The sequence below is a fragment of the Canis lupus genome, chromosome 22, assembly GCF_003254725.2.
Source record: "Canis lupus dingo isolate Sandy chromosome 22, ASM325472v2, whole genome shotgun sequence".
Taxonomy (NCBI): Eukaryota; Metazoa; Chordata; class Mammalia; order Carnivora; family Canidae; genus Canis; species Canis lupus.
The window spans coordinates 41394243-41466331 of record NC_064264.1 but is presented as its reverse complement, the minus strand read 5'-3'; the positions used below and the strand labels follow the sequence as shown (position 1 = coordinate 41466331).

The following is a 72089-nucleotide window of genomic DNA, read 5'->3' as shown; positions in this document are numbered from 1 at the left end:
AACCAACTGAGCCACTCAGGCAACCCAAAAAGCATCTTTCTTAATGAGAGTTTGTTTATTGGGTTTTTTATACTTAGGATTATTTTTTATTATCTATGTCTCAAATACTTTCGTAGAGGTAATATTTATAGACTGGTTTTCATTCTCAAAATGTACTCATATTTTACCTAAATTCATTCTATTATACTATTCTGAATTAAATTGAACAAGGTTTAACTCCATTTTTCAGGTGCTGAATCTGATATGCTGAAAAAGAATGTGTGCAAAATATTCATGGCTGTTTAGTGAAAGATGGTTATGTAAAAAGTGTGTCTATAACTCCTAGAAACTTCTCTCACACACAAAAAAATGCAACACCACTTTTTTTCCTGTGTGATGGCTCAGTATTTGATGATTATGACTAGCAATGTACTTTTAGAAATCAAGTAAGACAATAGTTGGCTTTATGTCCAAAGTTGAAAATCCCTTCCCAAATAGAACACTTCTCTTGTTAACATGTAATGCTCTTATAGTAACTACGTTTTAAGTCTTAAGTTTATGAATGTTTTACTAATACATTTAAGGGTATATAATTCTAATAACTTTCAATAAGGGATATAATGATCATATAATACAAAAGTTGCTGCCTAGTACTTTAAAAACTTAAGTTTAAAACAACAAAGTCTTGATCTAACAAGCTGAACCCTAAACTGATTAGTCTTAAATTTAAGAGATGATTAACAAATTGAGAGAATAGGTTGAATTTAGGAAATATCTGGCTCCATCTAATAGTATATTAAGAGGGGATCCCTGGGTGGCTCAGCAATTTAGCGCCTGCCTTTGGCCCAGGGTGCAATCCTGGAGTCCCGGGATTGAGTCCCATGTCGGGCTCCTGGCATGGAGCCTGCTTCTCCCTCCTCCTGTGTCTCTGCCTCTCTCTCTCTCTCTATGTCTATCATAAATAAATAAATAAATCTTTAAAAAAACAGTATATTAAGATCTTTGACAGTTTATTTTAATAGATAATTCCCTGGATGAAATAATTATTCATTCATTATTTTCAGTGGAAGGATAATCCACCATAATTTCCCCCTCAGTACAGTCATGTTTTTCCTACATTTCATCTACATCATTTCAGTGGAACCATTTAGCTAGAGCTTTTTCTTTCTATCAGCCAAAATCTTATCAAATGGAATGAGTAAATAGCTGGGTAAAGATGCCTGGGGTTTTTTTATTTAAGGTCACTGGCAGAGCTGAATATTGTTACATTGCCATGTGTGCTAGGCAAGGATTTATATATAATCTAGAGCATACACATCCACAAACAGCTTAAATCCCTGCTGTGCTCCCAATAAACATTTAACATATTCTGCTCCATTTACTATAGGACTATAATCAAGGCTATAGATGCTGGATCGCCAGTGCTACATAGTTAGGGGAATACAGAAATATTGACTCTCAGATAGGTGAAAAACATAATTACGGGTGTTTGCAGAAGACTGGATCCCTTGCCACTTTTAATGAAGCAATGATACATTGTACATAAGCTTTAGAGAAAGGATGTCTGGGCTCAAATGTTGGTGCTGCCACTGACTATCTCAGCTTAGGCATGCCAATAAGCTGAGTGTCATTTTTCTCACATTCAAAAAGAATGATTCCAATAAGATTATGTCTAAAATTCACTGAAAATCTAAAATTCAGTAACTTCTTGTATCTTTAAATTTGATATTATAAAATGAGTTACTTGTTTCCTTTCAACGCTCAGTGTACATTAGTAAATGTTATAGAACACTATATAATGAAATAAAAATATTTATTTTATATTCTTTGATCAAGTTTAAGATCAGGAATTATAACCAAACCTTTCTTCTCCAGCTGTTTTTGGAAGCAATAAGGCTGAAAATACCACTGTTGTGATCATTCATTATTATTTATGCATCAGAATTTCTAGTATTCACTTACATATGCATTAGCAAAAATTAGCAAGCAGATAACCAGGGTTATTATCTTTTAAATTATAGGAAGTATTTGTCACATCATAGGGATTTTTAATATGAATGCCTGTGTTCCCACTTAGATGACTTGGCCAAAGAAAGTACCAGGTTCTGCCACTATTGATATAACAAATGTGTACAGTATTCTTAAGATCTATGATATTGTAGATGTATGTGAGTTTTGAAAAAAAATGAATGGTAGGTAAATAACAGATCTTTTAAAACATGACAATCCATACATTTAGCATTGACTCATATAATGCAGCTTAATGGTTTAATTCATTTTTGTTCATTTTTCAAGAGTTTAATAATCAAAGGATTTGACCCTAACTTCTTTGCCTATATAAATATTAATTTAATCATGTGGAACTAAAATAAGCATACTTCAGCACCATATCCTTTTCCATTACTCTACAATGTTCCAAATCAATTCACTACCAAAGCAAAGACTATCAAATTTGAATTACATCTTCATCTCTCTTATTAACCTTCTAAATGACCTATACTTTCAGTTCAATTATATTAAGTGGCATGAAAGCTTGAATATGGAAAACAGAAAATAAGTGCTCTCTATTACTTAAACAAATAACTTCATAATGTCAGAATATGAAAAAGAAAGATATACATAATTTTTCTCTTGCTATCATTTATTCATGTTTCAGAAAACATTTCTGTGGCTCCCTCTAAGTGAATTTTGGATTGCATGCACAACTTTACAGAATGCTAATTTAATATAAATTCATTGGGGGGATCCCTGGGTGGCTCAGTGGTTTAGCGCCTGCCTTCAGCCCAAGGCGTGATCCTGGAGTTCCGGGGTCGAATTCCGCATTAGGCTCCCTGCATGGAGCCTTCTTCTCCCTCTGCCTGTATCTCTGCCTCTCCCTCTCTCTGTCTCTTATGAATAAATAAATAAAGTCTTAAAAAAAGAATACAAGTTGATTTGGGTGTGATTTCCCTTCAAAAGTCTTCTAAAATCTCATTTCTAGCATTGTTTAAGACAGTAAGAAATTTGTAATCATGTGTATCAAGGAGTTGGTGATGTCAGTCTGAATTGTGAACAGAAAGGGTAGGCAGTCACGTTTATCAGTAAATCAAACAGCCAGTCATCAAAAAACAGGAATAGGTAAATTCTGTCATAAAAGTATTGTGTATGTTTTTCTTAATTCCTGCCTCCCCTGCCCCCATCTCCACCGTCCTTGAGCTGGCCTCCTAAATGCCAACATGTGATTCTTTTTGCCTGAGGGCTTTCTTTTGCTACATTCAGATTCACAGAGCCAACCAGATGTGCTAAGATTAAGGCTCCCAAGGAAAGCCCTCAACCAATGAATGATGGAAATTTGTGTACTAATATTGTGGCTCCCCTGCCCCATGGGAGGAATAACTCTGAGGTGCTTGTTATAGACTTGCTCCCAGAATTCACCAGCAAGATTAAGCTCCAATTACCCACAGCAGGAGCTTACTTGATAATGCACCCCATGTTGGCTGTTTTCCCTTCTCTGTCTCACTTCCACATTTCTTGCCAGAGTTTCTTGGATCACTACTCAAACTACTTGCATGCGAATATTTGCCTCAGGATATGCTTCTAGGGGAATTGGAAACCAAAATATCTGTCTGAATGTGTTCAAATTAAAATAAATAAACAAAACCCAGCAAAAGGGCAGATAAAAAACACTATCTCTTTATCATAATTATACAACACTTTCTATGTCTTTAATGAAATCCTTCAATCAGGACCTATGCATGTGGTTCAGTCAGCAGTCTTTGATTCCATGCTTAACTGTGGTCACAGAAGAGATTGAAGCAAATCAGACCAATAGGATTCAAATTGGAGTTATTTTTATGCTAGTTTATTCCCAATTCTACTGTTTTTACATTTCTATGACTGAATGCCTAGGAATAAGGCAATTAATAAAACTGCTCTGAATTTTAGTTTATAAATCCTAAAGATATATTTCCTCCGTGCATTTTTGAGAAATCAAATTAATCTTGATTTTAAGAATTTATTCCAACAGGGAATGAGACATTTAATCTGCATCATTATCAATAGTCTCCTTTAGCCATGAGAGCAGAACCTGGTTTCTTGGGGCCAGAGTGCCTAATGGTCCCCTTCAGTTGTCAATGTAATAGTTACTAATGAAATCCCCTTTATTCCAGTCCCTATTTTCTCTAGATCAGCTGCTATTCATGTTTGGGTTACCAAACTAGCAAAGTTCAGAGCTCTGGAACACTTCCACATACCACACAGACACTCTGAGGTCCTGCCAGGTATTCAGAGTACAGCAGAGCATCAGGGAGGAGTCCTATGGGGTTTTGCGGAGTTTCTGGGAAATTTCCTTTGCATCTAAGGAAATCCCAAATTGCCTCAGAGACTCTTTTTCTTCTTCCTTCCTTTCCTCCTCCTCTTCATCTTTATCCTCTGCCTAGCCTCCTTTGCCTCCCATCTCCAAAGTCCTTGCTTGCATCACTGTATTCCCTCTCATTTCAACTTCTTTTTTCTTAAAAACAGTTTATAATTAAGAATTAATGGGATCCCTGGGTGGCGCAGCGGTTTGGTGCCTGCCTTTGGCCCAGGGCGCGATCCTGAAGACCCAGGATCGAATCCCACGTCGGGCTCCCGGTGCATGGAGCCTGCTTCTCCCTCTGCCTGTGTCTCTGCCTCTCTCTCTCTGTGTGTGTGACTATCATAAATAAAAATAAAAATTAAAAAAAAAAAGAATTAAAAGACAGATGAGAAAAGTACACTAAAGTACTTTTTTGCATTCCATGTGCCCACAAACTTATCAGTAGGTTTACCAACAGGTAAAAAGGATATCAAAGATAGAGAAATTTCAACATACTTTTTGTTATAAAACTAAATGGAACCTAATCTACATTAGAAATTACTTTTGAACTTAATATTGGTAGCAGTGGTATCCAATGTGAGGTTATTATGATAGCATATTGGTATGCTGCACTTAAGAAGAGTTGCTATTTTAATTTAGTTTTATCTTGTCATTTTTATTGTCTTTTTAAAGACCTATATGATAATATACATTATATGCAGGAATAGTATTCAGAAGAAATGTAATCAACTTCTTTTAAATTCTTACTACTAGAAAATATTAAAAAAGATAAAGACTAATCTTCAGGAACCTAAAAAAAACTTATATTTCCTCCATGTTTTATCCCAGGGCAAAAGTATGGAACATAAAGACTATAAATTGAGCTTTACTACTTACAGGCAGTCATACAGATAATTTCTCATAAGTAGATCTTCAAATATGTACACTGAACAGCTACCAAGATATCTTGGTTATTCTTCAGGGGTGAGTAATTACAACCAGACCCTAATTATCATGGTAATTCTTTCATTCACAATAGTTTATTTTATTTTATTTTTATTTATTTATGATAGTCACAGAGAGAGAGAGAGAGAGAGAGAGAGAGAGAGAGAGGCAGAGACATAGGCAGAGGGAGAAGCAGGCTCCATGCACCGGGAGCCCGACCTGGGATTCGATCCCGGGGTCTCCAGGATCACGCCCTGGGCCAAAGGCAGGCGCTAAACCGCTGCGCCACCCAGGGATCCCAATAGTTTTCTTTTTAATTCATGTTTTTGTTACTATTTTGCTAAGTGAATCCATGGGCTAATTTTTCAGAAATATATTTCCTGAGGCACTGCATGTCTAAAATTGTATTTTTTGTTCCATACTAGTTGTATATACAGGCTGAGTCTAGAATTCTAGTTTCAAAATCCTTTTACCTTATCACTTTATCAGCAAGTTTGAGTTTCTTTATATTGTTCTTAAGCTCTGAAATTTTTGAAGTATTGCTATCCGTAATGAATTTTTCTTTTCTATTTTTATCCTTAATAAAAACATATGATTTAGTTTGGTTTACCCTAAATGTAGAACCTAAGACAGGGACTGAGACACAGCTAGTTTATTTGGAAGATGGTACCACAAAGCAGAAGTAAGGAAGAAGAGAGCATGAGGCAGAAAAGGAGAAAGGCAATTAGGGTCTACTACTGAGAATGCAATGTAGCCATTGGGTAGTCAATTTATCAGGACCTCTGAGAGGAACAGACTGCCTCTTAGGAGTGAATGTTCATCTGCAAGAAAGGAGGTTGGCATATCTCCCCACAGCTTCCACCCTCTACTGATTGAGGACTGTCTCTAATTGTTTCCATTCCCCCACATTCTCTTATATGGGAGACAAGGGTTCTAGAACTTCAAAGAAATACTGAGACAGAGAGGAAAAGAGAAGAGATGTACATTCTTGAGGTAGGACTTGGTCAGCATACCAAAAACTCCAAGTGAAATCCTAGATGATGGTTTGACAAAGAGAACAAAAAAGTGTATAGTTATGTATATGTTTGAAAAAGGAACATGAAACTAAGACCCAATTCACTCTCATATCTCAAGTGTTGCAGAGATCGGGTAAACAGTACTAACAAATACTCAGCTGCTGAGTATTTTATCTTTCATCTTAGGCCCATCCCCTTCTTTTCTTTACCTCTATTTCTAATGCTTCACTAATATTTGTGAGGCCACTCTGCAGAACATACCAGAATCTGATGATTTAGTCATCTATACTTCCAAAGCCCTATTCTAAGTTGGCATCATTTCCCACCTGCATCCCCTTAACAACCCTCCTCAGATCTCCCAGGATCCACTTCTAGATGCCACATCCATTCTCCACAGAATGAACATAGTTATATTTTCAAGGGGTATATTTTTAAAAGACTTCTCTCTTGCGTAATTTCCTCCAATGTCTTCCCGCTGTAATCAGAATAAAATCCTATGAAGTCCCTTTCCTGTTCTGGCTCCTTCCTACCCGTCCAAATCTACCCCTCAATCAGTTAACCCTCATTGACTGTGCTGGGGACACCTGATCCTTCACATGTGTCAAGCTCATTCAATCTTTGTCGTCACTGCTACTTTATTTTGAAAATGTGATTCCCTCAAATCTTACGAGGGTAGCTTTGGGTTCAGGTCTCAGTTCAGACCTTCTGCAGTCAGGCCTACCCTGACTTATCCTCCCAGGTTCTACATCTACCTTCCCATTTGATATTTTTCCATGCGCTTAACAATTCTGATAGTAGTTAACTTATGTATGTGTTTACATAAATTTACAGTCCTCTCCCTAATAAACAAAAAGGACTTTCTCTTTTTTTGTATTTTATTCTAGCGTCTGGTCTCTAATAGGCAATTAATATGTCTTAAGTAACTGATATGTTTATATCAGTTTGAATTTTACCATCAGTCACTATAATCATTATCTTGCTTAAACCTTCAATGACTTTATCCTCTTCTTCTCTATTGTTCTTCATGCTTACTGATCTGAGACATAACCCCGTAACTCTCCACCAAGTTGGTACAAGAGCTACTGTGATTTAAGATATTTGGAGAAAAACATCTCCATTCTATTTGACTCAGTTTAAATTAATAAACACTACTCTTATATGGACCTTAGCAATGCCTAGAAAAAGTGCTGCATTTCTTTATCTCCCCACTCACGTAGGTAACCATTTGTGATCTTAGGCTTTTGCACTTCAAAAATCATATCCTCTCATTGTTGGCCTCACTCCCGTTTATCACCAAGAAAAGAAAAATAATCAAAAGAGAGTTTCCATAACTTTTTACCACCATCTCTGCTGTTAAACTGATGCATATTGAAAATTTTAAGTTTATCTTAAAAATTAATTTGAACCAATCTAGCAGATAAGAGCTCCAAAGGAGCTGTACAAAATGAAAGACTTTTATACGCTGAGAAAGGAGCAGGACTAGGAAGTTTCACTATGCAAAAAAAGCAGGTTCATTTTTGCAAGGATACTTTCTTCTGGAAAATGGCAGGTGTCTATCAGACAGATTGCCTAACTAGTGCTGATCAGGTGATTCCCAACTGACTGGTTTAAGATCCCATTTCTAGGAGAGTAGAAATTGTATTACTCTAAGTCACAGTTCAGTGATATGGGGCATAGGTAATTTCTTTTTGGGGCCTGCTGTCTTGTCTTTAATATGAAACATCTTATTTGTGGCCATAGATTGTTACTTTCTCTCTTTCTATAAAGATGAACAACCTCTCAGCTCTTAGCTAAGACCTTTCTACTTAGTCACTGTACGCTATTGGGGGAATAAAAAAAAAAATTCCTGCCAACCCAGGATAGCTCTTCACAAAAGAAGAGAAAGAAAACAGTTTCATCATTGAATAAGCATTGAACCAGAATGTGATGTACATCAAAGGGAGTCCACTAAAGAAAGAAAAAAAAAATCACCCATTCATAGAAGTCAAGCTGATACAACCCATGACATGCGTATTCTTAAGACAAACTGTTCTTAACTAAGAGGACTTGACAGCACAGTTGGTTACACATAGTTTATCCTAAATTCACCTGTAATTCTGACCATTTGTGTTAGCTAATTGGCTTTATCTAAAGGAAAAATGAATGTCTATCTTTATGACAGAAGGTAGTTTTGCAACTTGGAATAAAGCCCTTCCTTACCTTCTCTCAGAAACTGTGAAATAAAGGCTTTAAATTCCTTGATGGTGTGTTTTAAAGGGAAGCTTCCCAGGTCCCTGAGAAAAACATTCCTGGGCTGTAAGACCTGCAAGAGGTTTATTTAGCTTCTAAGTGATTTTCATACATATATTAAAGGGGAAGAGAAAGAATTTACAATTACCTAAAGAAAATTCTGTCTCTAGAAAATTCTAAGAAAAGGTAAGACATGGAGTATCTCACTTTTTGAATGGGAAAAAGTATTTCTTTTTCTTTAAATTTGTATTTACCCTTATAATACTATTCCTTCTTTTCTTCAATATCATCAAGTATTTCTATTTACTGGATTGTTTCCATAAACATACAGATGTGCTAAAATTTCTCTCACACAAACAAAATTTAAAAAGTAAAAAAAAAAAAAAAATTGCTATTGACTCCATTTTCCATCCGTTTACAGCCTTATCCTTTTCTTTACACAAAATTCCTTGAAGGAAATTTCTGTATAAATTGTGTCAAATTTCTCTTTCCAGTCTCCCTTGAACCCATTTCACTTACAACAATATCCATGTTACTGTATATTCATCTTTCTTATCAACAGCATTTAACACAGACTATATGTGTGTGTATGTATCTTTATATCTGTGTGTGGGTATATATAAACATACACACACATATAATCATATACATATATGCACATATAATCAGACTTCATATTATACACACATATATATGTATACACACACACACACACACACACATATATAATCACATTTCTCTTGTCATTTTAATTTATTTTCTCATTGGAACCCATTTCTTCATTTGGTTTCTAGTTTGCCACAGTAAACTTATTCTCCTTTCTCTAGCCAGTATTCCTCAGTAAGCTCTGCTAGATTCCTCTTATCTAAACATCCTAACATCATAACACTAGAGTCTGTTCTGCTCTTGAACTGAGTATCTATCTATATTACTCCTTTGGCAATATGTTTCCCTGGTTTTAAATACCACATGCATACATATACTAATTATTTACAAATTTCTATTTCTAACCTAAATCTCTCCTTTGAACAACATACTCATGAATCCCAATGGATATCAAATACATATAAAAAATTTAACACACCCAGAGCTGATCTCGTGATATTCTCTGCATTTTTGCTTTTTCCATAATCTTCCAAGTTTTTATAAATGATAAACCTAATCTCTAGTAGCTCTGGTTCTAAATTTGGAGCTATTGCAACACCTCCCCAAAATGTCCTATTCTCCTTTCCCTAGTTTATTTTTCTCTGTTCTTATGAATAGACAATATGTTGGACATTTTACATGTATATCTTGATTATTTTCAATGTCCTTCAGTAGAAGTAAGCTTCATAAAAAATATATTCTTCATCACTATATTCTTTTGTTTGATCCAATGAGTACTCAGTAAGTTGAACTGATGAATAAAACTGAAGATTTTCTACATTAGACAAATTTTATTTTTAATTGCCTGGATTGCTAGGTTATGAAGGAGTAAAGAGGAAATATGTTGAGTTACTAAGATAGATACATCTGAGATTGAGAAATCCCACTTAGTGAGTTCAAAGGTAGACTCATATAGCATTACCAATGAATTCATTTAGAATTTAAAATGTCCATGTGCTTCCTTGTATCTTGAATTTTCATTAGTTGGATTGTAACAGTAATTCATCAAAATAAATTTTGATGCAATAAATTCAATTTCACCAGTGAAAATTCATTAAACTTAGATATATCTATATACTCTTTACAGAAGGTCATTTGCAAAATTTCACAAATAAGTGTTCTCATCAGAGTTTTTCTTTTTCTCCCAGCTCTTCCTCTGCTTGCTAATCTCTCTTCTATTATAGCATCAGGTAATCTTACTGGTTCTGACAATTAATTTTTTCCCAATTCTACCTTCCTTTGTGATAAAAAAAAAAAAAAAAAAAAAAAAAGAATTGAGCTTTCCCTGTAGTAAACTGAGTGCTGTGGGCAATAACTAGCTATCTTTACTTCAGACATGGGTTTGTTTGTAAGCACTCTAGACTGATTTCTTATCATGTAGACATGATTCTGAATGCTTCTTTATAAATCTGTTTTTGTTTTCTGTGCCAAACAAAGGAGGCATAATCTTTAAGATCTAAGTAGAGAAAATAATAGTTATGATTCAATGTGTTTCTCTTTGGCTTGTGCATCATTCATTTGAGCTCTCTAAAGTCACACTTCTCTTGATCATAAGCACCTAATGGGTAGTATTTTTAGGTATGTCTTAAAACTGACATCACTTCAAAATATCTAGTTATTCATCTTGCCAGGAAATTGTTTTCCTAATGCTATCAAATAATAGCTATATTAAATTGATAAGAATTTAATTAATTCAATAGTAACATTAAATTAAGTTATACTTTTGATTACTTATGTGAGCAGAATCCAGTAGTTTATACCTATGTAACTTTTACAAAACAAAACTTTTATAATATTATACTAATTTAATCCTATTTTACAAGTGAATATACTGAGCTATCCATATTACATGTATTGTTGAACCTTAAACCAGGACTAAGAGTAGGAACATAGGTTGACAAATTGTGGATGGCACTTCCATTTGCGTATATAACCAGTGGATTCTACACAAAGCCACCGTGCACAGTTGCACACTCTGTGCCTTATAGCTCTAGACACTACGTGTACATAGACTTAGATATGAAAGGTATGTACTGAAGTCATGCAATAAAGTAGCCCTAAATGTCGTTAGATCCAACAAATTATTCTTCCTTGTGGTAAATAGGATTCATAAGTCATTATTAACTAGCAAAACAGCATTGCTAATAACAATTATTTACTAACTTCAGCTGATGGACATATTACATATATAAATTATAGGTTTTATAAACCTAAATTTACCAACTAGAATCATTTAGACATTTGGTCAATAATTTTATGTTTATGGTAAAGTAATAATTTATCTAGACACTTGTCTATCTATATTTCATTTGCTGTGATATAAACCTATTTTTGAAATAGGTTTGGGTGACTTGCAGGACTCAAAGAGGTATGTAGGCACTTTTATTTGTGGAATAGATATTCTGGATTTTCATATATTAGAGATTTGAAGAAGACAGTAGGAGCATTAGGCATAATATCCTGAATATATATATATGTATATATATTTATATATGTATATATTTATATATATGTGTATATATTTATATATATATAAATCTTGAATATATATATACACACGCATATGCACATACATATATATCACTTGAAAAATAAACATTAAAATAAAAATAAATATGTCTTTGAATATTAAGATTTGCATTTAAAAAATCTGAATTCCATTTTGTATTCAAAAATTAGATTGAGATTTTTATTTTTCACTGTGCGTTACAGTCAAAATTTTTCAACCATATACTCTTGAAATAATACCAAGTATGTGATTACTTTTCTGAGAATTATATACATGTTAACTCCACTTAAATGGAAAATATTGATCAGAAAAAGTCATTATTTTGCATTTAAAAATTATATTTTAAAGTCTATTTCTGTCAGTTTGAATCCACAGTTTAAAATGGGAACATCCAGAGGCACCTGAATGACTCAGTCAGGCAACAAACTCTTGGGTTTCAGCTAAGGTCATGATCTTATGGGTCATGAGATCAAGTCCTGTGTCAGGCTCTGAGCTCAGTGGGGAATCTGCTTAAGGATTCTCTCTCTCTGCCTCCCCCCCAACTCATGCTCACTCTCTCTCTCTCAAATAAATAAATAAATTTAAAAATAAAATGGGAACATCCATAAATATGATTACATAATAAACTGTCATATTTTGAAAAAATATCCCCATCTGTGATGATGCCATTTACTATCTCTCTCTGAAGGGTCATGTTGGAAGCCCTATCTTTTCACTAAATTTCTGAAGACATTTGCAAGCATGCTGAAGATTCTTCAGATGAATTCACTATTCCCAGCAAAATACATAGTCTCTGTATGTTAGTAAGAAGTAGGTTTGTATAATGGGAAATTGAGAATCACTATGTTAACTATTCTTTGCCTATTTTTCCTAACCTCCAGCATAATTTTTTAATTAGTGGAACCATCCTGGATATAGAATAATCCATTCTTTTGGTTAGAGACTAGAGAGAAGTGAAAAGAATAGGTTTCAAATATACAACTTTATCCTAGGATTTACATGCTCAAATTCATTCATTTATTTTGCTGAATGAATAAACAATCTGGTAAATGAAAATCTATTCAAATTGAATGTAAATAATCAGGCTTTAGTGCACCGATCTTTGCTAATTAAGTTTTAATATGAGTATAGCCTTTATTTTATGTTTCATTCTTTTCTTTTACATTTAGCATGTTTTCTGGTGCTTAGAAAGAAGAGATGTTAAGAATATTTGCTGAATGAATGTATTCACAGATTTAATGGTAATTTAAGTTTAAAATAAAATAAAATAAATACAAATCAATGATTTTTTTCCACACAGGTTTTTATAAGGGAACAGTTAAAGTGATCTTAGCATACTGTGAATAATAAAAATTAAGTTGTCAACATTGTAGTATTTGATGACAAACATCTATAATGTAATATCTATAAAGTCTTTTCATTGTCTTCCCACATTTTTTTATGATTGAATGAAGTGAGACTAGATACAATGTTTAAATGTTTATAAACATTAGAATAATAAAATGATAATTTGACAAATACTAATTGCATACTGGTAGAGATTCTTTTAAGGGGGTAGAAACAATGTTGGTATCCCAAGGCAGTCATTGACTGCTTCATGGTCTCATGAAATTTCTGAACAGTTAGCAGTAATCTCCTCTATCCGCAGGGAATATCCCCAGTGGATGCCTGAAACCACAGATAGTACTGAATCCTATATACACATTTTCCCCCCTATACATACCTATCTATGATAAAGTTTAATTTATAAATTAGGCACAATAAGAGATTAACAACAATAATAAAATAGAACAATCATAACAATGTACTAAAATGACAGTTATAGGAATGCGGTCTCTCTCAAAATATCTTAATGCTACTGTACTTACCCTTCTTCTTGTGATGACATGAGATGATAAAATGCCTACGTGATGAGATGAAGTGAGAGGAATGTCATGGGCATTGTGACATAGCCTTCAGGCTACTATTGACCTTCTGATAGTAAGTCAGGAGGATCATCTGCTTCAGGACACCACCTACCGTGCAAACCATAATCATGCAAAACATAATGGCAGGTAAGGGGGGTGGGTAGGTGGGGATACTGTATTATTAAAATGCCTATTATATTACATTCTTAGAAGAAGATTCTCAATTTTTAAGAACATACCAACTTTTTCTTCAAATTTGTCTTTATGGATTGTTACAGATCTTAACTCAGTCTGATAAAACCAGGTGATAAATATTAGGCTATTTTATATAGATACAACATATAGCTTTAGCAATTTGCATTGAATTTTTAGATGTATTATTGTATGGCTTTCATGTTTAGCTTTTCAGTTTTACTTTATTTTATAATACATATACATATATACATATGTGTTCATATATGTATGAAATAAGCATATACATTAGAATATAAATAAATAAAATACAAATTATATATATTTTTTCAAATAGAGTTACTTACGATAAAAGATCATGACTTACCTATCGGTTGTTTCTATTCGTAAGTCTTTGCTATGCAAATAAATTTTCTATAATTCTAAGATTCCATTGATTATAAGCCAAAATATTCATGTAATAACATTACAACGTTAAGTATGTTTCTTTATTTCAACAATAAGAGCTTGTTAAAATATCTGCATGTCTAAGTAGGATAATATAAATGCAACGAACCCAGAAATGTTTAACACTGATCATCCTTTCTATATTGTAACTGTTCAATAATTAACTTGCTATCTGTGCAAAAACACAGAGGATTTTTTTTCTAATTTTAGCCCTGATTAGCTGTGTGATTATAAGCAAATGGTGATCCTTGCTTTTCTAATGTATAAAACAAAAATATCAAGAGTGTCTTATTTTGTATTTATCATCTTTATTATTATTGTTCTACTATAACAGGACATCCAAATATAAAAATTCTACAATTTATCTGCTGAAAGTACCTTTCCACACACTTATATGCAAAAAACAAAGGCAAGAAACTGTTTCTTTAAGGACTGAATAAATGACAAAGGAAATAGAAAATTATGAGCGATGTGAGAAAAAAGAAATCACGTATTCAAGATTTGAAAGCTTTAAAATATTAATATCCATTAAAAAATAAAGTCTAATCTCATCTTTCTTAGAATAAATAAATCTAAAACAAAATGTGTTAGTATTTTAGTAAACAAAAATGAATGTGACTATGTCAGGTATTCTAGATAAAATTGAGTATATGTGTACTAGGAAATGTCTATCTGAATATTCATAGTAGCCTTGTTTATAACAGGAAAAACAAAATCACACAAAGTTTCATTAACAACAGATTGGTTAAAGATATTCTTGTGCAATTAAGCAATAAAATCCTAAATATTATTTTTTTTAATATTAGAATAAGTGAATCACAAGTTCTAGTACCGAGATGAATGACTCTCAATAAGAAAATGTTGAGTAAAGAAAAGGGACTTATGGAATTGATAATAAAACAGCATTCATAGAAATTTTAAAAATATAAAAAAATAAGAATGTATCCTATTGGGAAATATGAATAAACATTAAACTATTACCAAATGCAAGAAAAAGCTAAAAACAAAATTTATAGGACTAGTTAGCCTTGTGGAATGAGAGACATAGGCAATTGAGGAGTATGCTCCAAGAAATGTCCTATTTTTTAAATGTGTTAATACATTTTTTACTGAATTGTATCAAGCATGCAGAACAAACATAACTTTTTTTTAAATTTTTATTTATTTATGATAGTCACAGAGAGAGAGAGAGACAGAGACACAGGCAGAGGGAGAAGCAGGCTCCATGCACCGGAAGCCTGACGTGGGATTCGATCCCGGGTCTCCAGGATTGCGCCTTGGGCCAAAGGCAGGCGCCAAACCACTGCACCACCCAAGGATCCCTTATATGGTCTTTATACCTAGAAAGGAGGAAATCTTTCATCTAGGTAAGAAGTAACTAGTTCCCTAAAATAAAAAAATATTAAAAAAAGAAAAAAAAAAGACCATATAAAGTGCCACTTTCCTGAGTGTAAAGAACTTTTTTGAGTTTTTAGTTTTTTACTTTTCTTGTCTTTTTTTGCTTTTGGAGAGACTCCTATCATTGGTGACTGCAAGGTCCTAAAATGAACAAAGCATATTTTCCTTTAGAATATTCTCTCAGCTTTTGGCTCACCAATGTCTATCCTATAAGAATAACTTTTGGAGACTTTTACCCCTAGCATAACTTCTCTATTATAAAATTAATTTAAAAATGAACTTAGGTAAACATTTCTACAAGTTCTACATCTGTTTGGGGATTCACTTATTTTAGATCAATTTGAAAAAGATTATGAGTACTTCCAATCTCTCTTCCTCTTTCTCAACATCTGCCTTTTCTCCTATAGTAGCAGCTTGCCAATTCTTTCATTTGCCCAATATTTTTATTGGCCTAAAATCAAAATCAACCGAGTGTGCCCCAAATGCAGGGGTCATGTATGACATGTTTTAGTAATTCTCCAAAGGATCTCTCAATTTAAGTATAACTCACTGACCTTGGAGCAGGAATTTAGGTGCACAGCAGGGCTTTCTTCAAAGAAATACTCCGGAACTTAATTCTCCATCCTTTGTCTTCCTTTTGATGTTTTTGACCTTTCTGAGAACTCTAAGAATTATAGAATTAATTTTCCTCAGTTTTATCTATAAGTATTACATATAAGGATAATATTCACACTCACTTTTGTAATTGATATCTATTATATTCAGGCTGTACTCAAAAGTGAGGCAAATGGGTATCACCTTAATATTCTATTGCATATACTTTGATATACAATATTTTTTATAGTAGTCTTATATTCTTACTATAACAAATTATCACAAATTTAGTGACTAATAATACAGAGTTATTATTTTAAAGTTCTTAAAGGTCAAGTCTAACATGGGTCTGAGTGGACTAAAAACAAGGTGTGGGTAGGGCTGTTCTAGAAGCAAACCCATTTCCTTGCTCATTCAGATTATTGAAATAATTCAGTTCCTTCTAGTTGTGAAACTGAGTTCCCTGTAGGCTGTCACCTACATATGCTGCTTGTATTCATTTTATTCTTTTTAATTTGATTTAGTTAACATATACTGTATTATTATTTTCAGGGGTGGAATTTAGTGATTCATCAGTTGCATATAACACCCAGTGCTCATTATATCAAGTGCCCTCTTAATGCTCATCACCCAATTACTGCATCCCCTCACTCCCTTCCCCTCCAAGAACCCTCAGTTTGTTTCCTAGAGTTCAGCATTTCTTATAGTTTGCCTCCCTCTATAGCTTCACCCACCTTATTTTATTTTTCCTTCCCTTTCCCTATGTTCATCTGTTTTGTTTCTTAAATTCCACATATGAGTGAAATCATGTTGTTTTTCTCTTATTTATTTCACTTAGCATAATATTCTCTACCTCCATCTACATTGTTGCAAATGGCAAGTTTTAATTCCTGTTGATGGCTGAGTCTTTATCCATTCATCTGTCGATGAAAATCTGGGATTTTTTTCATAGTTTAGCTATTGTGGACATTGCTGTTACAAACATTAGAGTGCATGTGCCCCCTTTGAATCATTGTTTGTATCCTTTGGATAAATACTTAGCAGTGCAATTGCTTGGTTGTAGGGTAGCTCTATTTTTAACTTTTTGAAGAATCTCTATACTGTTTTCCAGAGTATCTATACTAGTTTGCATTCCCACCAGCAGTGTAAGCGGGTTCTCTTTTCTCCACATCCTTGCCAGCATCTGTTGTTTCTCGAGTTGTTAATTTTAGCCTTTCCTTTTAAAGATTTATTTATTTGAGAGAGAGAGACTGAACAAGAGAGAAAGGGGGAGACAGCATGAGCAGCAGGAGGGGCAAAGGGAGAAGCAGATCCTTGCTTCTTTAAGCAGGTAGCCCAATATGGGGCTCAATCCCAGGATCCTGAGATCATGACCTGAGCCAAAGACAAAGGTTTAATCAGCTTAGCCACTCAAGTGTCCCTAGTTTTAGCCATTCTGTGTTAGAATGTATCTCACTGTGGTTTTGATTGGTATTTCCCTGATGCCAAGTGATGTTGAACATTTTTTCATGTCTGTTGGCCATGTGTATGTCTTCTTTGGAGAAATGTTTTTTCATGTCTTCTGCTTATTTCTTGACTGGACTTTTTTGGTTTCTGAGGTGATGAGTTTGATAAGTTCTTTATAGATTTTGGATACTAGCCCTTTATCTGATGTGTCATTTGCAAATATCTTCTCCCATTCTGTAGGTTGTCTTTGAGTTTTGTTGACTGTTTCCTTTGCTGTGCAAAAGCTTTTTATCTTGTTGAAATTCCAATAGTTCCTTTTTGCTTTTGTTTCTCTTGCCTTAGAAGACATGTCTAGCAAGAAGTTGCTGTGGCTGAGGTCAAAGAGGTTGCTCCCATGTTCTTCTCTAGGATTCTAATGAGTTCCTGTCCCACATTTAAGTATTTTAGCCATTTTGAGTTTACTTTGTGTATAATGTAAAGAAATGGTATAGTTTCTTTTTTCTTCATGTGGCTGTCCAGTTTTCCCAATACCATTTGTTGAAGAGACTATCTTTTTTTCCGTTGGATATTCTTTCCTGCTTTGTTGAAGATTAGTTAACCATAGAGTTGAGGGTACATTTCTGGATTCCCTATTCTGTTCCATTGACTATGTGTCTGTTTTTGTCCCAGAACCATATTGTCTTGATGATTACAGCTTTGTAAAATAGCTTGAAGTATGGAACTGTGATACATCCAGCTTTTGTGCTCTTTTTCAACATTCCTTTGGCTATTCAGTGTCTCTTGTGGTTCCATACACATTTTAGGATTATTTGTTCCAGCTCTGTGAAAAACATTGCTGGTATTTTGATAGGGATTACACTGAATGTGTAGACTGCTTTGGGTACCATAGATATTTGAACAATATTTGTTTTTCCAATCCATGAACATAGAATGTATTTTCCATTTCTTTGTGTCTTCTTCAATTACTTTCTTGTGTGTTCCTTTGTTTTTAGAGTACAAATCTTTTACATCTTGTGTTAGGTTTATTCCTAGGTATCTCATAGTTTTTGTGCAATTGTAAATGTGATCCATTTCCTGATTTCTCTTTCTTCTGCCTCATTGTTAGTATATACAAATGCAACTGACTTCTGTGCATTGATTTTATATCCTCTAACTTTGCTGAATTTCTGTATCAGTTATAAAAATTTTTTGCTTGAGTCTTTTGGGTTTTCTACATGGAGTATCATGTCATCTGTGGATGGTGAAAGTTGAACTTCTTTGCTGATTTGAATGCCTTTTAGTCCTTTATGTTGTCTGATTGCTAAGACTAGGACTTCTACTTGTCTGGTGTCTGCTTTCTTGAGCCCCTCTCATGCTTTGATCTCTCCTCCTCTTTCTTCTGTTGAATCTCTTTGACACACTTTGCCTCCATCTTCCAGTCTTAAGAGCCCATGTGTTTACAATGAGACCATTTGATAATCCAGCATAATCTCCCTATTTTAAGATTATCTGATTAGCAAATATAATTTCAGCTGCAATTTTGATTCCCTTTTTGCATGTGATGTTAAGATATTCACAGGTGTAGCATCAGGGTTTACAGTGTGCACATCTTTGGTGAACCATTAGTCAAACTATCATAGATGTGTATGGAATATTTCATAAACAAACAATTTCTTCAAAGATGCTAACAACATGTCAGGCAAATACAAACAAATAAGAGTGTAATTAATAACAGCCAGTCAAGATTTTAAGCAAAATACATCTTGTGGATTAGAGGATCATTATGCAGAGGTAAAAGGGAGAATTCTTTTTTTTTTAAGATTTTTATTTATTTATTCATAGAGACACACAGAGAAAGAGGCAGAGACACAGGCAGAGGGAGAAGCAGGCTCCACTCAGAGAGCCCGACCCAGGACTCGATCCCGGGTCTCCAGGATCACACCCTGGACTGCAGGTGGCACTAAACCGCTATGCCACCGGGGCTGCCCTAAAAGGGAGAATTCTTAATAGGACTTTAATAGTTCAATTGTTAAGTAATGAATAACTTATAATCTTAATCATAATTTTTTAAAACTATATGGGAATTGACAAAAACAATTTTGATAGAGAATTTAATAAAATGCTTAACCTACATCAGATCAGACAAAGTGGGAAGACATTGAGAATTTGAAAAATATAAAATTTGTCTAGGATGATCTATAGCTTAAATATAATTCATTGTTGGTAATTACTGGTTAGTTTGTTAAAAATATTTTCCCAGCATGGTTCAAATTAATTCAAATTGCATGATGAATTTAAGGAAAGAAGTGGAAAGAGTGAATTTCCATAAAGGAACATCAAAATATGGTCCTTAAGAGTTAGTTGTATAACCAATCCAGACTATCAGATATCACAAATTAAACAGTAAAGCACAGCATTTAAGACAAAGCTGTGAATCTACACATCCATTGCTCAAATCCTGACTCTGGTAATTACCTCTACTTTCTGTCATATCATTTAATTTCTCCTGTCTCAGTTTCCTCACATATACACATTCTTGTGAAGATTAAAATAGTTACTAATACATGTGAACTTCTTAAAAGATTGCTAGCTTCTAAAAAGCTTTCAGTCAAGTTCAGTAATTAGATCTAAGATCCCAGGAGAAAGAGAATAGCACTAGAAATTGAGGGGATTTTTTTTACTCAAATTATATCTGAGTCCCAGATACCACCATTTATTGCTTAGGTATATTATAATTATACAACATTTAGAGGTCTTGTGCATCAGAAATACTGTGCAATATTCTTCACTTCATGCTTAGTGAAGATTTAGAGTTGAATTCCACAAGATGCAGGAGAAAACATTCTTTTTTTTGTCATACTTCTTGAACAAATCCATTCTGAGGGGCTAATTCTTTCCCTTTTCTAGGATAAAATTCAAGAAATTTTTCATCACTTTTGTGGTTACTCAACACAACAACAAAACCTCCTCAGTTACTTTCAGTTTCACCAAAGTTTACATAGTAATTAAATTATCCTGTGTAATATAGCAAAACTAAACTTTATTTAAAGTAAAGATTCTTCATTTCCCTGATCTAGGCCCCCTTCAAGGTGGACTTCTAAGTGGGAAAGGAATGTTTGGCAGACATTTTCTCTTTTCCTAACTTACTCTTTTATTTTTCTCCCTTCTTTTTGAACATGGAGTATGATTTCCCTAGGGACACAGTGAGAGAAATGGTTAAAAAAGAAGTTTAAAGGGCAGAAACATTTTTTACTCGCCTAGTTGCATAATGGCTTGATTTTGGTTCTCTTGGTGTTCGGAATGCAATCAAAGATAACGCTCAAGTAGAGTACATTTTCAGTTTCTTCACTTAAAACATGACTGCTTAGAGAATATTGAAATTCCATTTTCTTGACTAAGGCAGTGCATTTTCTTAGGCTGATTGCTTATGATTTTCTCAGTGCCTGCTCATTCAGATGTCCACCTTATTGCTGGCATTATATGACCCCTCCAGACAGTCCTCTGAAGCAGCATTGTAAATGGCATCAGCCTGGCTCCTTCTCTGCATGGCACACATCTGATACATGAGAAATAATCCAAAGTTACACAAATGTAGCTAGTCCCAATGACGTTGCTCCCTGTTTTGCCATCTCAGGCAGATACAAAAACTTCAGGCTATTCATGCATGAATTGCACATTGTTTGCTGTTCCCAAATTCCAAGGGGATCTGTCAATATGATGACAAATTCCCTACCACCCCCTCCACTTCCCTCCATAGGGATGAGACAGTGACAGGGAGGGACTCATCTTTCCCTCCAAATGTATTTTTTCCTTTCCTCTTTAACTTTAGCCTTTTTATATCTTCAAGAGGAAGGTAAGCTAAGAGTAGAAATAATTGAGACAATAAGACTTAAAAATAAATAGCTTGAGCATTTCCTTCTTAATTCCCTATAGGACATTGGTATCTCATTTAGTATATAGCTTGCCATATCTTTCCCTACCAATCTTTTGAAGTCTTGCTATGGATTGAATATTTGCATCCCCTCAAAATTCATATGTGGAAGCCCTAATCTTCACTGTCATGGTGTTTAAAGATAAAGTAAAAAAAAAAAAAAAAAAAAAGATAAAGTCTTTAGAAGTAACTAGGGTTAAATTTAGTTATGAGGTTGGGTCTCTCATGATGGGATTAATGCCCTTAGAAGGGGGGGGAGAGAGAGAGAGAGAATGAGTGCCCTCCACCCACACACACAGTACATCAAGCAAAGACATTGTGAGGTTAGCTTTTTCTCTACAAATTCAGTGTTTATATGTTTACTTTATCATTACTTTATGTGAGGCAATCATAGACTCTAAATAAACTGTGAACAACTCATATTTCCTTCTCACATAAAGAAAACAGTGAAACTTGTCAAAATTATTGTTTACTTTTTGGGTTAAGGTTGAGTGTAAGAAAGTCTTTATAAAATGTTCAAAATCCTTGATATTGCCGTATTTCAAAATTTGCTGATTTCCCTTAATAAGTATGACTTGTTTAGATGTTTTGTAAGCTAAGAATTAATATATTTTCTTTTATGTGTATTCTTGCTTTGTATAATCTATTTTCCATAATGTAACCCTCATGTATTAAATGAAATGTTTTTCTTTGCAATGGAGATGAATTTAATGTGTTAGAATTAAGATGCTTGAACAGTTTATTATCAAAATGAATGAGTCTTTACCAAGAATTTAAAGAGATTCTTTCTGATGACTTTCCCTGTTTCCCTAGTGAAATATGAATGAGGGCCTCTCCGAAGTGAACACATTTGGAGTGGGTTACATTTTTAAAAAATGTTATTAGGTGTAGTAAATCCACATTAAATATTGAATATCTCAATAAATAGTGATAACCAAATGGAAGGCTTACATAGAAGAAGCATTTTTCAAAGTCTGAAATATTTTTTACTTCTTTGCACTCATGGTAATTATTTTTTAATTAGATTTTCTGGACTTCACTTTTATTTTAATGGAGCAGTTTTCCCTTAAAGCCTACATGAATAATATATGATTCAAATCCAGAAGTAAGTAAACATAAGCAAAATTTTGGTACAGCAAATCTTAGGAACAAACTTAATTATTGAAAAAGACTGAAAAATATTTTCTTTTTCTGGTTATAATATTAGGTGTAATCTTGGAGAAGTTAGTCGAACAATAGACATATAGTAACTTTGTAAAATAACCATTAATGATCAATGTCTTCAAAACTTTTTGAAATTCTAAACATCACAAATAATGTACATTTAAGTTCATTTTTCCATAAGCTTCAAATTGAGAAAAGTTGAACATTTTAAAACATGCAAAGCCCATGACTTGGGCAATGTGAAGGTTAACTAGGTTAACTAGGTTAGAGTGATTGACAAGCATTATCTTTTGGAAGGACATTGGGCTTAAACTTGAGCCTAGAGAAATAACACTAAACTTACTCTTTTGTTTGTTTCTTTATTTAATTTTTACTACAAAGGTTGAAAAGGATATATCAAAAATCAACTTTAACTCTCAATAGCAGTGACCTAGAGCAATAAAAATCACAATTTTATTTTCTAAAGTACTATTATCCTTGTGTAAAAGTCCCTTGAAACTCAGAAACTAATGTGGATATTGTTTCTCCCCAACCTTATTTTCTGTTTACACTCTTGAATTTGCTTTTTGTACCCAATGCCACACTTCAATTTCACACTATATGCCAGGATGCAATATTTTATTGAACATGATCCTTAATTTAGATTATAAATGTGAATTGCTGCTTTTAAAGATGTTTAATTTGACAATATTGAGGCTCAAAAAAATTGGTTATGTTTTCAGGATGACATACTCACAATAAAGCTTGTGTCTCTACACCGAAATGTAATGCTGTATGATATATAATCTTCTTCTTCAAGGACCACACTGTAAATATTGCTGTGTACATTGTTTAAGAACTCTCTTAGGAATTGTTCTTTGAACAACTTATTTAAGTACATCTGCTTTTAAAAGTCTATGTTTGAGGGCAGCCTGGGTGGCTCAGTGGTTTAGTGCCTGCCTTCAACCCAAGGTGTGATATTGGAGACCCGGGATCAAGTCCTACGTCAGACTCCCTGCATGGAGCCTGCTTCTCCCTTTGCCTGTGTCTCTGCCTCTCTCTCTGTCTCACATTATTAAATAAATAAAATCTTTAAAAAAAAAGAAGTCTATGTTTGAGGGTATTTTTGGCATTTGGTAAAACCACTCTTTTTCATTGAGATTTCATGATAAAAATGAAATAAAATATGTATAATTAAAGAAACAGTTTAATACAAATAGATTACAAAGTCAGATATAATAATAATGTAATTCTTATGTTTTCAATACTTTAAAAATACTGTTTTAAGTGTTGTATAAAAAGTTTTGTAATTGCATCAAGTTACACTCTATAACTGTTCTATAAATTAACTGTAGTTTGGAAATCTTCTTTCTTCTTAGTTGTTCATTTTCTATTTAATCTCTTCTATATCATCCAGTCTTCCCCATTAGACTTGCATTAAATTGATAGATTATTTTCAATGTTTTTTTTATCTTCTATCTCTATTGAGACTTGAAGGTATAGTGCTTTCATAAACTTTATGACTAGCTATTTTTTTTCATTGTTTGCCACCTTGTATATAGAAGGCAAGAAGTATGATTATTCTCTACCAAATTATCTTCATCTTATGATGCTTGCGTAAGGGTTTCTCTTAATGGAAGAAATTTGCTTCCCATATGACTTAGTCCATTCTCAGTTATTTTCACATGGTGGGAAAAAACAAGAGAGTTCTTTGGAGTCTCTTTTATAAGGACACTAATCTCATTCTGGAGAATCCCATTCACATGACCTAATCACCTCCCAAAGGTCTCATCTTTTAATACCATCACAGTAGGGGTTAGGATTTCAACATATGAATTGTTTTGGAGAGGGCACAAGCATCCATTCTAAAATACCATGCTTTGATAGGAAATGTGTTGATTGTTATGTGTAAATGATTTTCTTACTTCTAATTTATTAGAAAATCTTGATTCAAGCAAGAGCAACACAATGTAAAATATACCTTTTACTACCTCTTGGTTTTATTGTTAAGTCTGGTTGATTTAAATTTGCTTTTCTCTTCTAGTATTTCAATAACCACAATAATACCCCTTCCACACATGTAAATTCTTTGCCATCAAGTTCCAACTCAAATATCCAAATTTTTGGATCAAGTAATTCTTTAGCCCTTCCACTTGAGCAGAGCTCTTCATTTTACAATGCCAGGGGAAGTAATTTCAGACAAATGCATCTGGACCTAATTTTTGGGAAATGTCTTATGTTCACATTTTGCTATTCTTTTGATAGAAGTTATCTCCTGATTCAGACTGTTGTTTAGTTTTGCATATTTGTTTCCTACATAAGGACACTGTGTTTTTTAATAGAAGACACTCACTTAAAAAAAAAGGCGCTCACTTTTGTATTCTTTTGAAAATTAAACATCTTGTCTTTTTAAATCATTTGTTTAAAAAAGCACTAAAAACAAAACTTACTGATTATGCCATGCTAAGCACTGTTTTTGGTACTAGAAATGTGACACAAAAGAAAGTAAGCAAATGTTCTGCATCAGGACTTTTTACATGTGATAATTTTAGTACTTATCACAATTAAAATTACATGTTTAATTGCACCTTCATTTGTTTACCATTTACCTCCACAAATTCTGTAAGCCAACGTGAGAGCAGAATCTTTTCAATTTATTACCACAATATCAGTGCCTAGCCTGCATGAGATAATTAAATATTAGAATCTGTTGAATGGATAGGCATAGTAATAGAAGTTTAATTTCCTGGGGAAAAATGAAGTGGGGGTAAAACTAATTATAGAGAAAAAGAGAAAAAAATATCAAGCTAAATATATCTTTGAAGTTCAGATACTTAATGGGAAAATTTAGCATTCATTTCGGAGAAAACACATTTGCTAAATATTGCTTATTCTAACAAGTTAACAATACCATCATAATATATTAGAGGTAGTTAGTGCTAGATAACAGCCCACTTGGATGAAAAGAAAATACCATAGTCCAAAGAGTATATACCAAAGTCTTTAGTTGAAATTATGATTTCTATAAACAAAGTTAAAATCAATATTAACTGGTAAAAATAATTATGTATTATTTTGCTTAAATTGTTTATGAATTTTTTGTAAAGTCTTTTTTTGTTTACAGTTATAGAACAGATTTATGGTTATAAAATTGTCTACTAAAGTTATTCAGTGTTAAAAACAAAGCCTTATATTTCTATTTAGCAGTGTATTTTATTAGTGACTTTCAACTTCTTGACATACTTATAGAAAGGTAAATAAATTTAGGAATTTAACTGAAAATACTTATATTATCATTCACATATAAATTGGTTTTAATTAGTTGATTTATTTTTATTTCTTAGTAGAATATAGTACTGCATTTTGGATGAAGTATTGTTGGCAATAAAATATTGGTGATATTGGTTTCTATAATGTTTTTTAAACATATTTATAGTTACTATATTTGTATGATTCAACCAAATTCAGTTAATATATGAAATACCATGTTAAATGATTTCATCAATTAAAATAGATGACTATATGGATCCTTGTTTCTACCATGTGCATACCAAATTTATAGAAATTATGATAAATACTGGAATATATACAATTAAAGGAAAAATGAACTCTTTGCCAGAAAAGGTAACAAAATGTCTTTGTCATTTTGAAAAACTTAATATCAAAGGTGAAGCCTCATTTCAAGCCTCAAGTAACTTCCTTTGAATTTGAGAAGGGTCAAGAAGTACAAGAGAAGGATGTTCCAACCGGGAGAGAAAAGCAAGAACAACTATCCGAGCACATGAAACTGTCAAGATTAGCTTCCATATGGAATGTCAGCAGCACTGGTGGACATATGACAGAAATGTTTAAAATACCATGATTAATTTCTCAGTAAGATCTATACAAGTGTGAATATAGGAATTATCTTATTTGCCTTGTTTTAATAATCAAAAAAATCTTTTTGTATTAAAAAAACCCTGCTCTGTATAAAATAAATATAATTTATAAAATATCTCAATGATAAAGCCAAATAATTGATAGGTTGCAGATTTAAAAATAAAATATTTCTGATCAAAGTACTATATTGGTAGTGGAGAAGTCCAGGTCTGGTTTGCCTATTAGACTGGGATATGGGGAATGGGTTCCACTGTTGTTGAGAAAGCTGCAAGTCAGATAGAACACTGAAGCAGCAAACAGGTACCATCCACAGCATTAATAACTAAAGGGAAGAAGTGTGGTTGCCAAAAATTAGGAGCTTGGAGAGGGTCCCTTAGACTCATGTCCTGGATTCAGATAGTTGAGAGAGACAGAGCTGGATCCTCTGAGGAGGCTCAGAGAGCTGATGTTTGAAGTGCAAAACACACATATGAATATCCAGCCAACCTGGAGGCTGGAGAAATGCTGATTCATGTAGAAACAGAAAAATAGAAGGTTCCTTGTCCCGTTTGCCTTCCAATTACCCACCAATGCTTTGCATGGTCATAACCCTAAGACACTAACAGAAAAGTAGTTTTAAAACAGATCCTCAGATTCCAGACCCAGTATAGAGAGCAGGGTATAAGGGGGACCATCAGCTTGAGAGGTAATAGGTAAATAACCAGCACATTCCCACTTCCCAAGATTACAAAATAGTATGGATTATCTAATTAGTGTTAAATATCTTTAAAAATTGGTTGCCCCATAAAAATTTGAAAGTAACATAAAAATATTTTAGTCGAGAAACTTCTACCACCTAACCTGTATGGAATTCAACTTCTTTAAAATAAGAATTTGTAGTAGCTCTTTGATATTTTTAAAATTTTATGATAGTATAATTTCCACATGTTTATTAGTAAACTATTTTATATAAATTTTTGATGTAAGTTAATACATTTATGAGTGAACAAAATACAAACAAAACCTGGTTTCTAGGATATAGGTCTGACTGCAGTTTTACAGGTATGCATTCTACTTCTGGCTGTAGCAATAAAAGTAATTTGAAGGAAACTAATTTCTGTGACAATCAATTGGTTCAGCTAAAAAAATTAACAAAAATAAATACAATGAAAATGTATTATAAAATGAGATACAATTAATATAAGAGATCAAATACATTCCTGAAACTTAGTAAGCATATAATAAAACCCATCTACATAAGTGATTTTTCAGTGGTTTTAAGATGATGTTGATTTAACCCTAAATTCATGAAATTTTTAAAGCAAAAAAGCAATATTATGATCAAATTATTTTACTCTACAGCCATAATATTGATAAAATAAGAAAAGTTTAAGGATGTAATCTATATAATACAGAGAAATGACTGGATAAATATCATTTCAAAATATTTTACGTCATACAGACACTGTAAAATGGTAAGCAGTGTCTGTATGATGACTGTGATTACTTGTAGAATCCCAGTTACTGTTGGTTCAAATCTCCAGATTAATTTTTTATAAATTGTTAAATCTATTATTGTTATTTATTGCTTAATTACAAAATTCTAATTCTGATTTTTTTTAAGACTTACTTATTTAAGAGAGAAAGAATGCATGCATGAGCAGCGGGGAGGGGGAGAAGGAAAGAGAGAATGAGAATCTCCAGCAGACTCCCTATTGAGAGTGGAGACTGATGTGGGGCTCTATCTCATCACTTTGAGATCATGCCTTGAGCAGAAATCAAGAATTGTATGCTTAATTGACTAAGCCACCCAGGTGCCCTCATAATTCTGATTTAAGCAAAACTTACTAACCCAAAATGGCTATGCAACTCTGTTTCATGAAAATGGAACATTTTTATGAATAATGACTCCTAGTTTATCAAACATGTTTCCCTAATATTCTAATATCGTTTTATGCACATATACAATGAATTTATTAAAATTTAAAAATGACAAGGACGTGTCATTCACATACTATTTTGAGCATATCTATAAATGTTCATTTATTTTGTAATTTCTGAGGGCAATTCCTATTGTCTGATGATGTACTAGAGGTACATACTTTGAAATATACAACATTAGTATCCAAAAGAAGCACAAAATATATTGGAGATAAATGCAGGTTGTTCTAAAATATTAAGTATTCTGTAACACAGGGATATTGCAAAGGAAAATAAGACATCTATAAATTTCACTCATGGGATATTTCACAATGGAGAAGCACGCAATGTGATTTTTAAAATGAGGAGTTCACTAAAAAAAAAAAGTGAAAATGTGTATAAAGAAAATGGTTTAGTATATGGGGGTAGAGGGTGTTACAGAGACCAAAATGATGAGGGAATAGTGAAAAACAGCAATTACTTTAATATAATAGAAGCCTATGCATGAGAAACTGCAAAGAGGTGAGGGTGGACAATAACAATGGAAGGTGTGTTGAGTAATTATAAGCCATTCAAATAATGGTTTTCATTATAACACCATGCACTTTCTATTTTTCCTTTAGATGGATATTCAAGTTTGCATTTAAATAGTTTTTTTATGTTTTAACAACATATTCATTGCTATACTCAACAGTCATATATGCATGAATTTATATGCATATATGCATATGCATGAATTTATCTTTACCTAGTTTCAAAAATAAATCTCGGGTACCTGTATTGCACACGAAATTTTTTGATGATATATTTTTTTAAGATTTTATTTATTTATTCATGATAGACACAGAGAGAGAGAGAGAGAGAGGCAGAGGGAGAAGCAGCCTCCATGCCGGGAGCCTGACCCAAGACTCAATCCCGGGACTCCAGGATCCGGCCCTGGGCCAAAGGTAGGCGCTAAACCACTGACCCACCCAGGGATCCCCCTTGACAATGTATTTTAATTTATCCTGATAAAATTTTATCAAGGCGAGGCCAGTGTTCCTACTTCAGTTAGTAGCACTGAGAATATAAACTCTGACATTGTGTCAACGGGAAATTATAACAATTCAATTCAGGCAGGACTAAAAGACCCATGTATTTGAGGAATACAAGTTTTGGTTGTCCCATCATGCAAAGAACTATAACCAGTTGAAGTAATTGCTGAAGACAAAGAAAATATGGATGGGTTATAAAAAAAGATACTTATAAATACAAGCTACAGCCATGTAACCAATTGCAGAATCAGGACTACTTTTGTAAGAGTATTTTCTTCAGTGAATAAGAATATATGAATTATGAATATATTTCTATATATAGCACACATTTTTATTTTCTTGCCTATTTTATCCCCTTATAAACTAACATAAGATGTATTAGTTCAGTTAAGTCTCAGTTATAAAGTTGTGGGATATAAGTATTTAAGTTGCAGGATATTTTAAACCTTATGATGGTATATGAAGTTTTATTTTTTTATTTTTTTCTCTTTTTCTTTTTTTTTTAATTTATTTTTTATTGGTGTTCAATTTACTAACATACAGAATAACCCCCAGTGCCCGTCACCCATTCACTCCCACCCCCCGCCCTTCTCCCCTTCTACCACCCCTAGTTCGTTTCCCAGAGTTAGCAGTCTTTACGTTCTGTCTCCCTTTCTGATATTTGGTATATGAAGTTTTAAATAAAAAACTACATATATACATATATATGTGTAAATATATGTATATGGGCACCGGGGTGGTTCAGTCAGTTGAGCCTCTGTCTTTTTTTTTTTTTTTTTTTTTTTTTTTTAATTTTTTTTTTTTTAAATTTTTATTTATTTATGATAGTCACACAGAGAGAAAGAGAGAGAGGCAGAGACACAGGCAGAGGGAGAAGCAGGCTCCACGCACCAGGAGCCCGATGTGGGATTCGATCCCGGGTCTCCAGGATCGCGCCCTGGGCCAAAGGCAGGCGCCAAACCGCTGCGCCACCCAGGGATCCCGAGCCTCTGTCTTTTGATGTCAGCTTAGGTCATGATCTCAGGGTCATGAGATTGAGCCCTGCATCAGGTTCCACACTCAGCACAGTCTATTTGTCCCTCTTCTCTGCTCCCCCTCTTCTTGCATGCACTCCTTCTCTCTCTCAAATAAATAATATAAATAAATAAATAAATAAATAAATAAATAAATAAATAAATAAATAAATCTATAAATACATTTTCAGAAAAAAAGGAATAACAACAGAACCCATCAATAGACAATGAAAATAACTACAGGGTTAAAGTAATAAAAACAATATAATATTAGTTTCCACAGAAATAGACAGATAAATTACTGGACTAGGATTAAAGAAAAGCTTAGAATCAGCAGTAGTTGTTCAGTGTAGAATAATAATTAAGGATTCATATTATAGCAGTTGAAATAGATTGTCCTAGAATAGTAGGTCTTGTCTTTCGAAAAAAAAATGTTAAATCCTGACTTATACCATATACCAACAAAAATTATGAACAGATGATTAGAAAATACTTACAATTGTGCTTTTTCTTTTCCCATATCTTTCTTTATTTCCTGCCATTTCTTACAATGGAGGTGGGTAGAACTGATTGAAAATTTTAATAGTGGAATAAGTCTTGGTGATATATTCCTGTTACTAACTGAATGTGTGTCCCCTCAAAATTCATATGTGAAAACCCTACTGTCTAGTGCCATAGTATTATTATTTTTTAAATGAATGTTTTTATTAAAATAAAAAAAATCATAACCAGACAGAAGGAGTAAGGTAGCCAAGAATGTTATAATTTGACTATATAATATCCTCTTAAACTTGATGGATTGCTAAAATATAACAGGATTGTTCTCTGTACTAATTTTAAGGTTGTCCAGTTAAACCATTAATTTGATATCTTCAACAGGTTAATCTCTTAACTATCTAGAGCTTCTTCTTGAAACATTCATATATATATATTTTAAATTTTTATTTATTTATGATAGTCACAGAGAGAGAGAGAGAGGCAGAGACACAGGCAGAGGGAGAAGCAGGTTCCATGCACTGGGAGCCCAACGTGGGATTCGATCCCGGGTCTCCAGGATCGCGCCCTGGGCCAAAGGCAGGTGCCAAACCGCTACACCACCCAGGGATCCCAACATTCATATATTTTACAGGAAACAGTCATAGTTTTTTTTTTGAAACATTCATATTTTATACAGGATGTACCAATTTAAGACGAGACAATAATAAAATAAAAAAGCCCATATAAATATAGCCGTAACACTATCCTAGCTGCATTGTGGGGATTATGTTCAGTCTGCTGTCCACTATATACAACTGGTTTTAATAGCATTATTTACAGAGGGCCAAAAGCACTCATCTCAGGTAAAGGCGCTGAGGTTTAATGTGCACTCTCAGAACCCTGTGAGAAGACGACCATCACATACAGTGTAAACACCACAGGGCAAGAAATCCATCTCCAACCACAAACTTCAGTCTCACAGAGCAAGCATTCAAGGGCTCAGGTAAGGTGCCTGACTTTTCCTTTGTAAGCATACTTTTCATCTGAGAGTGCTGTTCTTCTTTCCATAGGACACTATTCACTTACTTCAAATATGGTACTAGCGTTTAAAACGTCTCTAGAACCCCTTTTGGGGAATTGTCTCCATAGTTTGCAATGAACTCTTCTGAAAGTCTTTGATGATGGCAAGTCTTTGTCCTCCGAGGATGGATTTGATTTGGGAGAATGGGCATATTCACAGCCACATGAATCAAATTGTGGGATACCATCCTGGACCAAATGGGAGGCACCACTATAAGACAAGGAGACCAATTTCCTTGTCTGGTTCATAAAGTGAGAGTTTATTTTTTGTTTGTATTTATTTATTTATTTATTTATTTATTTATTTATTTATTTATTTATTTAAAGCGAGAGTTTAAAAAATGCCTGAGCAATGGAAGTCCCAATAGAATAAGTACAGATTCTCCTTGAGTGATGGTTTTGAGAGGCAACATTCACTTGAATGGTAGATGTAGGTGTTTTGCAATTTTAAAAATGGGTCCTTTTGTTGCCTCTCGCATAGACTTTAGTATTCTTCTTCAGTTTTGGTCCCCTTTGCTTTCTTCTGGATTGCCTGATTAAAGCTGTGGCAAGTAGGGACCCAGCTTACAGCCAGGGAAGCCCTTCTGAAACCGATGGCAGCACATCCAGTATCCCGGCCCATAGGGCAATGTCTGGCAATAGGGCTTGGGCTGCCACCAGCCCAAGGATACATCCTCTTTCATGTATTTTTTCTCGTACTGCTTGCAAGGGTCCTCTCTATATTGTGGATCTCGCACCCAGCCGGAATCTGCAGGCCTGATGTTGCATTATTCAATGATAAACTTGAAACAACAGCAGATATCTTTAAGAACCATGAAGCTCTTGGTGGGAAGTAACCTGAAGATTTTCACCATGAGGTGGCGGGGCATAAAAGTCATGTCCTGCTGAGGCTCTAAAAGCTTCTAGACTTTTAACCTGCTCTCTAGAAAGTCATGAGACTCCTGCTTCTTGATTGGATACCTTAAGCACTGGTAATGTACTTTCCATAGGAGAGGCTAGCAGGGCAAATACATTAGCTGAAATACCTTTTTCCTCAGTGGCACTGTCACACTCAGCAGCATCCTGAAGCTGGCTGGGCTCAAATGACTCCTTGTGTTTTCACTCAACTGGGAAGAGTCTGACAGGTGCTGATCAGATGGCAACAAAACAAAACAAAACAAAACAAAATAAAACAAAAAAACAACCAAACCAAACAAACAAACAAACAAAAAAACAAAAAGCCAACATCCCTGGACTTGGGTATTCACAGGACTCTAAATTAGAAGGCTGGTCTTGCTTTACCTTGGGCACAGTGATAATAATGCCCAAGAGTCCTTTCTTCTCTGATCAAGATTTTGGCTAGTGAATGGCACAAACTCTCTACTTATACAATCAACAGCATCTGTGGGCAATTCAATGACTTGAGGACAAGTGCAAGGAGGAAAAGGTGACCCAGGAAGTTCCTCTGTCATTTCCACATCATATCTGTTGCTGTTTTTCATAGCAATTTTGCTGGTCTGGCTCAAATTTTGCACTGTCCTTGAGGAAATTCACATGTGCTGGCAATGGGAGACAGCCTCAAGAAGCCCTGTGCTGGTACTCATTCCCCTTAGGAGAACAGTGGTCAGCTCGTGAGGGGCCACAGTCCACAATATACAGACCCCACAGGATTCACCTGATTGTCTGGTGCCCCTAAGGTGCCTCTGTTTGCTTTGTCTTCATTAGCCTGAGTGCCACTTGCAAGCAACACCAGGTCCCCATTTCAACAGAAGCTGTCATTCCTTGAGAGGTTCCCAGGCTCATGCTGGCTCTGCTGCTTCAGGTACTGAGACTCCAGCCTGGCTACTATGTCAAGGACACAGATTATCCTCACTTTGTGGTCCCCCAACCTCAGGATTTCCCCTTTCTGTGGATTCTTCACAAGCTCCTGGAGCAGAAAAGGGCTCGGAGGCTGGGAGTACACGTCTACCCTGCCCAGGAAACTTTGCCACAGCAGGTGAATTAGTGCAGTTTTTCATACAGTAGCTGGCAGGGCACTGGCTCTTTGCTCAAGGAAGGCAACTATCTGTAATGACTGACAGAAGCCTCCCAGCATAGACCCAATTGCCACTGTCACTCACATAATGCACAGAACAGTGCTCAATGCCACACACAAAGGGCTCAGGTTGGTAGCACCTGCTGTTGACTTCCTTCATCCTTTCTAACTGTATCTTGGCTTTTTAAAGATTCTCCTGATTTTTTTTCCCTTCCTTTAGTAGCTTTCCCATCAATATCCCAGAAGCTCTTTATTTTCATAGGTCCTATCCATGGTGGTCTGCAAAGAATGTAATTTTCTCCTTGGTATTTCCCAGCTCCACAACAGCCCAAATATCAAATGGCCCTTCCTTTTCTTCACCCTGGTGGGTTGTTGCAGATGGTGCATTCTTCTTGGTTTTAACATTCGAGCTGCTCTCTATAGTACTCTTGCCACTCATGCTGCACAGAACATTTGGGATAAAAAATCCCAAAAGGCTTTCAAGATGATGCTTTACCAAGAGAGGTTGAAGGAAAGACACTTGGTTTCATTTACCTAGCTTTGCATTTTTCATCATTTTCATCATAGCTTCCTGGTGGCTCATAGGAGTTCTCAGAGTTTCCTTGATAATTTCCAGAGGTCACACTTTCTTCTGCAGTTTCCAGTATGGCTTCAGGTGCATAACAGAGGCTCTGCCCTCCTACTCCAGCAGGGGCCTGGCCTAGGGCTGCACACCCTGATGAGGTGGCAGCAGGAGGAGGCCTGGCTCGCTCCTAGTTTGATAGTATTAGAAGATGGGCATCTGGGGAGTAATTAATGTTAGATGAGGTTCTGATAGTTAAGTGAGCCCTAATAAATGGGGTTTATATATTTATAGGAATTATGAGAGAGCTTGCTTCCTCTGCTCTGTTCTTCACCTTGTGAGGATGTAAGAAGTTGGCATCCCGTAACCCAGAAGAGAGTTCTCACCAGAACTTATCTGTGCTGCCTCCTTGATCTTGGACTTCTGACCTTCAAAGTGTGAGAGATAAACTTCTGTTTTTTATAAGTCACCTGGTCAATGTTACTTTGTTATAGCAGCCTCAACTAATATAATTCCAAAGGTAAGGATAAATAGAAGACTATTGCATCAGATCTCAGGTAAGTCCACTATGAGGTCATTCCCTCAAAGTGATGAGTTGGTCCCTAGAATAGGCAAGAGGTTCTGACCCGCCTGGGTGCAGTAAGGGGGATGTGTAAGAGAGATTCTAAAACCCAATTGCTGTTTTGAAATAAATTGCAAACTTGCTGACTGTATCATTTACTGGTAATTTCCATGTTGCTGATGCCTTTAATATTGTGTGTGTGTGTGTGTGTGTGTGTGTAATTTTCCAGGTTAGAAATTCTATATTTATTCATGCCAGTGATGTGTTTCATGGTAGAATAGGTTCTTTTCTGTTTCTTGTCTTGCTATCAAAACCGATTTCCCATAACTCCCAAACTTACAAGAAATACACACAATCATACCATGCACAAACACACACACACACACACCTCTTTAATTACCCGACCCCCTTCTTTAAGTAATCTGAATTGCTATTATGGCTTACAACCAAAGAACTCAACTAATAGTATTGGCGTTTTTTTTTTTTTCTTTTCATTATATAATCTCATTTTCTCCCTTCTTATCATTACAGTGAAACATTTTACAACTACTTGGATTAGTTCTATATTTATTATCACTATTCATTATTAAGCACATTCCTTTAAAGCTGTTATGAGTCTCACTTCAATTCTGTTAACTTTTTTTAAAATTATAATTCCTCTTTTTGTTAATATATTTGGGAATGCATTGTCCTACATTGGAAAGCCTGAATTTACATTGACTCCATCTCCTTTGCAGAGTAGTAAATTCCTAAGGTCCACCAAGTCTTTTTTGTTACTATGTCAATGACAGTTCCCAAAAGATCTCCTTATGGAGTGTTTGAATTGAACATAGTTTTGATAACTAAATTACTCCATTAAAGGTGATAAAACATAACAATTTCTTATGTTGGTGGTACACAAAGTTCTCTTTGTCATGAAGTAAAAAATTTTGAAAAAATTTGATCCAAATATTTAGATATTATTTCAAATCCAAATGTTGGGAGCCATAGCTTCCACACTCCAAAACATGGTTTGTCCTGCAGCAGTTCACAGAATAATCCCATCACTGCCTGGGGCATTGGAGACGTTGGGACCAATAATCAAAAGAATAAATGTTGTCCCCATGCATATTAAATTGTACTAGTTTTTATAGCTGGCAGACACTTAAAGCTGTTCTTCTAGATAATAACAGTGGGAAAGCAATGATATTCAAGATGGACTTGTATTATGCCAAACTGGTAGAACCTGTACTACATCATTGCATTCCTGGGAGTCTGTGATGTTCCTTACTGGGAAAATAAAATAAAATAAAATCCTTGTCTATACAACTGGAATAATGCTGATGTGCATACCTTCCTGTAGCTTTTAGAGATAGAAAAGGGCATAGAAATTAAATCATATTGATTTGGAGATGCTATTGTTTGCAATATTATTTACACTTTTTAAAAATAAATACTGGAAGTGGATCAAAATCATATTTAAATAATGTGAATAGAAGAATGGATAGATGATAATAATCATGATGTGAGAGTCATATAATAACTTCGGTTCCATATTCTACCATTCCTATTCTCTGAGTATACTCTCTTCTGCTCTTGAGGTCTCTTAGTATGTGGTTAATTAAAACTGGATTTTAGTCATTTTACTTTCTTTGATGCCAAAATTGATAATACATGTGTTGCTAAATATTAAGTGAAAGTAAATAACTAAACTAGAAAAAAAGAAAAAAATAAAGAAAAGGAAAAGATCACTAAAATATTATAGAATTGAGATCTAACAAATCTGACATTTCAATAAATGTAGGTAAGTTTAACTCATCTACTAAAAAAGAAAATTTCCAGTTCATCTAGTAAAATAATATTTATCGTCATGTTGTATACAAAAAGCACACTAAAATATAAAAGGCTAAAAAGGCTAAAAAAATTTAATGGGTCAAATTTAAATAAAAATTATTAAATAAAAATGAATCAAAGAACTGACTTTGATATAGATAGAATAGCAGTTAGTTCCCAAAATATTCTTAAAAGGATAAGAGGGAGGGGAAACTGGGTCGCTTGATCGGTTTAGCATCCAACTCTTGGTTTCTGCTCAGGTCATGATCTCAGGGTCATGAGATCGAGCTCTGTGTTGGGCACCACAATCAGTGTGGAGTCCACTTCTGAGATTCTCCCTCTCCTCCTTACCCCACTGCCCTTTCCGCCCCCCGCCACACATGCACCCTATGTCTCTTTAGAAAAAAGATAAAGAGGGAAAAGCTGCTATAACTACAGTTCACAAAGAAGATATAATGTTTATTTATATCTAGGTAACATATAATAAAGTGAAAACTTTCATTAAGCAGAAACTACTGGGAGATGCCCATAAAGAATGATATGTGCAAAGTAAACGAATATTTTAACAGAGCTCTCAGATCTAGACAAATCAAGTGGACAGTGGATACAACAACTAAGATTTACACAGATAGGCAGTATAAGCATATAGGTAATTTAGATATATAGACTGATAAATAGATACAGATAGAAAAAGATCTACATCCTAAAAGTTAGAGATTATGTATATATATATATATATATATATATATATATATTTTAAAAGCGAAGATGAAGCATTTTTAAAAAGTCTTTTATTAGACGATACATATAGCTGACATTAGACACCCAAAATACAAGTAATATAATATCGTCCAAGATTTAATGAATTAACAAAGTAATATATTTTAATACTGTCAATTTGGAAATTAAAACAAATAAAAAACCCAAATGACTTTTTAAAAAATATTTTATTTATTCATTCATAGAGACAGAGTGGCAGAAACACAGGCAGAGGGAGAAACAGGCTCCATGCAGGGAGCCCGACGTGGGACTCGATCCAGGGTCTCCAGGATCACGCCCTGGGCTGCAGGCAGCGCTAAACCGCTGTGCCACCGGGACTGCCCACAAAAAGACCTTTTAATATCATTTTGTATAGTCAAGATTGGGCGGCATAGACTTGCTTCAAATCTCCATGAGTTTAAAATAAAGTTTTATTTCTTGCTGATGGCACATGCTCATAAATTTCCCTGTAAAGAACCACTGATCTCATGCTGTCCTAGGGAGTTAGATTTATTTACAGGGCCACCATGCCAACAGCACTGTAGTGACTAGAGTGAATGACCATCAAGGTAGAAGTATGCTTCCATACAGGAAAAGCCTGACAAAAAAGCTGGTTCCTGACCACATTAAGACCGCTTAGACATGTTGTTAGGGGAATTGGGAGAGGACCACTGAACAGTAATAAGAAAGTCTTCAGCCTGCTTCCACCTGACAAGGAAGCCAAGATGCTATTGTATTACCAAGCAATAGAAGGCCTGCCTGAAGATGCCTAACTTGCTGCCAGTCAGACAACCCTCTTGGGTTTGTGCACACCTCCTCCAACTCAGGTAGGCTAGTTCTGGGATTGCATGTCCACATACCTCTACTGCTGCACTTGGTGCAGCAAAGGTTTACATACCTTTGGGTCTTCTTATGTTTCTATGGGAAGTTTCTAGGCACACTCTTCTCACCAAAGCATCTGCTTGTTTTATAACCTGTGGAAAAAGTGATTGAGAGCCTTCTGCTTCCTGAAACATGCTAGTACTTCAGTGACCACCCATATCATAAAGAACAGTACTCTTTTTCCACGTTAGAGAAGAGAAAGTAAAGCTACTTTCTTTAATTCATTTTCAATCTCTCTCTATCTCTCTCTCTCCATCTCACTTTGAAGGGGTATAATATTGTCCTTACCCAAACTACCTCCTGGCTAACTCTCAGATTTTTATATTTTGAAAGGAATAAACACAAGCCATTTAATTTTCCTTCTTACTCTTATTAAATACTCAAGTGTTTAATAAGTGCTGATAATTAAGTTCTAGACAGTGTTTTAAAACTTTGTGATGCTAATGATTATTTTCTTTTATACAAAAGCCCCAACTTTTAAAGAATTAGTTATATTCCAACATAACAATTGGTATACTTTTATATTTGGAAATCTTTTGAGTAATCTTGCAGAACTGAAATTTGTTACCACTGGACTTTAACTGTTAACTGAGAGTACTAAGCATATATGAACTCAAACTGAATATCTAAATTTTATATGAAATGTCATGGATTTGTGTCATGGCAAACATGATGATAATTTTTTAAAGATGTACTACAATTACATATCCCATGGGAGAAATGGAGTTCCTCCATTTAAATATAACAGTGCCATTCCATACATTGGAAGTGTCCTGTCATATAAGGTTTCCATTTTATTTTTTGTGACAGGTGAAAAATAAGCAATAAATAAAAGGCTGATAAGGTCACACACCTGTAATACTGTTTTCAGTTTGAGACACTTCAGTGTCATAAAGATGCTGACAAATGGAAAGGGGCTTTGAAGAAAACTCAGAAGTATGATTAAGGAGCTCTGAAGTTAGACTTAAAGTGAGAGATTAAAAGGATGAAATATGTACTCCCTAGCTCTATTGTGACAAAGTAGGATGAGTTAAGTTATCTGCTTTGAAAAATCTGGAAGTTATAAATGACAAAAAGATTACAGTGCAATTTAGCTTGTGTGCACGGACAATACACACAGTGTTTTCTGGAATAATTGCCGTGGTTTCTTTGGTAAAATTTTTATACAAGAAAATTTCAAACTAAACATATCAAAAGTAGATTATTAATGCAATTATTTGTATGCTTCATTACATTTTTTATTTTTTCTTAAGGTTTTATTTATTTATTCATGAGAGACACAGAGAGTAGAGAGAGACAGACAGACAGACAGAGAGACAGGCAGAGGGAGAAGCAGCTCCATGCAGGGAGCATGACGTGGGACTCGATCCCAGGTCTCCAGGATCACACTGGGGGCTGAAGGTGGCGCTAAACTGCTGAGCTACCAGGGCTGCCCTCATTACACTTTTTAAAGCTTTGATTTAAAATTATGAGACAACACTGCACAAGCTGGTACAGTCACTGTGGAAAACAGTGTAAAGTTTCCTCAAGAAATTAAAAATAGAATTACCATTTGATCCAGTAATTCTGCTACTGAGTATTTACCCAAATAAAGCAAAAATACTAATTCAAAAAGATATATGCATTCCTATATTTATTGCAGCATTATTTAGAATAACCAAGATATGGGAGCAACCCAAATATACATTGGTAGATGAATGGATAAAGAAGATGTGGTATAGATATACAATGGAATATTAGTCGTTTAAAAAAATGAATGAAATCTTGACATTTGCAACAACATTGATGGATCTAGAAAGTATAATCCTAACCAGAATAAATCAGTTACAGAAAGACAAATATCATATTTCACTTATATGTAGAATTTAAGAACCAAAACAAATGGCCAAGGGAAAAAAAGAGACAAACAAAAAAAAAGATTATTAAATATATAGGACAAACTGGTGGTCACCAGAGGGGAGATTGGGGGGGAGGGATTGGACAAAATAGGGGAATGGGATTAAAGGGTACACTTATTGTCATAAGCATTGAATGTAGAACTGATGAATCCCTTTATTGTATACCTAAAACTAATATAACACTGTACATTAATTATACTTAAACTAAAAACTAAAAAACTTTAAAAAAATTTAAACTAAATCTTAACATAAAAAAATACCTCCATATATTGTCAGTGTATCTACAGTGAAATCTTTTTTATTATGATTCAACTTGGTGTATTGAGCAGAGTACAAGCTTGGACAAATGATGTTCTGTTCTCTAATTTCACATCTGCCATGAGCTAGCTATTGTCTCTTCTCCCAGTCTTAGTTTTTTCATCTATACATAAAATTATTACACTGGATGTCTTAAAAACTTTGCAGTAATATTCAAATTTGTATCATAATAAAATTTAAACTGACTGATGGTGATATTTCTTTGAATTAAAAACAATAACACAAAATATTTTTATTTTAAAAAGAACTCTAATAAAATATAGTGATCTCAAAAGCAACAAGAAGAAAGGCCAAAAAAGATGGAGGCCTTCTCTCTTTTCCAATTACTTAATAAAAAGATTCAACAAATTAAGCATTCTGTTTTAGGAGAGATGGAATTTAAGCTTGTCAAGGGGTTCTCTAGACGTTAGTATAGGAGTGCTTTTCATTGCCTGAGAAGCCAGGAAAACCAGGTGGGTGTGGAAAAGACATGAATTTATCAAGCCACATGGGAGTTTTGGCAGGTGTACTGAATCTCCTTTGTGGTGTGTTGAGGAGAGTAATGCTGCCTATGGCTTTATGAGTATATTCGGGAGGCTAACTTATGATACTTTTATACCAGAAGACTTTCTTTCTAGGTGAAATAAAATTTATCTTTTCTATATGGACAAAATTTGCTTTGCCTGTACTTGTTTTAGAGAAGTAAAGCAAAGAATTTAATTTCAAAAATAATTAGAAGTTTCAAGGAGCGTATTTAATCATTTCCTAAATGACCAATGATTCTGTTTCAACACAACTGAGAAACTCTCTGCTGTAATTAGCTTTTATTTTGTTAGGGGAGTGGAAAAAAAGCAAACCAATAAATATTTAATGTGGTAAGAAATATATATAAATGTTACTAATAAAAGTAAAGTATAGAAATCATTTAAAATATGACTGCAAGAAAAATGGAGTACTTTCATAGATGAGGTGGTCAGGATAATGTGTGACTTTGATAGTCAGAATCTGCACTAGAGTTAAAGAAGAAAATATAAAATTATGTTAAATAGGAGAGAAGACTATTTCAAGACAAAATGACTTTATGAAACAATGTCATACCTAAAACTTTAAATATAAGCAATTTCAAAATCACTTCCTAGAAATGAATTAAGACTATGAATATCAAACAGATAAAATATTTCACAACAAGGCAAGAATACTGAAGAAATAGAATCCAAAACTGAAAAGAGATGCTTTGAAAGAAAGATCCTAAAGATCTACTGGGCAAGCAGGAACTTTAGAATGATAAAACAAACAAATGTTGGACTAATACATATGAATAATTAATAGAAAAGATATCTCTTATCTAAATAAATATTTGAGTGTTGAAACTGAAAATCATCTTGAGTTCTCGGTATTTCATATAGAAAAGGTATATGTCCACATGAATTATGGTGACATTTATGAATCAACATAAGAAACAGAAAATCTAATACAATTTTATATTTTAAAAAAGCTCACTTATCTAGAAAAAAAATTGACCGATAAGTATTGGCTTTTCCATTTTCAGCACTAGAAACCAGAAGACATTTCAAAATCATTCAAAGATATTTGCAGGAAAATTGATTGTGAGCTAATAATTATATGCCCCTCTTTGGAAAAGGACAAAGACAAGTTCAGATATCCAACAATTCAGACAGTAGAGCTTCTATAACCTGTAGGAAACAGAAAATTATTCAAGGAAAATAAGACCAAATCTCAAGACAAGAGAAGGCAAAAGGGAACATAAAGTGATTGACATGAATCTATGTGATACTTATAGTCACATCAAAATGTATGATTTAAAATAACTATTAGTTTTAATATTAATATTAATTTCAGATTCTTGGAATAGAAAACATAGAACTACTGTAAAAATCAAAAACAAAAACAAAAAACCTTTGTAGCCTAGCATTAGTTTTTTTAACTCATTTTTGTAAGACATAGTAGTTCAAAGTGGAAGGAAAGTGTTCGGTTGTATGTTGGAGTAAAAAGTTAGCATATGAAGGTATGTACAATTATTACTATTTTATATAATTATATATATATTATATATAATAATAGGAGAAATTACATTTGATTCATAGTTATGAGCTCAATGAATAGGTTTTGGTGAATTGATTTATTTGATTATTATACATACATTACATTTTTAAGCACTATGTAGTTAGTTATATATTTGTCCTGGAAATATTTTTTTAACTTAATATCCTTCCTCCATATTTAATCATTGTTTTTTTTTTTTTATTTTTCTGATTCATCAGTGCTCATTTTTACGTGTGTATCCATTGTTTTGCTTATTTCTCCAATGGTTTTAATCTACAATTTGGTTATCAAATTTTAATCTACAATTTGGTTATCAAAATTATTCATTTGATTTATTTAATTTCTATTTTATTTTACTGAGGGAGGATATATATCAATACATAATTAAAGATTATAATATATAATAGAGTATTAGCAAAGCTCTTTAAGAGAACATAATAAAGTCTTAAATAAAGGTTAGCAAATGAATAATTTTTTTCGTTTCTAATTAAGGAATTGTGCTTATGATAATCAATTCTGACAAGTTGGAAATAAAGTATTTCTACCAAGTAACTGAATGTGAACAGTTTGAAAGATTTGAGTAGTATTAAATTTTAATTGGATAAACTATTTTGTTGTTAATTTGTGACTTTCCTTTGATATGCTCTAATGCCAATACTCCTGGTAGCTCTGTCATTGACATTTACATTTTTCAATTGATCTAACACATTTCAATAGAACATTTATGTATTGTAAGGAGCATAATGGTTCGTAAACAACATAGCAAACTGGCTGCTAGTAATTGAAGACAATTACAAGTAGAATATTAAAATCATTTTATTTTATAAAGCCACTTCTTAAAGTATAAAAGTAGAAGAAAACTTTATTTTTACTGGCTTATGTGTGAGAATTTATATTAAATATATTTTTAAGTTTAAATATATTATTATATATACAAGACAGTAGCTTTTGTAAGATAATGTTATATCATCAAGCAACATAATCTTTGTCCTAAGACTAAAAAAATAAGCTCTTAATAGTCTAGATTTGAATCCTAAAAATCAAATATTTTAATGATTTTATTCTTAAGGTTTCAACATACTTAGTTCACTACATAAAATATCCATAGTACAAAGTAACATAAATATAAAATTTTCTTGTCTTGTACATTTCAGTTAAGGCAATCTCTCCAGGCTACCTTAGCAATTGTTTCCATGGATGGATGCATGGAGTTAGAAGGTGGTTGCTTTTGGATTATTGAAATATGAATATATAGAGATTGCGAATGGTAATACCCTTTCACCACTAGCATAGTAATTTTTAGCAACTTTCATATTCTGAAAATTTCCCCTTATGAGAGAAAAATTGTATTCAAATCCTATTAGCTCCTGTATACTAAGAGGAAGGCAGAGTCAACTAAATCAGAAAGTTTAGATTCTATACTGAAATGGACATGAAAATAAAAGCGATATAGATGATATAGAAAGCCTGTTCTTTCAGAATTGCATAATTATGGCCAGAAGAAGAGCGAGAGAGGAACTAATTGCTAGGCTAGCATCCTGAACATGTGCAAAGGTATCAAAATCAGAAGCAAAGAAGAGATTGAAGGGAAAAGAGGATCACTGAATGTACAAATTGAGGGGGAGACTGCCCAAGTAGGTCCTTCTGGACCAAACTCCATTGTCTTGTAGCTTGAAAAGTGCTCAGAGAGACCATTCTTCTTGTGGAAAGATAGAATAGGAGTGGCTGAAAGTCCTACCAACGTGTTAGGAGTAGGCATAGTTTTAGGGAGAACCTGAAGTGTTCTGTGACTGGGCTCTCAAGAACAACTTGCTCTGAGAAACAAGTCATTGCTAAAACACAAACTCATACACAGAACAGTCAACATATTCATGGAGCTAAGTGAAAATTAAATTATGATGCCTCTTTAAAAATTATTTGGTTACATCTGAGGTTATCTGTGAAACTTTAATGAAATTAAATCTTACTGTATCAACTTAAGTAAAATGTAAATGTCTAACAAGTTTTAAGTGCAACTTACTATTTTTCTACTTGAAGTAATATCCTTCATTTTTTTAATTTAACTTTCTTTTTTATCTGAATTTCCTTGTTCCAAAAACTTTATTACATATAAAATTAATCATGAGAAATCACTGTTATTATCTTATTAGTTTTCATAAACACACATTTATTTTACAAATTGAGGAAAACAACTCTGATTTCAATGATTTTTATTGTTTTGAAGATATTAGACATAAATAAAGTCATTACAAAATGAAAAGTTTGGAAATCCATGGAGAAAGTATAAAAATACAATAAATAACTTATAGGCTGTATATTTACAGTACAAAATGCACAAAACCATGGACAAAGAAAGGAGAAAAAAACAGCATCTGTTTCAAAGTAATTCACATTCTACTTGCTCCAGGAATGAGATATTTTCTTCTAACACAGTTCATTTTCATCAGAAATGTTCAGAGAAAAGAATAATGGTGGAAAAAGAAGCAGTTAGCAAGTGAAGAAGGGATAAAGGAAGATTATTTCCAAGAGCAGATTGACAGAATTAGTTATATAATCAAATAGAGAAGGATTCAGTGAGTGATGGTGGTTGGTGGCTATGATATGACAAAGATAAGGTAGCAACAAATGAAGTTATATGCTGAAATTCACTTTATATTTGACATTGTGATATGTCCTCTTTGTCCCTCACAGAAGATTTCATACTGTCTCTTCACACATTTCTTTAGTCTTTTTGTATTACTACACCTATGACTATCATTTTTGGAAACTCTGTTGGTGACATTTTCAGCCAAAGTACAAATTTCACTGGAAATCTGAAACTATATTGGATCGTCTCTTTTTTTTTTTCTATTGTCCCCCCTTATAATTCCCAAAGGTGATAATTTTGTCTGCCAATCAATTATTTTTCACTCTTAAAATGTGTAGCATTTAAAATACTAAAAACACATAAAAGGGCACAGAACATTTGAAAATATACGTGTAAATGATCCATAAATCTTCAATGTCCTCAATTAGAGATGCTTTCTTTTCCAGGTTTAAAAATAGTATGATTTTGATGTTAAAAGTTGGATTTGTCCATGAATCATGAGTACCTTCATTGAGTTGCTTTAATATTTAATAATATTGAGGTTATAATTAATGAAACATCATAATTTTAATTAGAAGCATAATAGTAAGAGATTGTGCAATGTTAAAACCTGAGGAATGTTTCTGTACAGAAAAATACATATCATGATTTAAATAAGCCAGAACTGTATCTACAGAAAAGTGTATTGAATGTATTTTAACAGATATTTAACACTGAAACTTGTATCTCCTTTACTATTGAGACTATCTCGATTTATTTTAAAAATGATAATAAAACTTTATTTTCTAAATATGAATTTTAGCTTATGTTATTTAGACGTGATATTATTGGTATATCCCTAAACCATTATTCTTTTATTCTTCCTAGAAGATAAAATAATTCTTAGAATTTTTATTTTATCTTTGAAGTTATAATTCTAATTGCCAACCACTTTCTTTCCACTCTTAAACCATGCTAATGATATGTTATGCTTTGACAATATAGGAGGAGACAGAAAGATAGAAGTGGAGTAGGACCATAGCCTCATTTTGCCCCACAACACAAGTAGGTAACTATTGTATTATCCTAAATATCCCAGAAATTGACCTGAAAACTTACAGAACAAACTCCACAACTAAAGGGAGAGAAGAGGCCACACTGAAGAAAGTAGGAAGAACAGAGATGGTTTAGGGGAGAAACAGATCTCCAGTGCTACAGAGGGGAGGGAGCCCCAGTCATGGAGAAGCACAAGAGAGTGGAGCACACAAGGAGATGCAGAAAGAAAATGTTTCCCCAAGTCATTGGCTTGGAAAATAAGAGAGGCTGAATTTCATGAGTTCTTGTAACCAGCAAGCCACCAGAGGGAAAGAACTCAGTACAGACACTGGCTGCCTAACTTTCTTACCCCAAGATCCTCTCTGCTGTGCTCTGGAGGGCTGCTGTTCTCAGTTAAACATGCCTCAATCTAGCACAGTGGGTCCATTTGCCAGAAGACCAGCACAAAACTTTGTCCATACCATGTCTCCTAACCAGAGTTCTTTTTTTTTTTTTTTTTTAAGATTTTATTTATTTATTCATGAGAGACACACAGAGAGAGAGGCAGAGACACAGGCAGAGGGAGAAGCAGGCTCCATGCAGGGAGCCCAATGCGGGACTTGATCCTGGGTCTCCAGGATCACACCCTGGGCTAAAGGCAGTGCTAAACTGCTGAGCCACATGGGCTGTCCTCCTAACCAGAGTTCTATAGCACCTTAGTTCTGGTGGAATTAGTGTCAGGTCTCATGTGATATGCAGACTATAGCACACATAGTTAAAACTTCAACATTCAGGCCAAGGACCAAACAATGCCCATGGAAGGTAAGGAGAGCTTCTGTAGACAACTGGCCTGATAGAGAAGCCAAAATACAACAACATAGTGCATACAGAACACACTAGAGACACTCCCTGAAGTGTCAGACCCTGGGCACTACATGACATCCTCTTCATAAGGCAATTACATTCAGGAGCAAAAGGCAACTGTCTTTTTTCACACAGAAGATAAGGCAGATACTTTAACAAAATGTCAAGAAGGAGGAATTTATCACAAATGAAAGAACAGGATAAAGGTCACAGCCAGAGATCTAAGTGAAACAGACATAAGTAATGTGTCTGATGGAGAATTTAAATCAAGAATCAAAAGAATACACACTGGGCTTTAGAAAAGAATAGAAGATACCAGGGAAACTGATATATAGCCCAGATATAAAAGTGTTAAAAAAAAAGAAGATGAAGAATACACTAAATGAGATTGGAAACAGGCTTGATGCAATGAACAGCAGGCTGGAAAAAGAAGAGGAATGAATAAATGACTTAGAAGATAAATAATGGAGAATAATGAAGCTGAACAGGAGAGAAAAAGAATTCTGCAACATGAGAATACACTTAGAGAACTCAGTTACTTCATAAAACATTTGTATTATTGGAGTCCCAGAAGAAGAAAGAGAGAAAAAGAGGCTGAGAATTTATCTGAAAAAATAATAGTAAAAGCTTCCTTAATTCAGGAATGAAATAGGCATCCAGATACAAAATGCACTGAAAGCTCCCATCAAAATCAACACAAGAAGGCAAACAACAAAGATATTGTAATTGGCAAAGTATCGTAATTAAAGACAAAAATCTTAAAAGCATCAAAGGCAAAAGTAATCCTTAACTTACAAGGGAAAATCAATTAGGATAGCTGGAGATTTCTCAACAGAAACTTGGCAAGGCAGAAGTGAGTGGCATGACGTATTCAAAGTGCTGAATGGGAAAAATCTGCAGCCAAGAATATTCTATCTAGCAAGGCTATCATTCAGAATAGAAAGAGTCACAAAGAGTTTCCCAGACAAAAATTAAAAGAGTTCACGACCATAAACCAGCCTGCAAGAATTATTAAATGGGACTAAGTACAAAGGAGACAGTAAAAATGATAAAGACAAAAAGAAGATCAGAGAAAATCTCCAGAAACAAAACAAAACAAGGAATAAAAGGGTAATAAATAGATATCTATCATAAATATTTTCAATGTAAATAGACTTAAAAACAATTGCCAATAAAAAGTGAGGGATTGGAGAAATATTTATCATGCAAATGGATGTCAAAAGAAAGCTGGAGTAGCAATACTTATATGAACAACCTAGACTTTCAAACAAAGACTATAAAAAGAGACAAAGAAGGGCATTATATAATCATAAAAGAGACAATCCAACAAGAAAAGATAAAAATTATAAATATTCATGTACCCGGTATCCCTGGGTGGCGCAGCGGTTTGGCGCCTGCCTTTGGCCCAGGGCGCGATCCTGGACACCCCGGATCGAATCCCATGTCGGGCTCCTGGTGCATGGAGCCTGCTTCTCCCTCTGCCTATGTCTCTGCCTCTCTCTCTCTCTCTCTCTGTGTGACTATCATAAATAAATAAAAATAAAAAAAAATATTCATGTACCCAATATGGGAGCACCCAAATATATAGAATAATAATAAACATAAAGGAACTAATTGATAATAACACAATACTAGTAGGGACTTTAGCATCCTACTTACATCAATGGACAGATCATCTAAATAGAAAATAAAAAAGGAAACAATCACTTTGAATGATACCAGATGGACTTAAACAGAAATATTCAGAATGTTTCGTATAGAAGCAGCAATACACATTCTTTTCAAGTCTACATGAAACATTCTCCAGAAAGATCATATATTAGGTCACATAACAGGCATCAACAAATTCAAAAAGACTAAAATCATACCATGCACCTTTTCTGACCACAGTGCTATGAAACTAGAAGTTAATAACAAGAAAAAATTTAAAAGACCACAAAGGAGGTTAAAAAACATGTTATTAAACAATGAATGGGTAAACCAGGAAATCAAAGAAGAAATAAAAAAAATACATAGAAACAAGTGAAAATGAAAATGCAATGTCCAAAGCCTTTCGGATGCAGCAAAATTGGTCATAAGAGAATAGTGTATAGAAATACAGATCTGCCTTAAGAAGCAAGAAAAATCTCAGTCTAATCCTGCACCTAAAGGAGTTAGAAAAAGAACAACAAACAAAACCCAAAGCCAGAAGAAGGAAGGAAATAATAAAGATTAGAGCAGAAACAAATGATATAGAAACTAAACAATTTAACAACAACAACAAAGAAATAGAACAGATCAATGAAACTAAGAGCTGCTCCTTTCAAAAACTTAGTAAAATTGATAAAGTTCTAGCCAGATTTATCAAAAAGAAAAAAGAAAGGACCTAAATAAGTAAAATCACAAATGAGAGAGGAAGATAACAACCAACACCACAGATATACAAACAACTGTAAAAGAATATTATGAAAAACTATATGCCAACAAATTAGACAATGTAAAAGACATGGATAAACTCCTACAAATATATAAACTACCAAAACTGAAACAGGAAGAAACAGAAAGCTTGAACAGACAGATAAACAGCAATGAAATTGAATCAATAATCAAAAAACTCTCAGCAAACAAAAGTCCAAGGCCAGATGCCCTCACAGTGAATCCTGACAAATATTTAAAGAAGAATTAATACCTATTCTTCTCAATTTTTTTCCAAAAATAATTGAATAGGAAGGAAAACTTTCAAATTAATTCTATGAGGCCAGCTTTATCCTGGTACCAAAACCAGATAAAGACACCACCTCAAAAAAAAGAACTTAAGGCCAATATCCTTGATGAACATCGATGCAACGATTCTCAATAAAATACTAGCAAATTCAATCCAGCAATACATTAAAAAAAAAAAATCACCACGACTAAATGGGATTTATTCCTGGATTGCAAGAGTGGTTCAATATTCACAAATCAATCAATGAGATACACCACATTAATAAAAGAAAGGGTAAGAACTCTATGGTCATTTCACTAAATGCAGAAAAAGCACCTGACAAAGCACAACATTCATTCAGGATAAAAACCCTCAACAAAGTAGGTTTAGAGGGAGCACACATCAACATAATAAAGACTATATATTAAAAAAAATACAGCCAACATCATCCTCAATGGGGAAAAAGTGAGAGCTTTTCCTCTATAATCAGGAATAAGAAAGGGTTGTCTGCTCTCATCATGGTTATTTAACATACCACTGGAAGTCCTAACCACAGCAATCAGACAACAAAAAATATTAAACCCACCTAAATCAGCAAGGAAGAAGTCAAACTTTCATTATTTGCAGATGACATGATACACAGAAAACCCAAAAGACTCCATCAAAAAATTGCTAGGACTGATACATGAATTCAGTAAAGTTGTAGGAAACAAAATCAATATATAGAAACTGTTGCATTTCCATAGACTAATAATAAAATAGCAGAGATAGAAATGAAGAAAACAATCTCATTCACAATTGCATCAAAAACAATAAGATACTCAGGAATAAACCTAACCAAGGAAGTGAAAGACCTGTAAAACACTGGTAAAAGAAATTGAAGATGACACAAAGAAATGGAAAAATATTCTGCGCTCATGGAATGGAAAAAAAAATATTGTTAAAATGTCTATACTACTCAAAGGAATCTAATTATTTCATGCAATTTCTATCAAAATTCCACCAACATTTTTCACAAAGTTTGAACAAACTACTCTAAAATTTGGATGGAACCATAAAAGACTCCAAATAGCCAAAGCAACCTTGAAAAAGAAAAGCAAAGCTGGAGGTATCACAGTTCTGGACTTCAAGTTATATTACAAAGATGTAGTGATCAAAACATTATGGTACCTTCACCAAAATAGACATAAAGATCAATAGAACAAAACAGAAAACCCAGAAAGGAACCCACAACTATGTGGTCAATTAATCTTCAACAAAGCAGGAAAGAATATTCAATGGGAAAAAAGACAGTATCTTCAACATGTAGGGTTAGGAAAACTGGACAGCAAATGCAAAAGAATGAGACAGGACCAATTTTCTACATCATACCCAAAAATAAATTCAAGATGGATGGAAGACCTAAATATGACAGGAAACCATAACAATCCTCGAGGACAAAATGGGAAGTAACTTCTTTGATACTGGACATAACAACTTCTTTCTAGATATGTCTCCTGAGACAAGAGAAACAAAAGCAAAAATAAACTATTGGAACTTCATCAAAATAAAAAGTTTCTGCACAACCAGGGAAACAGTAAACAAAACCGAAAAAGAACCTATGGAATGGGAGAAGATATTTGCAAATGACATATGTGATAAATGGTTAGTATTGAAAACATATAAAAAATTTCTAAAACTCAACACCCCAAAAACAAATAATCCAATTAAAAATGGGCAGAAGACATGAATAGACTTTTTTTCCAAAGACATACAGATGGCATATGAACAGATGCTCATCATCACTGATCATCAGGGAAACAAATCAAAACTACAGACCACCTCCAACCTGTCAAAATGATTGAAATCAATAACACAATAAATAACAGGTGTTGGCAAGTATGTGGAAAAGGAGAACTTTCTTACAATATTGGTGGGAATGCAAACTGTTGAGCCACTCTGGAAAACAGTACGAGTTTCCTGAAAAAGTTAAAAATAGAGCTACCAATTAGCAAAAAAAAAAAAAAAAAAAAAAAAATAGAGCTACCAAATCTAGCAATTACACTACTAGACATTTACCTAAAGAATACAAAAATACTAATTCAAAGTGATACATGCATCTCAGTGTTTATAGCAACATTATCTATAACAGTCAAATTATAGAAACAGCCCAAGTGTCCATTGACTAGTGAATGCTAAAGATGTATTGTGTGTGTGTGCATAAAATATGAAATATTATTCACCCATAAAAAAGAATGAAATCTTGCTATTTGCAAAGATGTGTATGGAGCTGGAGTGTATTGTGGTAAGCAAAATAAGTCAGTCAGAGAAAGGCAAACACTATATGGTTTCACTCATATGTATAATTTAAGAAACAAAACAAAATGACCAAAGGGGAAAAAAAAGAGAGAGGGAAGCAAGCCAAGAAACAGACTCTTAACTATTGAGAACAAACTGGTGGTTACTAGAGGGAAGGTGAGAGGATGGATGGGTAATTATGTGATAGAGAATATAGAATGAACTTGCTGTGATGAGCACTGGCTATTATATGGGAAGTATTGAAGCACTAAATTGTATACCTGAAACTAATATTACACTGTATGTTAACTAACTGGAATTTAAATAGAAACTTAAAAAATGAAAATAATTGGATTTGTACTTAAAGTTAATAAAGATAAAACTGCCAAAGAAACTTCTGTTTTTCTTCTTTTTTTTTAATGCTTGGCTTTTTTTTTTTTTTTTAAAGAGTTTTATTTATTTATTCATGAAAGACACAGAGAGAGAGAGGCAGAGATACAGGCAGAGGGAGAAGCAGGCTCCATGCAGGGAGCCCGACATGGGTCTCGATCCTGGGACTCCAGGATCACACACTGGGCCAAAGGCAGATGCTAAACCCCTGAGCCACCCAGGGATCCCTGAAACTTCTTTTTTTCACTTTCAGTCAGGTGTGCATAAGTAAATAGCTGATTCTTACAAATATATTTGAAAAAAAAACAATAATTACAACAAATGAACAAAGCACATGAATGTTAAGTTCTAAAATATTCTAATAAAGAAAAAATAATAAATAAAATCCATTTAAGCAATTGAAATAAGAATCATTTTTTTAGACATTCTATCAAGTTTTTAATTGAAAATTCTTTTAAAAAATATATCAGAGAAACCCTGACACTTGGTCATTTTCTGTTATGGCCATATATCCATTACAAACTCATGCCCAAAAACCTAGGCATAATGTGTAAGGTTTGCTAACATAACAAAAGTTGTGGTCACAGATACTGCTTTTTTTGTTAGCTTAATGGTCAACTAATTTTTACACTGAGACTTCAAGTGCCTTGAATCAATAAGTATCACACATTTTTATAGTGGCCCTGTTTGCACTTTGAGGTACACCTTAACTTTATGGCAGTTTACAACTGTATCTTAGCCTTCACTTCCTGTTTTTGCAGATAATCAGCCAGACGTAAGAGATTAAGACCTACCTATTCATTTCCTTCTTTGCCATATTCACATCCCTGTACATTTTTTTGGTACATGTGTGGTTTTTTAAATTATTTATTTATTTATTCATGAGAGACACACACAGAGAGAGGCAGAGTACATGTGTTTTTAAGCAAAACCGTGGGTATAGGACTATTCCCACTGAAAGTGTTCTGAGTCAGGTCAAATAAAGACAAGCCTTGTAAATGGAGCCTTTCCAGGAAGTTTCCAGACATGTTAAACAGCAATTCTCCGGGCATGGGGTTTTTGGGAAACTCCAAATTTAGTTGGCCTCCTCTGGAGGCTGGCTTCCACAATATCTGGTTTGAGGTTGCTGGATGTCAAGGCAAAAAGCTGGAATGAAGGGCAAAGAAATAGGGCAAGGGAAGTGTCACAAATTATGCTGTTCTTAAAGAGTTCAGCCATTTTTCCTGAATAAATGTTTGTCCTATTGTTGGATGCCTTTGGCTAATTTCAGATTTAGGAAAGATTTTTTTTTTTTCAATTTTTTGCAGGTGCTCTTTATTGCTTTTTGTGAAAGAGCAGATTTTAAAAGGCCTTTATTTCTCAATTGCCATGAATTTTGAGTTATATATTCCTTCTTTGTCCTGACTGGCAGCTGAATTTAACATCTGATATGACTGCAATTTTCACAGTTCCTAACTGCTAATATTGCATTACTCATACTGCAGATATTCTTCTTTATCTATTTTTTTTTTCTTCTTTATCTATTAAATGCAGTGAATTCCCCACCTGTTCTCTTAATAAGGTCTAATGCCTGCAAGCTATTGTCATTGAGAGGCCTGTTGCTGACACAAAAGTTCATCACTTTATGTGAATTTGGAATACTGCATAAGAATTTTTTTATTATCAGATTATTTTATGATGATGAAAAGTCACAATATAACTTCAAAATTTATAAAGTCACAATTTTTAAAAGATTTTTGAATAAGTTTCTAAAAATATTTGGGAAATTGTAAAATTGAGTTAATCTGAAGTTTCAAAATATTCACATATTTTTCTCAACTCTGAGGGTTTGAAGATTGACATACTGATCACAATTTTCAAAACAATAAATTTTGCAAATGAAATCTAATTATATTTGGAATATGTTCTGTATTCAGCTTTGAGATTTTTTTTTATTTTATTCAGCTTTGAGATTTTTTAAGGTCCTAATCACTAATTATGTAATTTAAATATATATCTAAATTATATATATTATGTCATATGTAAATGGTCTTATACAATATTTCTGAAGCAAGAGTTTTAGCAAAATGTATGGATAGGGGAGCCCAGGTGACTCAGCGGTTTAACACTGCCTTCAGCCCAGGGCCTGATCCTGGAGACCTGGGATCAAGTCCCACATTGGGCTCCCTGCATGGAGCCTGCTTCTCCCTCTGCCTGTGTCTCTGCCTCTCTTTCTCTCTGTCTCTGTCTCTCATGAATAAATAAATAAAATCTTTAAAAAAGTGTGTGGATATTAGAAATATCAATGAGTTATACTAGATATTATAAACTTTTGATGTAATTGCAAGAGTTAAGGATTATTAACCCCATAATTAGGACATTTATCTTTAATATAAATGAATCAAATATCCATGTATTTTATCTCATTTTAGGATTCCTATGACTATGATGTTTTAAGTTTCTATAACATGTTAAATCTGATTATGTATTTTAAATACAAAAACTGTATGCATGTGCAACTTCATATTTCTTAACTATATTCCCTTTTTAGTTAAAAGTGTTACCTTTCTATTATATCTATGATTATGTCATGTTTTATTTTTATCACATATTGGCTGCAGCCAAGGTACAATTCAAAAATATAAAAATAGCCTAATCACTTCCCTTTTAATATTCATTATTGACTGCCCAATTCTCATATCACAGTTTATAAAGACTTATACTCTTTACATTGCAGCCACTCTGATAAAATCTCATTTCATTAATACAAAAGTGCAAACAAAAAAACTCCTAGTTCCTCTATTTTGCATGTCCATGTACCATGTTTGTGGTTTAATATCTGTGTTCTATGATAGACCATAAATTTGATGTCTGGGGGACGCCAGGTGGCTCAGCGATTGAGCATCTGCCTTTGGTTCAGGGCATGATCCCAGTCCAGAGATCGAGTCCCACATCAGGCTCCTTGCGAGGAGCCTGCTTCTTCCGTCTCTGCCTCTCTCTATGTCTCTCATGAATAAATAAACAAAATCTTAAAAAAAAAAGATGTCTGCGGCTTTGCCTACTTTATACACTGTCAAATTTTTGGACCCATATTTATTATTACCATATGGCATGTTACTTAATCCTAGTAGTTGAATGAACTAAAAGATATTACTTCATTTAAATATTTTTTTAGATTTTTCTCATCAAAATTGTTTTCAGTTTACAAGTTTCTCTTTCGCACTACATTGCATTCTTGTCATGTAAAGATATTAGATGAATTCTGTGATGTAGAGCTATAGAATACAAAGGCAAAATATCAGTCTTGATTTAATATTATAAAATGACATCAAGTATTTTTAGGAGAAATCTTTCAAAAAGAAAAAGAAATTTATGACACATCCAGCAAAAATACCATAGTATCATTTTTTTTCCCTCCCAGTTAATTGGTTGAGATTCCGCCTACTCTATTAACAGGAAATATAACATGTCTCTTTGGGGCTGTAACGTCTTCAAAATATCTCAAGCATGCTAGGGGCTTATAATGTTCAAAAGTGTCAGAATCTGGTTTCCACCTCTAAGTGAAGAGAAATCAGAAGCTTCATCAGGTTGATAATGCCATGGATTTCAAAAAGATTTAGAAAATCATTATGTTTTATTTTATTATTTTTGCTTTTTCAAATGTGAGCATTTTTAAAACACATGAAAAGCAAAGAGAATAGCATAATGAGCATCTATGTACCCATAATTGTGTTGTAACAATCATCAGCAGTGAGCTGGACTTATTTTTTCTTCCCCTTTTTGGGAGAGAGAGGTAGGTAGAGTTTTTACAGTAAATTCAAGACATCATATCATTTCACTATTAAATGCCTCACTACACATCTTTAGTAGATAATGACTATTTCACTGGTATCACACTAATAAAAGTAAAATTAATATCATTACTATTTCAATATTTTTCTGATTAAAAATATGTCTTTATAACCAGTTTGTTCTAATCAAGATCCAAATGAAACATGCTCATTAATGTTACTGCTTTATGCTCTTACTTATTAAAATTATTGCAGATTGGTCTAAAATAACCCAGCTAAGCTATACAATCAACCCTCATTGCTCCAGATGGCATCATGATCTATGAAATGCACCATGCACCATGTCCCTTTGCACTCTTGGATATCCTTCCTAGGGCCTGAACAACTTCCCTTTTGTATGATTCAAGCACAGAGGGTTTGATTATATACTGTGTTGCCCATTCAATGTGCTAATCATACTGTATTTAGCCTTCTGCATGCCTCAGACTGATATGTCATTCTGAAAAAGACTTCACAAGTGATTACTATTTCATACTGTATCTACTAGATTTCATAGCATAAAAATCCACCCCAAATTTAATGGTTTAAAATAATAGCATTTATCTAGCTTATAATGAAGAAGGTTAACCATGTGAATGGCAAAGTGGGCATCTCTCCTTCTGGTTTTGACTGGGATCATTCATGTGTCTGCATCACTTCACCCAACTTGGCTTTTAGACTTGGGCCATTAACTAGGGTGATAAGAAAAAAATAAAATTCCATTGTGCAAACATTTTTCACCTTTCTGCTTGCATCGGGCTAGCTATCAGCACACTGGTAACAAGTCACATGAGCAAGCCCAGAATCAGTACAAGAGACCACTCAAAGGTTTAGGCTAGGTTGAAAACAATGGAGAACAGTAAGTATTCTATTAATCTACCACATTTCTCAACCCTTCTAAACAATTATTTAGGGTGTATTTTGGTACTTTCTTCATTAGAGAAAAGGAAAACAATCCCATAAACATCAAACCAATTAAGTATTCCTTATAAAATGATATGACTAAATATAAGTTTGTTTTGAGAAAATAATATAATAATGTTATATTCACTACCTTAATAATTCATCAATTAAATAACACTGATAAAACCCCTTGATGGCTTAGCTTGATTTCCTTTAAATAGGAAAACATTAGGTCTGTCTATTCTCCATCACAATGGCATTTTCAGTTGCATCATCTCTACCAGATAACCACAAGACTCAAATCTGACAGGACTGTCTCTCAATATCCAACAGTGGAAACTAACAATGAAGACCTGGGAGACTGATGCATTTTCAATAATGCAGGGATTATTATTTTTTTTTCTTTAAACATACCATTTTCCCCCCACAGGGAAGTTTAAAGCATTCAGTGAGGGGGAAAAAGCTATTTTACTGTTTTTTTTTTTAATGGTTATTTCTTCAAACTTGAAAAGTTTCATGTCATTTTTAAGCACATTATTAAGAGAGGCAGAGCCAGATCAGATTCAAACTTTCCTTTCTCACAGCCAAATCTTCAGCAATTGAAAGCGCCAGGGGGACAAAAGGAACTGCCATGTCAGAATAAACTATTCTGGCTGAGAGACTCTCACAATCATTCTGATGTTACCTGTGTTATTTCATAGGTGTCACACTTAGATTAGATAGAAACACTACAATTAAACTGAAAACTACTCACACCTCAGGAAAAATGTCAAGCCAGTATTATTTTTCAACGATCCTCATTGATTATTTGTGAGAACCTATTGTGAGGCTTCTAGTGTGTTGTGCATGAAGACTGTTATACATTCCATAAGCTGAACTGAGTGACATTGTAGGCTTGATTGGGAAATTAAATAACATAAATAATGGGACAGAAAAATCACTATACCCCACTTTCAATTAGCTATGGGTCATCTCTTTTCCATTTGGCTTCAATTATTTAAGGCAGTATTTATCTATCTGCATCCTGTGGGATTATCTGTTAGTTTATATAGACTTATAAGGAAGCTGGAGAGAAATTAGAAGAAAAAAAAAACATAGGTATGGCTCAGTTTTTATCTCTTCCTGACAAGATCAGCTACTATTATAAAATATTATAAAATACAATTATTAAGGGGGAAAAAAAACTAAAAATAATTTCTTTTTTTTTTTCACTCTTGATAAGACTAGCTTGAGATTTATCCATTTCATTGAATTTTCCAAGAACTAAGGCAGTTCTTGGGAAAATATTAAATCTTCTTAAATTTCCTCTAGTATTTTTCTGTTTTCAATTGCACTGATTTATTATTTCCTTTCTTTTGTTTGCTCTGGGTTAGAAGTTAACATTTTACAGTGGAAAGGAAGACATTTTTGTCTTAAATTCCAAAATGCCTTGATTTCCTATCAGAATAATTTCTTGGAAAAAAGCTGATTTGACTTAATTAATTTTTTCATTTTTAGGATGTGCTTCCTTGGTGGCTGATGATGCAGTGATGACCTGCATGTGCCTCTTTCACCATATCTATAGAAGAAAAGAGATATCATTCTAAGCTGAGTTTCCCTTATGATTCCTTTTGTGTGAAAAGTGAGCTATATCTTTGCAAATCAAAAACATTTAGTGGCAGTACCTTTTAAATTAGTATCTGAGAATAGAAGCTTTCTTTGGCACTACAGTTATAAAATGTTCACTACTGTGCACTTAGCTACTACCTATTAGGTCTCTTTTATTTCTTCTAACTTTTGAATTAATTTAACAAACCAAAAAATGTTAGTAGATTTAATGTCTAGTCACATAAATGAACAATCAAAATCAAGAGTTCAATAAGGAAAAGCTGTGTCATATGGAATCATGGTGAATATTATATCTTTTAACATACATACTATGATATAAATTATGAGAAATTATATTCACAAAACAAAATGCAAATGTTGTAAACTATTTCTGTATAAAAGTGACAAAATCTGAGTGGGCAAGAGATTAGAAGAAATATAAGAATGCTGATCTTGGGATGCCTGGGTGGCTCAGCTATTGAACGCATCTGCTTTCAGCTCAGGGCATGGTCCTGGAGTGTTGGGATCGAGTCCCACATCAGGCTCCCTGCATGGAGCCTGCTTCTCCCTCTGTCTTGTCTCTGTCTCTCATGAATACATAAATAAAATCTTAAAAAAAAAAAAGAATGCTGATCTTCCTCATTTTTATTGGCAGTAAGTTTATACTTTCTAAACAAGATCCACAAAATTCAAATACATTAACTATAACATTCTAATAGTTATTATATTAGTTATTATAAAACTAATATATAGTTATTATAAATAATAATTATTATAAAACTTTCTCTCAAAATTCAAGATGAGTTTAGGTATTAATACCCTATGAAATTTCTTCATTTTCACCTCAGTTTTCTTTAATTTCCTAAAGAAATGAATTTAGTTTAGTCATTTTGTTAAAATTACATGACTAACATCCTATTCTTATGAAGTGTATATCTATTTGTCCCTCTATAGAATGTTTTTCTTTTAGACTAGTGTTTAATAATTTAATATGCTTCAGTAGATACTTGAGTTTTAGAAACCAAAATTTTCCTGAGAGTTAAACTCCTACCAAATAATGATCAGCAAGGCTTACAGTAAACTCCAGGCCAGAAATACCATTTGTATTTAAAGATAAAGAGAATTGCCAGTACTATAAAAGAGCTCTCCAGGGAAAAGATAATCTTCCTCATCCAACTCTATTTATCCTTTTCTTTCCCTAATAGGTGAATATGGAGGGCTGTAGGCCAACAGACTTCAATCATCTCAAGTCCCCAATACCTGTGATGTTAGATGTCCTGTTATACTCTTAGGGGACTGCTACTTCAGGGGGGTGGTATTTTATTTCATTCTGTGATATGTTGTTCCCCTTTTGTATCATCTTCCTTTTTTAGGCAATACAGGTTTTACTCTTCAAAACTTGCTCCCATAAAGTACAAAAAAAAAAAATGCCAAAAATAAAATCTTAACTGTGTCTTGCATATTTTTGTGCCACAAAGTATATTAGATAGAAAAACAGGGATTTCTTTTTCTACTTCAATAATAAAATATGTTTAGTTATTAAATACATTCCCTTGCCCATCTCAACCTGCTCTCAACTGGACATGGGTTTGGTTATACTGATAGGTGTTCATGGAGATAAATTGGAAATGAAAATGTTGATTGCTCAAAATTAATCATCTTCCTACAATCAAAAATATTTATTCACTGTGTCAAGTTTGCCATGCATCACTTTATATTTAGGAAAAAGAAACCAGCCCTCCTTTAAAGGGGTGTTGAATAGGCTTATTCCTATTTTAACCATATAGGACCAGACACAGGAGTTCCAGTTTTAGCTGTTATTCCTTCCAACCTATCTGCATTACATCAATAATTACTGCTTCATATGACTCACAAATTTTCCCTTACAAAAAACATACTGAACAACTCCTACATGCAATTAAACAATTTGATGTATAATGCAAAGTTCTAAGATACAAATAAATTTCACATTCCATGAAATTTCTGAGAAGGGAAGTCATAATCATACGTGCATATATCAGATCACTTTGACTATGGTTAAAAAATTATTGCCTAAAGCACTGTAAAATGATTTTTAAATGCTTATAATATTCAATACGAATAAAATATTTATATCCTATTATGAGGAAAATCATGTTTTAATATGAGGTATGAATGTACTTGTAGTAGTTATGGCCTATTAATTATTAAGAGTTTTAATATCATATATGAAAGACTTGGTGAATTGCTCTTCAATATTCTAACTGATTTAAAAATCAGTGGCTGTATCATTAATAAATTTTGGTATCCAGGTCATTACATTGCTTCTCCAACCTTCACTAAAGCTCTAGGCGTGGATTTGAATGAATTGATGTCTAATACAACATGGTGTTCATTAGTCATATTAAAAAAATCTGGCATATCTTTTTTATGAAATACCTAAAATGAATATAGAGCTGTCTCCTCTTGAAAAGAGAGGCAAATTCTGGCCTTCAAATTTAAAATGGCCTTAGGTGCCTGGGTGGCTCAGTAAGTTAAGCTCTGATTCTTGATATCAGCTTAGGTCTTGATTTCATGGTCATGAGTTCAAGCCCTACATTGAGCTCCACACTGGGCATGGAGCCTACTTAAAACAAATAAAATAAAGTTTATGCCTTCATATCTGAATAGCTACAGAGAATATATAAAATGCAATTTTAATAATATATTTAGAAACATAGACATATTCTTTTATATATGAAAAATAGGAAATGTTTCTTATGTTATTAAATGAACAACCATTGGTAAGTATAAAGCATCAGGAAACTGTAATTGAAATTTACAGCAACGAGCTTCTATGAGGAATTTTCTTACATTAAGAAACCATTTAAATGTAATTTTTAGAATTTCATATTGTAAATGATGTAGTAAAAATGATTTCTTCTATATTATATCTCCTCTTAGAGAACATGTGAATATATCAGAAAAAAATGTAAAACAGGAATCCAAGTTCCACGTGTAATTAAAACAAGCTGTCTGAGATTGAATGACTTTTAAGAGACAATAGAGTCACCTGGCAGAAAGTTTTCTTTTTTGTTTTTTAAAGATTTTATTTATTTATTAGTGAGAGATACACACACAGAGGTAGAGACATAGCAGAGGGAGAAACAGGCTCCCTGCGAGGAGCCCAATGTGGAACTCGATTCCAGGACCTCGGGATCACTCCCTGAGTGGAAGGCAGATGCTCAACTGCTGAGCCACCCAGGCATCCCAACTGGAAGAAAGTTAATGTGATATATATGATGGCTCTCCCAAATGACATCAAAGACTGCAGAACAGAGGTAAATATTGCAAAGAGCAGTACTCTAAGATAAGCAACACTCTGTAAGGAAAATAGGAATTCCTTCTTTAGAACATGAAAAAGAAAGAGAAATGCTGCCTACAGGATCTGATCCACTCTAATTTTTCCTGATAGAGTTAGTCACTCACTAACATACAAAGCTCTGTACTGAGGATTCATGTTAGTTTGGATCATGGTTTGGAACTCAATGCCAAAAACTTTCTGAAAAAAAGGTGTTCTTAAAAATTAAATAAACACCATTTTTGGATGAATAACAATAAAAAAGAAATCAATACAATGACATTACATGAAAAAAAATGAGAAGGGAAGATCGGAAATATAAGAAAGAAATAAAAGAACTTCACCAGAAAAATTACCACAGAAAAAATAAAGTTGTGATTAAACAGATTTTCATGAATTAAAATAACAAGATCCCAAAGCAAAGTTTCCCAAATTCAAAAGATAATGATGAGAAACAAAAGGTAAGGATATTGAGAGATATAGACTCTGAGTGATAAGGAAGACATTGGATAGTTATTGAACAGAAATATAACACAATGTAACATAATTTAAAGACATCTTTTCTGGCTATCATGTTGTGAACTGGCTGACAAGGGAGAATGAATGAAAGCAAGGAGAGCAATGAAGAACTCTTAGAAAATATGGTGGTAGCATGAACAAAAGTGGAAGGAGGGGAAGTGGTAGTTTCAAAGGATCCAAAAATAAATAAAACTTGAAAAAATCCCTGCACTCATCAAGCATCCTCTCCAAGGCAGGGCACATGAAAAATATTTATGAAATATATACTATGTTTCATAGTAACTATTGATATAGTAAAACAAGATGAAAACAAGGGAAAGAGTGGTGTAGGCTGGTTATTTGAGCAGCCACCTGAAGGAGTTGTAAACGCATGCCATGAGGACATCTGTGGAAAGAGCATCCCAGGTAACATAAGAAACAAATGGAAAGTTTCTGAGACAAAACCATGCTTGGCATGTTCCATAAACAATAAGACTAGGATGGCTGGGGCAAAGAAAATTTAAAGTGAACTGTAAGAATTTGGAGAGGGATGTATACTCAAGAGCAAATTTTTGTTTTTTTTTTCTTTGTTATGAGAGAAGAAAATTATATCATGTGTATGCTGATAAGAATGATTCTGAAGAGGAAGAAGACTGATGATGCAGAATGATAGAAGAAAATTTCTAGAGCCAAGAATTCCTCAAGAGTGTCAGGGGGATCAATATGGCGTATAAGAGGAAAAGATGAGCTGATGCAGAACACCAAGAGTATTCCTAGAAAGAAATCAAATGTTTATAGGCTCACATCAGATAAGAAAAGGGAACAGAGCAAAGAGCAGTTTAATTATAATTAAGACTCATTAGAATCTAAAATGAGAAATAAAGAAGTGAGGTAATAAGGAGTGTTATGGGCCACACTGGGCTCCCCTACCAAAATTAGTATGTTGAGTTCCTAACCCCCAGTATCTTAGTATGTGATCTTATTTGGAGATAGGATCTTCACAGAAGTAATTAAGTTAAAGTGAGTTATTAAGGTGGGTCCTAATTCAATGTGATTGGTGTCCTTATAAGAGGAGGATATTTGGACACAGATACACACAAAATGAAGATGAAGTGAAGACACAGGAAGAGCATGGCCATCTACCAAGAAGAGAGGCCTGGAACAGATGCTTGGACTTGGACTTCTAGTTTCCAAAATACTGAGAAAATAAAGTTCTGCTTTCAAGCCACTAGTTTGTGGTAACTTTTTAGATACAAGAGCATGAGATACACTGAAAATAATGTAACAATCTGGGTTTCAGTGAAGTCTGAATTGTTCAAGTAGAAATAAGTTTGAGATAAAGTGACATAAGCAAATGAGTAATTAAATTAGGATCATGGAGGATTTGCTCCTTTGAGAGATGACAAGAACTAGAGAAGATGGCAATGGAAAGAAAGTCAATGATGGTAATGAAGTGGAAGACAATATCTCTGGAAAAGAGATTAAAGAGTAGGATATCAGAATTTTACAAAAATGAATTAAGCAATTATTAAATTCAGCAATAATTATGACAGGACCAATTCTTGCACATAGTGACAGAGAGGTGAAAAACTAGGTTCTTTAGAGTGGGTGCTACCTAGCAGTAAAGCCTGATGTTATTCAGTGCTATGTGTCTTTAAGAGAAAAAGAGAGAGAATGATTTGGATGTTATGAGGTCCAGTTGGGATAAATCAGCTACCACTTGAGATATCTGCAAGCAATGCAGCATTTTAGGGAAAACATCTACTGATGTTAGAGCAAAAAGAGATGAAGAATTGAAAAAGTGAAAAAATCTGTCAACTGGTGGTCATTTCTAGAGAGTACACTGAGAAGGTTTCAGGGGCTAAGAGGGGGATGGAACATGGGATTGGAAAAGTGGGTGTATGGGCTACATGAAGGTATGGAGTGTGGTGCCAGAATGACTTGAGAACCCTGGGTTCCTGGTGGTGATTCATGTAAACAGACATTAAAGATATAAAGAGATTATATATAAGGCAGAAAGTGGTATTAAGCTATCACTTCACATTTTTATTATATGTGATTTATATGCACACATGTATTCTCTAATATATTTTACAAAATATCTTTCTTTGTATACTTAAGCCTCGGTGGTGAGTTTCTGGTTAAATTGCTATCATAATTACCTATAAGATATCTGTGTGTTTAACTGTTTCTCAGTATATGTTCATCATCAGAAATTACAGAAATTAGTGAAAATTAATACACAGTTGATCCTTGAAAAACATGGGTTTGAATTGTGTGGGTTTACTCATATGTGGAATTTTTTTGATAAATACAGTAGTACAGTATTGTAAATGTACTTTCTCTTATGGTTTTCTTAACATTTTATCTTATCTAGCTTATTTTATTGTAAAAATGCACTATAAAATACATATACAAAATATGCATTAATCGACTGTTTATATTATCATTAGGGCTTCTAATCAATACTAGGCTATTTGTGGTTAAGTTTTGGAGAAGTCAAAGTGTTATACCCAGATTTCTAAGTGCATGGGTGTCAGCAACCCTAAACCTCCCATTAAGAGTTAGCTGTAATGTACAGTATCCTGTATATAGATACATAGTTTGTATAGAAAATGATTAAAAATTAAATTGTTGTAATTACTTTCTAAGATTTTTTTGAAATAACAGAAAATAATGTTTAATAAATGAATACAAGTTAATTTGTTTCCAAATCATCTATTACAGAAATAGATTCATAGTTTTTAACTGAAAAGAAAGTAATTTTTGAACATGTAGCAACAAAGGAACAGATTTGTAATTGGAAGAAATGTACCGTTGCCCTTTTGAAAATAAACTGAGCTCTGTCTGGACTATTTTGGTTAACAAGGTTAAGGGTCCTCCACTCAGAGCATAATTTATAGAGTTCCATGATAAAAAAATATTATTCAAGGTCCTGCTTGAACTTAAGGTGATTTATTAGACTTGATATAAAACTGTGTTAATGAATCATGGCTAGGTGAAGTCTTGGGGTCTTCAAAATTAAGGGTAAATGTGACAACTCTAAAATGAAAAGATATATAAAATCATCTAATCTTTAATGACAATTTATGTTCCCGAAATGGCTATATGCTCTGCATTTATTCCTACTTTCATTCTGAAAGCAATATTGTTGAGCTTCTAAGAATCAGTTACTATCATAACTGGCATGAATGACTGAATATATAAGAAATGAATTAGTGCAGTTACCTTCCAATCCATTATTGCATTTGTAATTATAACATGATATGCTATGATTATGCAAATACAGTAAATATACAAGATACAAGACATGGCTTTCATGGAAGCTTGTTTCCTAAAATTTATGACTGCTTGTTTTCCCCAACTATGAAACAATCCTTTATAAATAATGGAAGGATGCTGTAATCTGGCAAACTTTATAGGATAAATTATGTGCTAAGTGTACTAGTTTTTCTGTGCTTGTTGCCTTCATTCCCTTATTTAACAAGGATTTCTGTTTAATAATACAAATACAAAACCATTTAAAATGGATTTAACTGTAACTGTTTAACATAATATATTGTTGGCATAATTACTCATGGATTATTACAAATCACATTTGACCTTGAAAAGAATGGCCAAATAAAGATAGTCATATGAATACTATTTTTTTCTAACAAAATATAAGTAGATATTATTCTCCAAATTTTTTAAGGATAATACAACTGGCTTTTTTTGAAAAGCCATGTTACTAATTTGCTTTTTGTCCCCCTCGTTTCTTTAGAGAAATACATTCAGAATAAGTGTAGTAATATCCAGTAGGATAGAGTAGCATGTCATTATTCCCATTGTTTTAGAATGTGAAGAATTTTAATTTGTATAGTGAATATTAAGGATTTCAACTGTGAGAAGGAATTTAAGCACAGGGAACAACCCAGGCCAAATGGATAAACCCTGCTGATATTTTCAAACCTGTGCCAGAATCCAAGGAGGGTGTTAGTAACAAGTCATCTAATTCACACTTCTAAATATGGTGCCAGATATTGACTATTCTTGCCCTTTGGAATAATTTTTTATTCCTATGTTTATTGTGAAGGATTATTTCCTCTTAGGTTTGTCAGTTACTGATTATGCTTCCATTATATTAAAACTGTTTATGAATATTTTCTAAAACAATAATGATCAAACAACCAAAAAAACTATGCAAAACTAAATTGGAATGTTTATGCTGTGTTCTATAAAGTTTTTCAAACAACAAACATAACTATCTTGATTTGGAGTTCTTATTTTCTCTCCTGATCATCCAAAATATTGCATAGCAAATACCATTTATATTTTGCCTATGTTCCCTACCTTGATTTCCCACTATGTCAGAGTTGGAAAACATATTTTAAGTTGGTATACAATGAGCTGCACAATCAATTATAAAGATTTTATACTTCACTCATCTTGTGATACCTACATTTAAAATGAAATTTGGAATTTTATTGATAGAATTCATAGCTATGGAAATTAGAAGAAACTATTTTCTAGGTAGGAGTTATAAAAATTTCCCTCACATCACATTATATACTTGTTAATTTAATGATGAAATCAATTTGGTTAACAAGCATTTCTAACCTCCAAATATCTCACTTGTTCCTTTTTAAATAATGGCATAAATAGCCAAAAGAAATATGTTTACATGCTTATCTCATGATATATAAAAATATTATATATATATAAATAATTACCAACAGAAACTATAATTACCAACTAAACTATAATGTATATTTAATGAAAAACACTCAGATATTTGCAGAAAATTATTTTACTCCTTTTTTTCTTTTTTTAAGATTTTTATTTATTTTAGAGAGAGAGCATGAGTTGGGGAGGAGCAGGGGGAGTGAATCTAAAGCAGACTCCATGCTGAACATAGAACTGGACAGCTCAATCTCACAACCCTGAGATCATGACCTGAGCCAAAACCAAGAGTCTGACAATCGATTGAGCCGCCCAGGTGTCCTTTTAGTATTTTCAAGTATTCTCCATTATTTGCTTATTTAAAATATGTTTGGCATATATAAAGTAGCTTTGAAACTGTCATGAATTTAACAGAAATACACTATGTGAAACCATCCCTTTAGAATGAGTGAATAGATAAATAGAAACTATTCTTTGTAAAATTTTAAATTCCTGTATTAGTGAAATATATAGTAAATGGACCAAGGGATATTTATCTTAAAGTGGACCTAGAGACATAAAAGCAATATAGTCATGTATTTTCAATTATTACCATAAACTCATTTAAATAGATTACATTATGAGGTACTAAAATTTTGGGGGGCTTTAGGTTTTTTAAAAGCTTTTATTGTCAATCAAAGAACAAATCCCATTTTGAATATGGATATCCTTCAGATTCTCTGTCTCTATTTAAAAGTTTTGCTTTCTTTTTAAATTTCCCACTTACTTAACTTTTCTCACTTTTTCTTTGTATAGATGTACAAACTTGATGTGCAAGGTAAATATATATACATACATATATACACATACACAGCAACATATACACAAGTGCTAATGTTCAAATCTATCAAATTATCTAAATGATTTATTTTGATAACATACAATATCCTGTCCAACCAAGGTTTCAGTCATGTAAAAGTAAACCCCAGTATAGGTTGAGGCAGAGCAAGGTCTTGATATTTAGCTTTTCTGAACTGTTTCTGTGTTGTATATGGATCCCCAAAACAGATGAAAGCCCCACTTTTTAAATTCCAAAGTGTAAAAGCATGGAGAAAAAGAGGTAGTAATGCTTAGCAAAGAGAAAATGTGAGCCTGGGCCTGGGACCATAGCCTGTTTTAGGACAATGGTCCAAACTTACTAGCAGTTTAGCTGAGTCATCAGGGAGTATTCCTAGGCTCCAACCAAGTACAGTGAGACCAGGCTATGGATGACCCTACCAGTCACTTCCTTGACAGCCTTTCATCTTGTCAACACCAGAAAAAACAGGATTCTAAAGACAGACCATGTAGAATTACATGGCTCCTTGTAGATACAAAGAAATCTCCAAATCATGAGGCAATCTGAGTCTTCATTTACACTATCATCAAGAGAATGTCAAACTCCATGGAGAGGAGCTGTGGACAGTGGTGTAGATGAAACTGAGAAACTGAGCATTTTTACCTAAAAATATTGAGTGTTACGTTAAGGGCTTTAAACATAATTGCACTGATGAACTATATGAATTGAAACTGTTTTCTGGTTGTTGATGAATTTTACAGGAGGACAAATTAATTATAAACAAAGCAAAGTAACATCATTTTCTTGCACTTCAGAGCTGTATGTAAATATATATTATGCCACTACAATATTTGGATATGCTATACTTGACCATCCCTTTCAAATACTGGCAGAATTAACTTATATGCTAAAAGTAGATGATCATGGTTAGCACATTTCATCATTTAGGTAAAGACTAAGGTATAAGGAGTCATTACATGGATACAAGCAGTGATTATATATCATAATATTCTGATTCAAATTTATTATCCCCTTCTATATACATCTTAGACCTCTGTATATTTATGAGACATATAACCCATTTGCAAACTAACGTTTATGTTTATTTTCTTATTCATTTGTTGTCCCAATAGTTATTTCAAAATATCATGTCTTATTCTACTATTTAACTTTTTTTGAAACATATCGATATTCATTTGTTTTGTATTTATTGCCACTTGAAAAAAATGATAGGCTTAATCTAACAAGAAAACATAAATATTGTGCACAAAAATTCAGAAAATGCATGTTTAATTATGAATACTTTAAAGAGACCTACAAAAGCATAACCTTTGCTTGTTGTTTGTGAAGTTAGACCAATTTGCTTTGAAATTAGAGAATGTCTTCATTGTTGCTACATATGAAGACTTTTGAGTATATGGGATGATAGGGGCAGACAATAGCAGTAACAATCTTATCCATAATAAGATACTTTTTATTGCCATTCTCCAGAGATGAAGAGTTTCAAGTACACATATTTACCTGCATATATATACCTGCATATATATATATATATATATATATATATATATATATATATATAGCATATGAAATACAGAAATCTAAGTTTTTATGCTATTTATGCAGTAAGTAAATGAACACTGCCAAAGTACAGTGGAAAATCAAAGAATATGGCTCTGTTATTTAAGAAGTTCACAATTTACCTACAAAGCAAAGATATATATTTACAGAAAATAGTAGAAAACAGTGTATGAGATTATAAAATAAAGAACAAATTGTTGGAGTTGCAGGATTTCAAGGAATAATAAAACTTTAAGGGGAATAAGTAAGTGTCATAGATTATATGGTTTATGTTCTTATCTCACTTTTTCTTTATAGATAACTGAAGGTTATATACATGTGCTTTTCCCTCCTCATGTTAACACATCCCTCCTCCCTGCTGGGACTATTTCTTCTAAGTAATTTATTACATCTTTAACTGGCCATATCCTTCAGGTGTTCACTCTGTCAGTACTGTCAGTGTTGAGGAGTTGTAGTATGAAGGTGAGTACTGTCAAGCATTAAGATTGTAAAATAGGGGTGCCTGGATGGCTCAGTCCATTAAGCATATGCCTTCAACTCAGGTCATGATCCTGAGGTCCTGGGACCAAGCTGCTCATCCCCACTGAACAGGGAGCCTGCTTCTCCCTCTCCATCTGCTGCTCCTCCTGCTTGTTCTCTCTTTCCGTCAAATAAATAAAATCTTTATAAAAAAAGATTGCAAAATATAATTTGGGGAAAAAAATGGAAGATGGGGGTTGGGGGGATGAGGTGAGTGGGTGTTGGGCACTAAGGAGGCCACATGATGTGATGGGCACTGGGCATTATATAAGATTGCTGAATCACTGAACTCTACCTCTGAAACTCATAATACACTATATGCCAATTAATTGAATTAAAATAAAAGAATCATAAAATGTAGATGAGGAAAAATAATCCTCTATCAATCACATATCTTCAAAGAAAGTTAAGCTAGGTCATAATAATCTCAATTAGCTGTGAAATTCCATCCATATATATCAAAAAATTATATGATACCAAGGTATATATATGTTCATTAGCAGGTACAATATTCTGAGAGTAATTAGGGAAAAAATAAATACAAAACCATATAGGTCCATTAACTGAAAAAAAGAATACTTGGGGGTTTAGGAATCTTAACTTTCTCCTTTACATTCAAGGGCTAACATTTTAGAACATTAACTACCTGTTTTAGAGTAAGAAATATTATTTAATCTAAATCTATAATTTATTGACATTTCAGCCTTGCTTGTATTTTCCAATTTCTTCATCTATAAATAAAGAACATAAAATATTAATTTAAAATATTTTATTTTTTTCCTGGAGTCATTTGAGTTTTGTGTGGTCCTATGACTTAAGATCTGTACTTGCTCTACGTGTAGGGACAAAAAGCTATTCCAAATGATTTAGCTGAATTTGGTTGGAGACAACAATGTAGCCAAACACTTATGCTTTTACTTATTATGAGAAGTTTTTATACCGAACTATGTAATTTTTGGAAGACAAATTTACCCATTCAACTTTCAAAAAATTAAAACTTTGATACCCAAGGCCACTAACAAGAAATAGTCACATTTAGTTTGGAACAAAATATATCTGAAATGTTGTAAGGGTTTATTGGCTTCAATTAAGTGAAGACTGAATATTTTCAGCAACTCATTTATTGATGATCTCATTATTTTGCATAAAAAGCTATTAAGCATGTATAGATGATGATGGTTATTTTTATTTGTTAACTTGACAAATAGGATGGGCATCATAGGATGCCCATATAGCTGGAAGAACATTATTTCTGGGTGTGTTTTTGAGGGTGTTTCTGGAAGAGATTAGCATTTGAATTAGTAGACTGAGTAAAGCAGATGGTCCTTCCCAGTGTGGTGGGCATATCCCAGGATCCACTGAGGGCCTGAATAGAACAGAATTATAGGGAAATATTGAATTACTTTGTCTGAATGCTGAGACTGAGACACTGATCTTCTGCCCTTTGTGCTCCTGTTTCTCGAGGCTTCAGACCCAGACTGGAATCTATACTGTCAACTGTCTGGCTCCTAGGGTTTTGAATACAGGCTTCCCTGGGTCTCCCTCCAGCTTGCAGATGGAAGATGGTGGGACTTTTCTACTTTCATAACCATGTGACACAATACTTATTATATATAATTTATATATTATATACTATTATAAGATATATATTATACCTAATGTATATATAATT

General features: G+C 33.5%; 1 long non-coding RNA gene and 1 pseudogene across 1 annotated transcript; one reads left to right on the top strand and one right to left on the bottom strand.

Annotated features, from left to right (window-relative positions):
• Positions 1 to 15196: 15196 nt before the first annotated feature.
• On the top strand, positions 15197 to 26669 carry LOC125753363 (uncharacterized). The gene is made up of 2 exons (XR_007405013.1): positions 15197 to 15551; positions 26343 to 26669. It is a non-coding gene; the product is annotated as an uncharacterized LOC125753363 (long non-coding RNA).
• Positions 26670 to 32541: 5872 nt separating this feature from the next.
• Positions 32542 to 34732, bottom strand: LOC112656092 (F-box only protein 34-like; annotated as a pseudogene).
• Positions 34733 to 72089: the final 37357 nt, after the last annotated feature.